Genomic DNA, 72,089 nt, shown 5'->3' with positions numbered 1-72,089 from the left:
CACAACAATTTCTCTTTCTTCTCCCCCATCAATCTCCCTTCCATCCTCACCGAATCCAGACCCACACTCAAAGAGGTCAAAACCTCCACTGGTCCACATGTCTTCTTTAAGGCTGTAGGGGTCCCTATATCTTGCAACAACTTCTGAAATCTGCACAACAATTGTGCACACTCCGTCGACTGTGGTGCCCCCACATGGAAAAAATCATCCAAGTGATATGTCATAGCGTATGAACTTGTAACCACTTGGAACAACTTCTGCATAACTGTACTGAAGGCTTTGAACATACAACAAGAAACGGAACAGCCCATTGACAACGCTTTGTCTACACATATACAACATGCAAACTTGATCCCCATTAAATCAAAATCTTCAGGTTGAACTAGCAGCAACTGGAATGCTGATTTAATATTACGTTTTGACATCAAAGCACCTTTCCCCAGCCTCCTTCTCAATGGGATATATGACGTTACAACGCGGACTTTTACCACGCAGACCATTACCACGCATTTTTTACAACGCAGGACCCTTTACCACGCATACTATTACAACGCTGGTATTTACAACGCAGGTACTATTACAACGCATACCATTACAACGTAAGTATAGGTAAGTAAATAATATGGTAAAATAATTATTAATAATATTTTTTTTAATTAATAAATTATTATTTTAATATTTAATATTTTAATTATTTATATTAATATTTAATTATTACTTTTTAAATATATATGTTAAAAATACCCCTGTACCCCAAAACCCAAACCCAGCCCTAAAACCTAAAAATACCCCTGAACCCCAAAACCCAAACCCAGCCCTGAACCCTAAAAATACCCCTGTACCCCAAAAACTGAAAACTGACCCTGAACCCTAAAAATACCCCTGCACCCCAAAAACTGAAAACTGACCCTGAACCCTAAAAATACCCCTGTACCCCAAAAACTGAAAACTGACCCTGAACCCTAAAAATACCCCTGTACCCCAAAAACTGAAAACTGACCCTGAACCCTAAAAATACCCCTGTACCCCAAAAACTGAAAACTGACCCTGAACCCTAAAAATACCCCTGTACCCCAAAAACTGAAAACTGACCCTGAACCCTAAAAATACCCCTGTACCCAAAAACTGAAAACTGACCCTGAACCCTAAAAATACCCCTGTACCCAAAAACTGAAAACTGACCCTGAACTCTAAAAATACCCCTTTACCCAAAAACTGAAAACTGACCCTGAACCCTAAAAATACCCATTTACCCAAAACCCAAACCTAAAATATTTTAAATAAAATTATATACTTACCAATACTTACGTTGTAATGGTATGCGTTGTAAAAGTACCTGCGTTGTAAATACCAGCGTTGTAATGGTATGCGTGGTAAAGGGTCCTGCGTTGTAAAAGTTGCGTGGTAATGGTAGGTCGTGGTAAAAGTTGCGTGGTAAAGGTTGTATACCTCTCAATGGGATGGCTGAGTTCACTGAAGCAGAATGCACCCTGCTCCTTTCTTCTGGAATAAAATCATTAATCGGTTGTCCTTCCGATCATGAAAGATGCTGAATCATGTGAAATTCCCACAGCTTTTTCTTAGGGACAACTGCAATGGAAGAGATGATCAAATTAGCCAGTGGCCAGTCAAGAAAAGAGCTGCCCATCCACCCTTCTACAACTACCTTAATCAACTTGTGCCAGACCAGTTCTTCCTGTCTTTGGACGGAAAACTAATTCTCAGCCCAGCGACACTCCTGTGGACCTTCATAGGCCAACTTAAAGGCAGTTTTAACACCATTCAACAAAATTCTGTATTGTCTGACATTTCACTCCAAGTCAATCTATCTTAATTGGCGTACAGGCCCTTTCCCATATTGTGCTGATCAGCCCACCCTCTGCCTCTATCGCTGTTGCTCTGCCATTTACCCCCTGCGTGGTCTGCACTGCAAGACTGGATGTTTCCAATCACATTGTGAGCATTCATGCCAAAAACGGCAATACTCTTTATTGCACATGCCTTTGTTGTAGGCCCAAATGAAAGGGGACTGTGGGAAACCACAACCTTAGTGGAGCACAGAGATGGACACAGTGATGTCTCAGTAGATTAGTCAAAATAATCACAATAGAATAAAAAAAGCTCTCAAAGGCATGTCCTTTTATCATACCATTGTATATCATATTTTTTAACATAAATGTGTATCATGCATATACATGCTTCAAACAGAAAAAAGAAAAATGTATGCACTTCATTGCAATGCGTATCTCAATGTACAGAAAACATTCCGAGTATGGTTTTTAAGACTCCAAACGTATAATATAGTCAACAAATTATACAGGAGAAATCCCGACTGGTTTCTGGCTATCAGCCGTCTTCAGCCAGGATAGCTTCTTGCTTTTGTTGAAGGCCCAGCATGCCCCCGCACTGGATGCCTGGCCCTGCAGAACTGACCCCACCCCTCCTTGGGGGGGCAGTCATGAAAGGGCTAGTAGATCACTGGTCACCCACTTGCTGTATATGTCGTCAGTGCTGGACACGCTGGAGTCATTGTTTGTAAAAAAAAATCCATTATCTAACTGTCCCCAGACTCCATCAGCATCGTCCACTACCCGAGCTCTGAATTCCTCTTCATACCTCACCCATGCCCTGCTCCCAAAGGGGATCTGGGCCTTTCTCACTACATCCAGATATTTAAACAATGCCATACATCGTTCTGGCAACTTCTCGCAATATTCGCTAGCTTCGATCAAGAAAGCCGCCATCCAGTTTTCCATGTTAACCAGCCCCGAGGCCACCTGGACAGCTCGTACTTTTCCTCCTATGACCCTTCCTTAGTCCTTACCTGTCTTTGCAAAAGTTTGAACATCTCAATGTACTCCTCTTACCAAATTCATTCCTTAGTGGATGTTGTGAGGTGAACCCCCAGTGGCTTCGTAATCCCCATATAGGGGAGTTATTTATGGTTCATTACTTTAATTTCTATGGCCCCATCATCATCTTTCCCTAAGTAAACCAAGTCATACCCTTTTGCCTTCTCTACATTCTCCCACTTTTTGACACCTGCCTCCTCACCTGTCCCTTGATCCCGCACATACTTACCTATGACCAATCGAACCCCTGTTCTGTCCGCACCTCTCCAATGCCCACCCTAACTGACTGCTAGACTGTCTTAGGACACACCACACCTGCCTTACCTGGCTTCAAGGTCATGGCCTAAGCTGAAGCCTGCTGCCCTGATGCCAATCCGCTATCCGTGTGAACAGATGCCTCCTTCTTCCTCTCAGGTTTCTTTTTTGACTGCAAAACACTAACTGCTACGTCATCAGTAGCCCCCAAACGCCCATGATTCCGTCCACAATGCTACCTCCTTTTCTTGTTCTGAATATCTCAGTTCTGCCTCCTCAGCGTAGTCAACACTTCGTCCATTCCACAGTCACAATCATCACACGCACCCGCACTTGTACCAACTCTCCATCACCCACGCCGCCATCACCATCGCCATGCTGCTTGTAGAGAGTGTCGTATAGATCAGTGCGACCCGGAGAGGCTGCAGAAGGCCTTCCCCCAAAACCATCAATGTGCTCCCCCGACGTCCCAGAACCGGCTGCATAGGCATTAGTCCCGACTTCGGGGAGAGGGTCTTCGCGCCGTACCATGCTCTCTCTGCTGTGATCACTCAATGGCCAGGAAGCTGTCAACTTCTCCTGCCTGTCCCCGTCTGGTCAGGCTCTCTCACAACCCTCGCAGCCCCGCTGATGGCCCCTACCTCCTTGTCTGTCGCTCATTTGCACTTGCCCCTCCGTGACACTTTCCTGCCGGTGATGCCCTCAGTAACAAGGGCCAACGGTGGAAAAGAGCTGCGGCCCTAAACATCTTGTCAGGTGCCCTACTGGCCACTATAAAGATACCCATGCCCTTCACGGCTGCTCTCCACCAATTCACCGGCTACCGCTCCTGCCCTGCCCACATCAGCCCTGGCCCTGCTCTCCGGTATCTCATGTTATCCCCCCATACCAGGAGCCTGATACTAGTGCCAAACCGGCCGTCCCTACCCCTGCCATCAGCTCCCTCACACTTCCATCTACCCCCCCCCCCAAACCCTCCCCCCCCCTCCCCCCCCCCTCCCCCAATTTAGCATTTACAGCCGGCGGGGTTTTGATGGGCCTCTTCTGTCTGCAATTCGACTGACAAAGGCTCATAATTAAAGCAAAAGGGTGGAATGGTGAGTGAGTGAAAAGATGGATCGGTGTGTGAATGAAATGGTGGTTGACAGAAAGGGTGGATGGAGAGATGCATGGATGAATGAGTGAGCGAAAGAATGGATGTAAGGATGCATGAGATGAGAGAAACGGAGGACGGGTGGATGAAGGGATGGATGTGTGAAAGGGTGGATGGATCAATGATGAGTAAAAGGGTAAATGGATGGATAGATGGGTGGATGGATTAAACGGCTGGATGGATGGACCGGTTGAAAGGGTGGATGGATGGAGGCATGATGATTTTAAGAATGGATAAATGAGTGAAATGATGGATGCATGGATGGATGAGTGAAATAATAGATGAATGAGTGAAAGGGAGGCTAGATAGATGGATGTCTGGATGAAAGGGTGAATGGATGGATGAGTGAAAGAATGGATGGATGGATGAATGGATGAGTGAGTGAAATGGTGGATAGATGGCTGAGTTAAAAGGTGGAGATGCATGGATGCATGGAGTGAAAGGATGGATCCGTGAAAGGGAGGAAGGATGGATGGATGAATGAGTCAAAGGGTGGATGGATGGATGATGATAGAAAGGGTGTATGGATGAGTAAGTGAAAGGATGGATCGAAGAGTGAAAGGGTAAATGGATACACCTTTAAGTGGATGATGGACTGAGTGAAACAGTGAATGGATGGATGGATGTGTGAATGGATGGATGGATGAATGGATGAGTGAAAAGATGGATGTAAGGATGGATGAGTGAAAGAATGTATGGCTGAGGGAAAGGAAGAACTAGATGGATGGCTGGGTGAAAGTGTGGATGGATGGATGAGTGGAAGGGTGGATTGATGGACAAATGAGTGAAAGGGTGGATGGATAAGTGAGTGAAAGGATGAATAGATGACTGAAAGGGGGGTGAGAGGAGGGTTGCAATGAAGGGTGGATGGATGATCAAAAAGGCGTATGGCTGAGAGTACCGGTGGATGGATGGATGAGTGAAAAAGAGGATGGATGGATGGATGGAGTGAAAAGATGGACTGATGAGTGAAAGGGTGGATGGATGATCAAACGGATGGATGGATGGATGGGTCGATGGATGGATGGATAACTGAAAGCATAGATGGATGAATTTATGAAAGGGGGCTGGATAATTGAAAGAATGAATGACTAAGTGAAAGGATGGATATATTTGATGAATAGGTTGGAAGATAGATGGATAGGTTTGGATATGGATGGGAGGACGGATGGGTGGAATGGTGACAGACTGAATGTTAGATGAAAGACTGAATGGATGACAGAATGTAAAGGTGAAATGGGGGATATGGTGGATGGAAGGATGAAAGGATAAATGGATAGATGTTTGGATGGAAGAGACAAGCAAGCACTTTTCGGGAGGGTTGTGATGACTTGGTTCGCTTGCTTGGTGCCATAAGAGCATTGATTCAAAGTGGGGGGCATTTTAATTTTGTGGCTACTCCCTTGAAGCAAAGGCACAACGTGTATTAATCAGACAGAAAAGACACAAGGAACTCGGAATCCTCCAAATCAAGACTGCTGATACATATAATAGATTACAATGGAGACGCGTAATGCTCCATCACCCTCACCTCCCTACCTACCACACTCAGAGAAGGGAAGGTTAGAGTATATACGTCCCTCTCTAACAATCAGGGGCTAGAAGCAGAGGAGTGTCTTTAAAAAAGAGATTGAGTAGTCTGTCGTTGCTTTGGATAGTCACCAGCAACAAGGGCACCCCCATCTGTTCTGGCCTCAGTGCCTCTGGTCTTGGACTACTCTGGCTCCATCCTCATTTACATACACACTCCCAAATTGCACCTAACCTCTTGGTAAAAAAGTGTCTAGTTTGGACACTGAGGAGGAGAGAGTGTCATCCAACATGTTTTTGTAAACACAGACATAAATAGTATTTTTTCATGTAAACAGGTTATTTTTAGGTCTTGCCAGAGGCAGCACATGTGCTGGCATTTGTGAGACACTGAGTTAATGTACAGGGGGCCTAGAGCCCTCCCACTGCCTCCCATAGGTTGGCCTCTTTGTTGTCACAAAGTGCCCCCACACAGTGATATGATAAGGGAAGGAGAGGAGGAAGTCGACATTCTACCTGTAACTAGACTGTAAGTGTTGGCTGTTGTTTTTTACCGAAGTCTTAGTACTGCTGAGGCTTACCGGCACCTGTGAGGGCAAGAATTACCTCCGGTTTTTATTTACAAATCGCTAGAATACTGTGATACTTTTAACTTTAATATTGACGCTATTCTGCACATTGTTTTTGGGGTGCACTCACCTGACTTTCCTTGTGGCTTTTTCGCGGGCTGAATTGTTAGCTTGCTCGACCCTGGCGGTACCCGGATGTGAATCGGGACCGCACTGCACCTGGGTTGGCGTGCTAGTTGTTGCTCAGGAAGTATAAAGAACACCATGGGGCGAGCACACAGCGGGCGAGCGCAGTCTGCGCCCGTCCGCGCCGGGGACGTGCCCATGCCCAGGATCCCTGGCTGTCCTCAGGTAATTACATACACCAGACAACAACTAGTAGATCTTGATAACCGTGCGTGCAAGCCTTTTAATATCTGTCCCTTAGAAAACCTGGCTGTACTAGCTGCGCACACATGTTTAAACCGGGGATTGGTGATATAGTTAATGGGCCTGTTCAAACTCATAACCTGGGGAACTTAAGGACGGCATTACCGCTCGATGTTCATATGAGGGAAGATATAGGAGACACATCATGTTACATCCAGACCTCCAAGATACATGGGAAACACAGGTCAACACAAGCTGTAGCTCAGCAAGTGCAGTGCATGTTGATAAACATACGATCATTAGGAAAGCACAAATATGAAATAGAGGACCTGATACAAAATATGTCGCCAGACATTCTTTTCTTGACAGAAACCTGGACGGACCTTGCTTCAGGGCCATATTGGAACATGGCATTACCTCAGGGATATGCGGTGAAGTTTCAGGACAGAGGGGTAAATAAAGGTGGCAGGTTAGCAATTGTTTATGGAGACCTTTTTAAAGTATACATCGAGGCTGTAACTGATTTACCAGCTGAAGCAGTCCGGTTTTCTATAAAGGCGCACAACTTCTGGAAGCTCCAGGGAATTCTTATCTACCGTCCACCAGGACCTAGAGCTGCTTTTTCCCAAGCCATGATGACACATATGAAATCCTGTACAGATTCTGACTCTATGCTAATACTAGGTGATTTTAATTATCCCCTTGAGTTAGATAATAACACCGATACTGGTAGATTATTGGACAACATGGCAGCCTTTGGTTTTGATCAACGGGTTATGGAGTCTACCCACCAGGCGGGCCATACACTGGATGGCATTTTCTATATTAATGGGAACTTGACTGTGACTAAGGTGACTGACGTCCCCTGGACAGATCATAGAGCAGTGCATTTTGAGCTCAAAGCTTGTCTACACGGGCGTAATGTACAGAATGCCGTAGTGAAAGCAAAATTCAGAGGTTGGAATAAGTTCCAACTAAATGATCTAGAATCAGCATTAGGGCAACCTCCGAGTGGGGTGGGTCAGACCAGTGATAGTGCACAGGGTCGGACTGACTACCGGGCGTTTTAGAATTCTGCCGAGCTGGGGGCTGATTTCACTGCATTGGGGGCTGATTTCGTACATGGAGACCTGCGTGTACTATGAAATAATTAAAGTAAAACAAATTTCGTTTAGTACACGCAGGTCCCCATCAACGAAATGAGCCCCCAGCTCAGCAGCATTCCATAACGCCCGGTAGCCAGTCCGGCCCTGATAGTGCAGTAGCAGATTTTAATCAATGGCTGCAGGTAGCTGCAGATACTGTGGCATCCTGAGAAAGTGGTAACAAGTAGGAGACTTAAGCCTTCGGCACCATGGTATAACTCCGAGCTGAAAGTTTTGAAAGCCAGTTGCAGGAGAGCTGAACGATTCTGGAGGCAAAACTATAAAGAGGATAGCAAACGGGTTTACAATCAGGCCCTCAAACAGTATAAAGAGGCCATCGCTAGAGTAAAACAACAGTTCTTTACGCAGAAGATTGAGAGTGCCAGCAACTCGGCTAAAGAGCTGTTTAAGGTGATTACCTCTCTATCGCAACCCCAGCATGAGGAAAAATTTCAGCCAGATCAAGAGATGTGTAATAATCTGGCCTCTCATTTTCAAAGTAAAGTCTACTCTATGTATGATGACCTCCGGAAGTCTTGTACAGGCCTGGATGAGGAAATACATATTGAGATAGAAACAATCCAGTCCAGTCTAATTAATTTCCCGGCTGTCACGAATGAGGAGATTCTGAACACACTGGACTCGATAAAATCAGGTGCACCTAGTGATCCAGTCCCCCCCAGAATTATGCATCTAGGGGCAAATAAAACTGCTAGTCAATTAACTCCTCTTATCTAGGGTGATTGAGTCAGGGAAATATCCTACGCCCTGGAAGAAAGCAACAATCAGGCCCATCTTGAAGAAACCCTCTCTGGATCCGTTGGAATATAAGAATTATCGCACCATAGCAGGCCTCCCAATGGCAGCCAAAGTGCTTGAAAAAATAATGAATAATACTCTTACAAAATACCTAGAAGTTAATGATCTGTTGGACCTGTCCCAACATGGTTTTAGGACATACCACTCTACAGAAACTGCACTCACTGTAGCAGCGGAAGAGATTCGAAAGACTGTCAACAGAGGGGGCAAGGCGATCCTTGTCCTGCTAGATCTGTCGGCAGCTTTCGACACGGTAAATCATTCGGTACTGGTCCAACGGTTACAAAACATTGGCATTGATGGCCTAGCTCTGTCCCTTCTGACATCATTCTTAGAAGACAGAGAACAGACACTGGTTTGGGAGGGAATGCAATCAGATGGTTTCACTCTCCCCTGTGGCGTCCCGCAAGGCTCAGCACTCTCGCCAACACTTTTCAATATATATATCACCACTGGCAAGACTTGTTAGGAATCATGGATTTGCGATGGTATCCTACGTGGATGATTCTCAGTTAATCATCTCGGTGACTAAACAACCCGAGGACACAGCAGCCAGATGTCATGGTTGCCTTTTGGATATCCTGTCCTGGATGAACCAAGCCTATCTAAAGATCAACACCGATAAGACGGAGGTTATGGAATTTGGGCCAGGACAATCTTTGTGGAACCCCACGTGGTGGCCGACTAGTGCAGGAGAATGCCCTAAGCCGGTCTCTAAGGTGAGAAATTTGGGGATAATTTTTGATACTCAGCTCAACTTCTCAGCGCAGGTAAATAGTCTCACATCGTCCTGTTTCTACCTTATAAAGAAATTGAGAAAAATCTTCCCTTTCATTGGCCAAGCTCTGCACAACACGGTGGCAGTGAGCCTTATTTTTTTTTTTTTTTTTTTTTTTTTTTTTTGAAAACCTTTATTCACTTATGAACAATACACAGCGTCTGCCTACAACCACTACGGGCCGGCCGCCATGACATACAGAAACAATATAGGACATCGCAATAGGCGGAAAACTATAAAAATAGTGCTACAGTATGTCAGTACTGAAGCAAAAAGTTTTTCACTCTCTTTCAGTGTGCTTCCTTAACCTGAAACCAGATTCAAGCAAGGGAAATTTACTCTTCAATAGCTTTTTATTTTAAAGTTACTTTTGTGCATTTAGCAAAATCAATACATAGTACAATAACACTCTTTCTTAAATACAAATAAATAATAGAATTACTACACATACATTCAAACGATCATTCAAGAGACCACACATATCACAGACAACCAGTCACGATTCATTCATTTAAACCACAGAAAAAGAAAATTAATAAATAGTAACAAAAGAAAGAAGAAAAGAAAAGCCAAAGCCTACAAAAGATTTCAAACAAGGTGCAAAATCAATAAAAAACTGTACATTCCTATGTGTCAAAGTATTTGCTTTATCACTCATTAACACTTGTATTGTCCGGTAATGTACATGAGACTGGATCCCAGGTTGGATTATTTGAAACACCTGGATATCCACGTAGACTAAGGTGGCTGGGCCTACGCGTTTCGAATCCCTTCTGAAGTCGCAAGAGGGGTTCACACCGTTTATCCTTAAACCATACCGGTGCTTGAGCCAGTGCCTGGACTATCAATACTTTGACACATAGGAATGTACAGTCTTTTATTGATTTTGCACCTTGTTTGAAATCTTTTGTAGGCTTTGGCTTTTCTTTTCTTCTTTCTTTTGTTACTATTTATTAATTTTCTTTTTCTGTGGTTTAAATGAATGAATCGTGACTGGTTGTCTGTGATATGTGTGGTCTCTTGAATGATCGTTTGAATGTATGTGTAGTAATTCTATTATTTATTTGTATTTAAGAAAGAGTGTTATTGTACTATGTATTGATTTTGCTAAATGCACAAAAGTAACTTTAAAATAAAAAGCTATTGAAGAGTAAATTTCCCTTGCTTGAATCTGGTTTCAGGTTAAGGAAGCACACTGAAAGAGAGTGAAAAACTTTTTGCTTCAGTATTGGCATCTCTGTTTTGTTTATTATATTGAAGGCTCAGCCTTACTGAATAGAGCCAACCCCTTGTTGTTTGCTACAGTATGTCAGTAGCAAACGTAAGAAGAATCATGCAGGTTTCATTTTCCACAGTGAAGGAGGATCGTACGTTTGGATCAGAGCCGAGAAGGGCGGGCCCCACGACACAATATCAACCAAAGGGACCGCAACTATTAAGTCATGCATAAAACATTACAAACAGCATATATCACATTCCGCGCCCACTGGGGCCCACCCAATCGACATATCACTTCAGGATAGTGAGTGAAACGAAGCCACAAAAAGTAGAACAGGAAAGGGCACGCTTTAGAGCAGGAAGAAAGGATCCGGCGCCATGCAACAATACGACTGATATGGGGAAGAAGCCATGTAGGAGGAAACCACTCACCACCATTTTGTCAGGACGAGCAGGCAGGAGAAGCATACAGGCAACGGTCACGTACTATCAGCAACGCCAGACACACAAAGTCCCAGAAGCTGTGCGAACCACAGAAGCACAAAACATACCCAAAAGGAACACCACCCGGCCCCGGACCCCATCCAAACACACGAGAAGAAGAAAAATACAAAAAAGGGAAAAACAAAGGAAGAAAAAATGGGACAGCAAAGAGCGAAAGAAAAAAGAGAGGGCCATAGGAACATAAAACAACACATAACAACATCCCCCCACCCTGCACCACTGCGTGTGACTACGGCCCACCCCCCTAGCAGCGTGCCTGTCGCCCATAGGAACCCGAAATATAGAGAACTAAAAGAAGAGAAAAAGAAAGAAGAAATATCACACACACGTAAAACCGGAGGAGGGCCAAATTAACGCAGCTCAAAAGAAACAAACAGGATAGACGCGGCCGCCCAACCCATCAAACCCCAAGGAAAACAGCTCCAGCGTCTAGGTCCCCCATACAATCAGCACAGTCCGAGTAAACAAACAGCAGTAAGCAAAGTGAAAAGGAATGTCAACCTTGTCCCTGACGGTCCAGCGTGGCAGCGAAAGCCGAAAAGAAAACCGCCCACCAGAGTAACTGGAACCGCTGCAAGCGCCATGGCCGAACAGGGCATCGTACACAAAGGTCAATCCAACACAAAGCCATGTGGGCCATCGGCGAACCAAGAAAAGCGGTGCTCAATGACAGTCCTCCATAAGTGAACAGCGGGAACAGAAGCGGCGCATCCGGGACACCAGAGGAAGAAGCAGCAGCAGGTCCAGAATTAGGTGAAATACATGGCGCCAAGTGCTGACCTCCCCTCAGCAGCGCCAGTCCAGGATTCGCACCGTCCTCCACGATAGTTGTAAACAGCGTCGCCGCGGTATTCAATTCTCGCACCTCAAGCGTCTCCAAGCACATCAGGATAGATAGCTCACGGTGCTCGGGCACAGGGTATGGCGAAGCACTCTGCACGCGTCCCCCATCTCGGATGGTTGTGGATAGCATAGACAAGATGGAGTCCAAGCGGCCCCCCAGGTCCCGGGTGTGACCAACACAAGCAGTTCGCAAGGCAGCCAGGGCGCCCAGAATCGAAGCGATCTGGAGGGGAGCCTCAGGAGAGGAAGAGAATGCAGCCCTATGCAGACGAGGGTCGACGACCAGGACCGGTCCCCGAGGCCCCATGTCGGCATCCCCTTCCCACAGTCCGTCATCACACGGGCGCCCCGGTAAGAACAGCGAGGTCACAGGGACATGGGCAGCAAGGTCCATACCAGAGCGGCACACAGGCGTAGTGTGTAAACGGCCGAGGTAAACATCCATAGTAGTCGGTGAAGCCATCCAGTGCAATCGCAGAGCCCTCGGTGCAAAATGGCCCCCCCTCACTGCTCCGCAAGGGGAAGGAACAGGGGGATACAAAAGTAGCACCGGCCGCCGTGAGCCTATTCAGGTGCCGAGGTGAGAATGAAGGAAAAGCGCGTCGCTGCAAGTAATCCAAACGGGCGCCGCGTCCCGCTGATCGACTCCGCACCGCCGTCCGTGGCCGTCTTCGTGGTGGCCGGAGCACGTCGGCACCAAGAACAAAGAGAAGATCGCCGCCATCAACCGCAGAAAGAAAACAGGGACACTCGATCAGTTCTGCCGAATGGAGACCATCGGGAGACACACCGCTGGAATCAGCGCAACTCCCCGAGTCCGATTCCGCTGTCAGGAAGAACGGATGAGCGACAGGATGTACAGCGGTACGGAGGGAAGAAGAGCGAGGTGGCGGAGCTAAGGGTTTAGGCGGCCATCATCGGCAGTGAGCCTTTTGCTGTCTAAATTAGACTATTGCAACGCAATGTTTCCGGGAATTGATAAAGTCCAGAGTAATAAACTTCAGTCTCTGCAGAATGCAGCTGCTAGGCTGCTGCTGAATATTCCCAAAGGCAGCTCCACGTCGAAGGGAATCAGAGCTCTTCATTGGCTCCCTGTACAACAAAGAGCAGAGTTCAAGGCTTTGTGCATTGTGCATAAAGCACTCTACGGTAGAGGAGCTAAGGACATGCAGAGACTTTTTAGGCCTTACACGCCAGTTAGGAGCCTAAGATCTAGTAATGCCTGTTTTTTGCAAGTAAATAAAATCCGGAGAGTAAGATGGGGTGGAAAAGCATTCTCTCACCAGGCAGCTCACTTATGGAATAAGCTGCATCTATTCTCCGATTGCAGTCTAATCCTCAAACTTTCAGGAAGGCCGTAAAAACGCTGCTGTTTTCGCAGCTTTAGTTCGACATTTGGACAGCATCTCCTCACTTACATTAGCGCCAAGACGCTGTTTGCATTCGTGCGCTTTATAAATATGAATCCTATCCTATCCTATCCTACCCCGCTTTTTCTCTCCTTTGGCTTCCTTGCAGCCTAAGATACCTGTTGTGGCAGCTGATCCCGACAAAGACAGTAACAAAGCCGCTCGGACACAGCTGACTTCCCATGTGCCCGGGACTCTGCAGAAAAACGACAGCAACTATGCTGGCCCATTAAAAACCCAGCCGGAAGGGGAAAAGTTGTTCATTCGAACAACGAGCCGGGAGGAAGACACTGACACTGGAGCCAGAAGCGGACCAGGAACCAAGGTGGTGTTCGTGTGCGGGACGTATGATTCCAGAGAGGAGGGTGTCCAGAGATACAAAAAAGAAGAACCGGTACCTGTCACATTCCCTGAAGAGCGTGGCTCTCTCAGGTGCATGGCCGGGTTCGTAGTTGGTTAAAGACTACTCGGGCAACGAATAGATATAGAGTGGGGTTAAGGTGGGAGGAAAAAAGACGGGAGGAAAGGCGGAGACCACAAAGTTAACTCCTGAATTGAAAAGGGAGCAAATACACTGGTGATGGTTGGGTGAAGAAAAGCAATTAACTCCTCACGTCCCCTGTTCCACTAAAAGAAATTGGTGGGTTAAAACAACAGGAAAAGAAAAGATAAGAGACTCACCTGAGTCCTGTTTTCTTTACCGAGGGACGACGGCGGGGAACCGGAACGTTCCAGAGAGGGAGCGAAGACCCTGAGAAAGAAAGGAAGAAAGAAAGAAAGAAGGAAAGAAAGAAAGAAAGAAAGAAAGAAAGAAAGAAAGAAAGACGAAACACATTTGAACTAAGCAGACCAGATAGAACAACCACAATACAATAGACAGAATAAAAGGAAAATAGAGGAAAGATAAAAAAACAAGAAGAGATTGTATTTCTTCTTTTAAGTCCCCAAGTAGTAAACGCTTACTCCAGTACAACAAATGTCATTCTCACCTTGCTTCAGCGTAATCCATCTTCACTTCCTCTCCTTGTGTTTGGCCGGCTCCATGCAGCATGGGCCTGAGGTGGTTCGGGAGGCACTCCCATTGCTTGTCATGAACCACCAAATCCGTTCCACAATTCACCGATACCAGGGAATCGAACCTTCGTCTTCAACACACCTTGTAGTGTGACAGGACTACCAGCTTTTGTATGAAATTGGTTGGGATCACCAACCTCATGTCCCACAAACAAAGGCTCTCCTCTGCCATTTTAAGGCTAAAGTTGAACAAAAGCTTTTGAGCAGTTTTGATTTCAATAGTGTAGTTGCCACACTGAGAATTAAGCTTCTCCCCATAATCCCTTGCACTGTGCCTCGATAGTAAAAATAATGCAGTCCCCCCACCTCCCCCGGCTATACGTAACCTTACGCCAGACAGTGATCACTATGGTAGAACTTGATTCACCAAGTAGGAGACATACAAGCCAGTGTTCATTGTCTCAAGTGCGCATTTAAGGTGCCGCTGTTAGATGAGTTATGAACAGACAATCAACTGTGTAAGCTGAAGCAGTGCAGCAGACCACACCAAAGTCAATATCCTGCAGTTGGAGTAACAATATATCAATTCTAGTTGAGTTGCATGGCCAAGCTTATTAAAGATAAGAATTGGAAGGCCGTAACACACGACAACCATACATGAGTGCCAATAATTGTAGACATTTAAATGGTGACAGCCAAACAGAACCTTGATTGTCCTGCAACTGGCTTCACTTGGTCATCCTTCAGCCTTTGCACCAGCATACCACCTAAACCACACACTTTACAGCTATTAGATGTAAGAAATTAAGAGTTTGCCACCAACCACTATGCTTTGGTTAATGCAAAAAAAATAATCCAGCTAAGTATTGCTGCATAGTTGCTCTTTGGTACTTATCCGTGGTTGGTGCAGTTTCATAGCCACTTTCCAAGTAAAATGTAAGCATCCCAAACCTAAAGCAGGAAAGAGTGCAAAGATCTGAGGTTCCTCTTTAATTGTTGGTTTCATTCTGCGTTGATTTGAACTCTGTAAATACAGATGTAGTTCAACTGATTTTCCATAAATGTAGTGTCTGAGCTTCTTACCCAATTAAGTTAATTGCCGCCTGAAGACCGTGGTTGTAAAATGGTGGCGGAGGAATATAAAATGGTGCCCTTCCTATCGACCGGAGATTAATAAAAATGAAGAGAGTGTCCGCTGAATGTGTGCGGAAAAATGTTTGCAAATGCCGCCAATGCAAACAAACACATCCTAATGTGTTTGTTTGGGCGGAGGCATATTACAGCTGGTCCTCGGCTCCCCGTGTCCCCTTTCCCGACCTTGAGGGTGTTTGTGATGGTTTGGTGCCTGCATGGATACTTTCGACTGGAAGCCGCATCGATTAATCTTTGATCTCATTTATTATCTCAGGAAATGGTCTCAAGGTCACAGGGCTTGGAATTTAATTATGGCGGCAGTATATTAAGCACCACATTTAAAGATGCTGAATTGTAGTAATTAATTTTTGGGATGGTGGTCTCGCAGGGAACGGGGTTTTCTCCACGTTGAATGTTTAGACATTCATCATGACCACTGAGCTTGACAGCTGTCTTTTTGGCTTTAAGCTGCATTGTTATTTTTCTTTTATGACTACCTTTAAAATGGGCAGATGACTATCCCCGTTTTATGGTAATATACGCCGCCTGCCTCTCCTGAACGATTCCATACATTTGCTATGAAGAATTATTTTAGGGACGGCTCTAGCTACTTGGCCTGGCATCTAAATTGAGACAACAATTACCCTTCAGTGACATCCAGTGTCAGGGAATGAGATATGGCTGCCATCCCGAATCCAGTGGCCTGGAAACTCTGCGCGTCCCCGATGATTGAACTTGTCGCGCCCAGGAGTCCGCGGCTCTGTCCATAATTAGCGAGCTCCAGGGATTGACTTGGCATTGGCTGTTCACTTTGAAGCAATGCTAGCTTCCTAAATCCAGGATAAAGCAGGAGAGGGCCACAGCTTTAGCAAACCATATGGTGACCAGGGTAGGAAACGGGGTGAGGTCCCACCAGTGTCAGCGTGGAGCCGCATCCCTCAAGTAGTGGTTACCACAGTCATAGTTAGACCATCTGATGCTATGGAACTGTTTGTGGTTTTACCTACTGCCAATGGCCAGGTAACCAGCCCCTACTGCTGACTTTGAACTCATACTATGGAATTCGACTGTTGCACTACTATTGTTGAACTGAGGTGCTTATTTACAAGCCTCTTTAGCCGCATGTGTGTCACTTTTAATATTTACAAGCCACTTGCGCTGCCCGTGCATCACTTTTAATATTTACAAGCCCTTTGCGCTGCCCGTGTGTCACTTTTAATATTTACAAGCCCCTTGCGCCACCAGTGCGTAATTTTTTATATTTACAAGCCCCTTGCACTACCCGTACGTCACTTTTAATATTTACAAGCCCCTTGCGCCACTGGTGCGTAACTTTTAATATTTACAAGCTTCTTTCGCCACCGGTGCGTCACTATTTTCCCATAATAAAAGTGATGCACCGGTGGCACAAGGGTCTTGTAAATCCGCCCCTGAATTTTTACTGTCAAGCGTGCTGTAACCTTGACTATTGAACAACACCTGCTCTTGAACCCCATACATCAGACCTTCTACCTTTGAACTCTGACTGCTGAACCCCCTACTGTAGCGCCTGCACTTCTGATCTTCTGTCATGCAACTCCTAATCTTGCCCTCCGACAGCTGAACTCCTTGAGTTAAACCTCCACTCTTAAGAGCTTGATTTAGAGTTTGTGGACGCAGAACATCAGCCGGAAAGTGGCAGATGTCCAATCTGGCTTATTTACATTGCCCCGGTATCAAAATATCCTAAATAGGCCAGACGGGAAATCGGACGTTTCTTGACGTGTGTTACACATCCACCAGACCCCAAGGGACATATTATCAAGAATGGTGTTAAAATTATCGCTGGTTTAGCGGCAGAAAACTGCTGCTAAAGCGGCGATAATGGGCTTGAGAATATGCCCTGGAGAATTCCAATAGAAGCCCATGTTCACACCAGAACCTTGACTTCTATTGGAATTCTCAAGGGCATATTATCAAGCCCATTATCACCGTTTTAGCGGCAGTTTTCTGCCTCTAAACCGGCGATAATTTTTAACGCCATTCTTGATAATATGCCCCTAAATGCACTCTTTAGTCTCCTGCTGTTCATCTCCTACTGTTGAACCTGTATTGTTCAATTCATCTGGTGACCTCCAATCCCTCACCCCTTCCTGTGGAATCCATACTATTTCATGCCTACGGTGAGCCCCAGCTGCTGCTGAACCCTACTGTTGAACCCCTAGTATTGAACCTCTACTGTTCAACTCACAAGATTCATGTACTATTGTTTGGGTTATGATGGTTAAATACGTCCTTTTGATAACTACTCCTGTATACACTATTTAAACCTGTACTTCTGAAGGCCTCCTGTTGAAAACAAGCTGTTGAACTTGTACCAATAAGTTCCTGTTGTTGAAGTCCTAATACTGAATTCTTACTTCTAAAATCCTAACTTTACACTTCGAAGGGCTCACTAAGTGGTATTACAGTCCATCCTGGTGGACAGTATTTTTATTCTGTTAGGTAATTATACCAGAACAGAGGGAAATTTCAGAAAGCAATCTGTCTCCTCTCAGGCTGGTGCAAAATCAAAGTAAGTAACCAGTGGTGGCCTGTGAGCTTTGAAATTGGTGGGGTGTTACAAAGTAAGTAACCAGTGGTGGCCTGTGAGCTTTGAAATTGGTGTGGTGTTCAAACCCGCCAGAATTGCACCAGTAAGCAAAGAAAGAAGCCTGATTTCCTCCAATGGGGTAGAAAAACAGTGGCAAATGGTGCATTTCAAATCACAGCTTTCACCATAATTGTCTAACAAGCCATAGATTCTGAAGGGGCGCTAATGGAATATTAAAATACCTTCTTTCAGTGGCAAACAAGCTGAATGCTTTCTTAGAAAACCTTGATAAAATGGTGGTAGGCTGGTTATTTTTCACCTCAATTTCTCTAATATTTGCCTACAAGGCTGTCTGTTTTATGGGCAGTTGAATGATACGTCTATACGATATCATGTCTTCGCATTTTCTGTACTTGTGTATTCCACTACCTTTCATTTTTCCAGCCTGCTCGTTCCACCTGGACTCTCACACCTGCGACTGAGAATCTACTTGGTAGAGGCATGGTGCCACAAATGAGTTACGCAAATGTCATGTTATCTACACTGCGTTGTATGGATCATACACACAAATCGTGCTCATCTATGCTTTCCTGCTGTTTGGTCGCATATTTGGGTATACCTTAATTCAAAATGAGTCCAAATATGAAGACGTTCACAAAAATATATTATCATAGATAGGATCGTATGTTCCTTTGCAAATATAACGTAATAAAAACGTTGGGCCTTATTTATGAGCCTCAGCGTCACTTTTACGCCACCGTTGCATCACTTTTTGTGATGCAGCGGCGGCGTAAACAATACTCCATGTTGCGCCATATTTATGAAGTGGCGCATCTAAGCAGATATGTCACTTCGCAAACCCCTGCGCTACATTATACCTGTATCAGATATAATGTATGCAGGGTGGGCGTTCCCCCGCAAGGAAGGGTCATAAGAGTGGTGCAGTGAAATCTATAAGCCACATCTAGGACGGCGCCACATCTAGGACGTCATTGCGTCAAAACCTTACACCTACCTCAAGGCAGGCATAAGGGTGAAGCAGGCCATTTCACATAGGGCTTGCCCCATGTGAAAGGACATATTGCTGGAGTTGTATCTGTTTACAGACACACCCCAGCAATGCGCCACTTTTGCGCCAACAGATACGTCAGTATTACTGACGTGTCTGTCATTCCTTGCAACATGATGCGTCATACAGTAAATATGACGCATCCATCATGTTGCAAGGAGGGCGTACTGAGAAGTGTGGCATCGCTGCTTTCACGCAGCGATGCGACACTTCTCATAAATGAGGTCCTTTTGAGCTTATTTATGAGCCCCTGCGTCACTTTTGCGCCACCGGTGCATCACTTTTTGTGAAGCAGAAGTGGCGTAAAATATGAGCCATGTTGAACCCTATTTACAAAGTAACACATCTAGGCAGCTGCTTCACTTTGTAATCCCCTGCGCTACACTATACCTGCGTCGGGTATAATGCATGCAGGGTGGGCGTTCCGTCGCAACAAAGTCTCGTAGAAGTGGCGCATTGATTTTGGTGCGCCACTTCTAGGATGCCATTGCGTGAAAACCTTACGCCTGCCTCATGGCAGGCGTAAGACTGATGCAGGCCCTTTCACTATCAGTATTGCGCTGACAGATACGTCAGTTATACTAACGTATCTGTAATTCCTTACGACATGATACGTCATACAGTAAATATGACGCATCAATGGTGTCACAAGGAGGGTGCGCAGCGATGCGACACTTCTCATAAATAAGTCCCTTTGCATCTTAGAAGTGAGTTTCCTGAGGTAAAATTACCCAGCAACAGATGCCATTGCGTAACTTTGCACCTTTTTACTTTTCGCTCACTTATTCCTACTCTCTGTCCTACTCCACATCATTCTCTGTTGCCTCCTTCTGTGGTTATTAGCCGTGTTGCAGGTCCCACACTCACCCTGCAAAGTGATGCGGAGCCTTGCCATTGGCTACAATCAGCATTTGGGCCATTGGAGTAGAGCACTCCACCACTTTGCAGAGGGATGTGATTTATGCCCTAATATCTCTAATGGAGCTCGAGTGTCCCCCAAAAGAGCCAATTGTAAAAGTGTGACAGTCTGGTCAGAGTGAACCCCTAAAACACCAGTACCTGCCAGAGAGATGCAGTGTAGTGCCTCTAGTGGGGAGGCCTTGGGGGTCCACCCTTATAGGTGTTGACCCCACTCCCTATTCTAACATCTGCCATGGAGATCAGCTAGTGACCCCCAACCCCAAGCACACCATTCAAGTAGACCATCTAAATACTTGCCTTCTTTTAAGAGCTGTGTTCTCTTCCGCTGCCTGGCTCAGAATAAAAATAATAATATTTAAAGCTGGTGGTAGAAAATGGAAAGACCGATTTGCAAGGGGCCTTGGAAATTCATACCCATACTACCGCTAAAGCTGAGAAGTGTTGTATACTAAGGGATAAATCTAACTGATGATCGGACTGACCGGTGCTGAGTACTGCGCAATGAGACGTCCTCACACCCAACAGTAGCCACGTTGCTGCCCACTTATCCATTGAGCGGCATTTTGTTGAACTCCTGTGCTAAACCCTTACTCTGAACCCTGCTGTAGAATTCTTCCTGTTGGATCTATGCTGTTGAACTTCTAGCATTGAAGCATTGTGGTTCATTGTCAACTGCTGCCTCTAATGGGAAACCCCAACGCCTGCTATTGAACACTGCCGGCCTCAAGGATTTGGCCTATTATAATTAAACATCTAGGCCTAGATGTAGGTAATAGCAAATTACCGAATGGTAAATACCGAATTTTACCGATTCGGTATTTACTATTCGGTAATTGCTATGTAGGTAAAAAAATCAGTAAAAATACCGAATTGGTAAGATTCGGTAATTACCAATTTGGTAATTACCGATTCAGTATTTGCCATTGATTCCTATGGGCCTTGAAGCCCATAGGATTCAATAGCAAATACAGATTCGGTAATTACCGAATCGGTAAAATTACCGATTTTACAAGGGGGACAGGGTGTCACTTTGACACCCTGCTGCACCCCTGTTACTGGCTTGTGTGCCATGTGGCACACAGACATGCCCTTAGGGCATGTCTGTGTGCCACATGGCACAGGTGTACATGCACAGATGTGCATGTACACTGGAATTCGTTATTTACCATGGAATAGTATTCCATGGTAAATAACGATTCGGTAAGGGCCTGTGGCACTGATTACAGTGCCACCTACGTATTGATGTACAGAATCGGTATATTTACCGATTCTGTATTTTACCGATTCTGTAAATTTACCGAATCGGTAAATATACCGATTCTGTAAATTAAGCCTACCTACATGTCCAATCCCAAATACCGGTCGGTAACGGCCGAAATCGGCCATTACCGACCGGTAATAGCCTACCTACATCTGGCCCATAATGTATGGGAGCCTGAATCCCAGTAGAAAATCTCATCTCGAATTTCCTTATTATAGTCAAGCTGTGACCTCCGCGTTTACAAGAGACACATCCCTTTTAACTTTGATTTACACTTAAGTGACTCTAAAATGTTTTTGCAACAGTTCCTTAAGGGCCTGATTTATAGCACGGCGGTATTTACTCTGTGCGTCAGGGTGGCGGAGGACATTATCAGCCAGATTCATGAAAGGAAATCTGGCTCGCAAAGGGCCAGATTCTGAGAATCTGGCCCTTTGCAAGCGCAATTTGTGCATTTGGGATTCATCATCCCAAATGCAAAAATCGCTAATTGCGAAATCGCGTATTTGCGAGGAATTGCATTTAAGGAATCTCTATTTGAGATTCCTTAAATGCAATTAATTAACCATTTTTTATTTGCGAATTCGCTATTTCTGGCCGCTATTTACCGCGAAGTCTGACTTCGTGGTAAATAGCGAAATCTTAGAAAAATGCACTTTAGTGCATTTTTCTAAGTGGTATGTTACAAAGGACATGTGTGTGCGCAACATCAGGCTACATTTACATTTCAGGGGTGCTACAGGGTGTCCTTTGGACACCCCTGGCACCCTTGAAATCGCATCCTTATTTGCGATTAGCAAATTGCTAATCGCAAATAAGGAATGACTCCCCATTCATTCCTATCTAAGGATGCTGTAGAAATCACAATAAAAATTGCGATTTCTACATGAATCCCGTTTTGCAAGTCCTTAATAGCGATTCCTTAATAATCGCTATTAAGGACAATGATGAATCTAGGGGTAAGTCTGCTACTCTGACGGACAGAGGGCCACCGTAGTTAGAGATCAGAGGCCAAGCAGTGATATCTGTCCCTTCAAGGGAACGGCTGCCAGAGAGGTTCCTCTGAATGTAAATGTAAATGTACAGGAATTTATATAGCGCAAATCACCAAGCGGTTTCTAAGCGCTTGCTTAGGGAACCCACCCTGGTATTCCCCTGTGAGATAACCCCGGCAGGGTATCCGCAAGGTGAAAGCCAGGCATCCCGCCGCGAGGGGCCGTTGTGGAGATTAAGCAAGCTATTGCCCAGAGTCGCAGAGTGTGAACCTGTGAATCGAGTAGGCACCGGAGCGAAAATTGTCCAGTCCTTGGACATTTTAGGACTCAAAACCCCGCCGAGCCGGGAATTGAACCCTGGTCCTGGGCTGACCTCTGCTTCCAGGTCTGCCTCCTCTAACCAGTGAGCCACACTTCTCCACACTGAAGATACCAAAAGTTTGATGGACAGCTGTGGTCGGTTTTGACGGCTCCCTCTCAAATGTTTTGCTTTGTGAAAACAAAGTCCCAAAGTGGGATTTTGAAAAACATTTGACTAATGTGCTCCGCACCCAGGCAGTTTTTTTCATGGGTGTGGGGGACATTGTTTTAATTGTTCAAAAACAAACTCCCACATGGGAGTTTGTTTTTGAAACAGAAATAACGAAGGATCCCTCTATTCAGTGAGTTTCTTTCCCTGGGTTTGGAGGTTATCATTTTATTTTTTCTGTTTGTTAGGCAGGGTGATGCCCCTACTCCAACCGCCATTATTCCGTCAGGCTGCTGGAGTAAGCTTTCAGTTGAGGAGACAATGGGGGCGCCGCCAACAGATAGCTGGCAGTTTGCCTCACTTACAATAGGGCGGGCAGACCCAGAGTTTGGCAGGCAGGGTACTTTGTCACGTTTGTCATGAAGTAAACTGTTTTCCAAACTCTAAATCAGGCCCGGGGTGTTTTAAGTGTGCTTAATTTATCTCTACAGATTCTGCCTTTATTCTTCTAACCATGCTATCTCTTTCATATGAAGGACTAATACCCCAGGATTTAAAAGGTTTTTGCTGAGAGTGAGGGTGTGATCATGCATTATAATAAATAAAATATCCTCTGCTGTACATTAAAAGGATTCTCAAACCCACACTTGAGTTCTATGACTTCATAAAGAAACTAGGCCTTCTCAGTGACTTGCACCAGCCTTACAACCCCTTATTGTAATAAACACCAGAGGATAATCCTTTAATGTAGTGGTACAATCGAATGCAGAGGCCGAGACCAGTTGGTGAAGGCCTCCTACCCGAGTGCGGTTCAGACCTCCAATGAGATAGAAGGCTTTGTATGACTTGTTAGCCCATGGTAGAAGGAGTTTTTTCTGCATTCTATCATTCTGCAGATATAACCTTCTAAATTCAACAGAGAGAAACAGAAAGACAACCATTGGAATATTTCAGATATTATTGTCCCTGATCAACTTTGTTGTCTTCAGTGCCACAACATATGATCCAATGTTCTAATTAAGCATTATTGCCCGCACATAAAAAACAGCTGCTAAATATCCTCACCCTAGCTATGGGCCTAGGCCATAGGCGAGAGCGTTTAACCATGGGGGATAAACAACTGTTATTGCCCTGCAGGTAAGTGCAGTAAGGCCAGTGGGGTAGTCACCCTCATAAAAATGTTGTGAAATGTAAACAAACTTTTATCTACCTTTTTTGGCTATCGGACTTCTCTCTCAGCAAACTCAAGGTGACTAACTCAGACAGCCATGTGTACACAAGCTGATATTGAAGAGGCTGAAGGACTTCTGTGGGAGAATAGAGTCTATTTGGGTCTGGTGATAGTCATATCTTTCGAATGTAGTAAAATGATATGTGTCATATACTTATAAAGGCTTTCACCTAGCTCTTTTTATCCATTGCCCTGCTATGGTGTCATTTATATTTGTATCTTCCCTCTACAGCATACCGCATGGGGCTGTGAGTCAGCTCTCTTCAGCTATTGGTTAACTTCAATCTGAGCAAAGGCAATTTGCCCTTTCACAAGAAGTACATCCATACACAAAGGTGTTTCCTTCAGTGCAAGGGACTACAATGTGTGCTTTTTTGTTATAGAGGTCGTCAAAGAAGCTCAGGGCACAAGTCGCAGGCACACGCGGGTAGACGGTGTCCACCCACTATTTTCACAGGGTGGATGCCGTCCACCTTGCCAAGAAGTTTGGCCCCACTAATATATGCTGAACTCATTGCAGTGTAATTTTCCGCACCCGCACGTTGTCAACTTACATTCCGAGCAGCAAGGTGCAGGCAGCAAGGGGCGCTTTTGAGGTTCTGTGAATTCTGAACCTGTTTTATAAATGGCATGGTTTCGTTACGAATTTGATAATAGCAAACCGTAACTAGTGAGTACGGCAAGTACGAGTGATCTCGTCACGCTAGACTTACAGATTCACTACGTTTGTGGAGATTTCGTTCTGAACCGTGGGTTCCATTTTATGTATGGCAACAATTTTGTGGTTGCCCTCACATAGGCCGATGACTGTGGTTGAACCAGTCTTTTAAGGACATGAACACCTTAGCTCGAGTTCGTGCTGACTCCTGTTTGACCTGAGTGAACTGACCCTGTTGCCTGAAGCTGACCTTGTTAAACCAGTTCCTGCCCTTTAGCTGATCAAGATTAAGGATCATAGCACAGGACATCATAAAGTTTTACTGCACACAAATATGCCTTATCCTACTTCTATCTGTTTCTGTTTCTTCTTTTATGATCTATTTACGATATGGGTTGTGGTTCTTTTTATTATGGGTTTGTCCGGCTTGTCTAAAGAAGAATGTTGGGTTTGTTCAATGATTCATTATGGGCCGGACAACTGTAAAATGGGTTTGTCGTCATGCAATACTTTTGTTGTGGAAACATGTGATTGGTTAAACTGTAAACAAGGAATGTTTGCCTGAAGCATAATGTTTGGCATAAAAAGGGATGACTTGCTTTGTAAAGTTGAGCAGTCTCCTGACAACTCATACCGTGATGATTTCTAGGACTTCTGTTACTGGCTGCAGCCAATAAATTTGATCTTTGACGCCACTCAGAAGTATCCTGTGTCTCTGTATTCTAAGACAGGTGAACCCGAAGACTTTGGGCGTGCCCCTGGCGCCGCTGAGTTCTAAAACCCGGTTCTTCAGTTGGCGCTCAACATGGGGCGACTTCAGCGGTACCGGTCCAAGCCTGAAGATCGTGAGGAGCTTCGTGAGGAAATTCTGGAGGAAGGCCACCACTTCATCGACCCCGGCATGTCGAAAGTGGACTGAAGGCCTTTGCTGCGAGGCTTCCCGCTTTCCTGACGGCTACGAAGGACTGCTGCCCTGACTGTCGCCCTGTCTTGGACCCATTTGTGATGCTTTGTACGGCGAGACGATAGACGGGTCTTCTGGTGGCGTGACTGATACCTCAGTTAAGTATAAGTGGGTCGCTACCAGTCCTTAGTTTTTGGTCCTTTGGTTCTTAGTTTGTTTGGTCCTTAGTTTTGATTTGAAAATTGCAATTTCCAAAGCCGAGGGTCTCGTATATTTACGAGTGTATCGGTAGAGATAATCCCTTGAAGTTTGAAGCTCGATTAGTGAGCGAAGATGCCTAATCGTAGCAAATTTGGTACTTGGTTTGGTTGTGGTTGCAACAGGGATTCCCGATTGGAGGATTCATGTCCGATACCTCCGATTGGAACTCCGACTTATGAGCTCTATTCTAAACACGGCGTGGGCCCCATTACGTGCAATGAAGTATGGGTCCACTACACTAGAAAAGATGGTGTCTTACAATGGCCCCAACATGGTAGCTTTAATACAGAGATTTTAGACAATTTAGAAACTAAATTATTTAGGAAGAAAGCCCAGCCGGCAATGTTTGACTCCTTTCACCTTTGGCGTAAAGAAGCCAGACAACGAGAAATTAAACAAGCTAAAAGAGATAAAAGAAAAAAGGATGTATCAATAATGCAAGCTGCTAGGCAGTTTAAAGAAAACGAAGAAGATAAAGCAATTGAGGTGTCAGATAGGCAATGTTGCATGGCCATAGATAAATGTTATCCGGCCTTGCCGTCTTCTCCTCCGAAAGCGATTGAAGATATTGAAAAAGATTCTTTGATCTCTCATTTACTGAGATTGCCACCTCCTTATGTACAGGGTGCTACTGCGCCTCCATTACCACCGGTTGTTCAACCCTTTGTTGTTCAACCTCCTGCTGTTGTTCAGCCACCCGGTGCTCCAGAGATGGTTTTACCTTCTCCTGTGCAACCCGCTCTAGGGTCGCCATCTTTGCTACCAGCTTTGCCTCAAACTCCTTTGCCTTCTACTTCTGCTTCTTCGACTCTGACTGTTCTTATGCCTACACCTTCTTTGCCTCAGAATACTTATTCTCCTGTTCTTATGTCTGCTTCTTCTCCTTCTGCTCGAAAACGAATGACCGAGACTGTTGTTAGTCTGCTGTCTCCGTTGTTTGGGTCATTGAATATGACCCCTGTTTCGGAACGTAAGCAGAGTCGTAGTCAGCTTCCTAGATCCGAGGAACGGACAGTGTTGGATTTGTTGGCTCGTAGATGGATTTTGAATGCTTCAAGGTATAATTTGCCAGCGGTTATGGATGTTTTCTTTCAGTGGGAACCGCCTAAGCAAAGGTATGTTTTCGATGTGATGTGTACTTTCCTGCGTCAGGAATGGGAAGATAATGAGTTGGGTCCGATTCCGCAGGATGTGCTTGATGTTCAGTCAGATTTTGCTAAAGGGATGATAGTGGACACTGATGTTACAGATGCTGTAGAGACGATATTGGCTTTTAGATCTAGACTGCCGCCTCAAACGTTGTATGAACCTGATCCCTCTGTTAGGAGGAAAGTGAGACAGTATCCAATGAGAGAGGTTCCTCCACTTTGGAAAGAAGGAGACGCAACTGCTAATCCGCCTGTTTTGCCTCATTTTCAGCAAATATGGGTACATGTCCCTTGGAAGAGAGCAGAGGTCTTGGCTCTTAAGCAGACCTTACCTGATCCTCGTAAGAATCCTGCTGGTTACTACAAAGAGTTGTCTCAGACAGTAGATGCGTGTATAATGAATTTAGCCGACGTTGACATGTTGATGGGTAATGTAGTTCCGCAACCTTTGTGGGCGAAGATTCGTCATGAGAACCATGCAGCAGAGTTAGGTGATACTTGGGCGAATATTGTTGCTGCAGATGGTAGACAAGTAGGAGGTGCTAAACCTGAACCCTTAGTTGCAGAATTACCTGGTAGAATTATTACTTTGATGAAGACGATGATACCTGCTTTACGAGTGAATTGGGATAAGTTAGCAGCATGCAGGCAGAAGAAAGATGAGAGTGTGTCTGACTTCTTCACTAGGTTTCAAGAGACGTTTATTGATCACAGTGGTCAGGATATGAGTACGGAAGGTGGTCAAAGGTTGTTCGTGGATACATTTGTCTTTAATTTGCTTCCCGAACTTTCTAATAAGTTGAAGGACTCTGAGAGTTCATGGGCCGTTTCTTCGTCGGCCCAGATATTGGCTACTGCTCAATATTACGAGAATAGGGATAAAGATGAGAAGGATAAAGTAGAGAAGAAAACGAAGGATTTAAAGACGAAAGTTCTTTTGCAGCAGCTTATCCGCCTCGTCAGAATCAGCCTCAGTTTCAGCAGCCTCCACAATTTCAGAGATTGTTACAGAAGCCTGAGCCTTATGTTCAGCGATTCTTTCCTGGCCCGAATCAGTGTGCTTACTGTAGAGAGGAAGGTCATTTCAAGAATAATTGTCCGACTTTGTTACAGCGTGCGAATGGTGCACCTGGTCAGAGAGGTCATGGTGGTTCTCAGCAAGCGCCTAGAGGAAGAGGTCGTGGTGTGATCCCCCAGAATGAGCGTTCCTCTTCGCTACAGAATTCTGCGAATTATTTTGATAGACAGAGTGTTCTGAGTGGTCTGTCTCCTCAGTACTATGTTGAGGATTACTATGTTGAAGGTGAGAGTGTTGGTTATAATGATAACTAGGACAGCCATGGACAAAGTAAGAGAGTAGTGTCAGTTCCAGTAGATCAGAGTGGACCGTATGTTGAAGTGATTACATCAGGTGTAGTAGAACCTTTTCTTTTGGATACTGGTGTGACAAAGAGTTCTATTATGCATTCTAAACTCCCTGGTGCACCTTTGTCTGGCTTGTTTCCGTAGGATTTTCAGGCGCCCCAGTTCGTAATCCGGTTTCTAGTCCTTTGTCCCTTTCTATTGGCCCTTGTGAATTGGAAGCTCCACTTATTCTAACGACTGGTTGTGGTGAGAATTTGTTGGGATTGGACTTGCTGAAAAGATTGTATGCGACATTGCATTGTTCTCCTTCGGGAGTACAACTTACTCTTGGTAAGAAAGTGATTTCTCCAATATATTTGTCTAAAGATTGATTGCCACTGGAATTGTGTTCGCTTCCTGAAACGCTTTGAGCTACAGGTCCAAATGATGTTGGTCTTTTGCAGATTCCACTGTATGTTGTTACGCTAAAGTCGAATGTTAAGTTGCCTCGTATACCACAATACAAGATCTCGAGTGATGGTGAGAGAGCTCTTTTAGCGATTGTCTATGATCTGGTTGAGAAGGGTGTGGTTGAGGAAAAGAGAGGTAACGTGTGCAATAGCCCTGTTTTGCCTGTTCTTAAGCGTACAGATGCTTCTCAACCACCTGTGTACCGGTTTGTGATCGACCTTCGAGAGATCAACAAGATTGTCGTGCCACACCAGCGCCAGGAAACCTCCGGTGTCAGTGCGCTTTATAAATGTAGCCTAACATTAACATTAACATTAACATTAACACAGTTTCCTGTGGTACCTGATATTACTGCATTATTGACTTTGATTCCTGCTTCGGCAGCCTGGTTTTCTGTCATCGACTTGAAGAATGCTTTCTTCAGTACGCCTATTGCTGAGGAGAGTAGGGATATTTTTGGCTTCTCATTAGGAGGACGAAGTTTCCGATTTAAGAGAGCTCCCCAAGGTTATTGTGAAAGTCCCTCAATTTATAGTCAAGCGTTGAAAACTCAGCTTGACGGGTTTGTGTTGCCAGTTGGTTCTACTCTTATTCAGTATGTCGATGATTTGCTGATTTGTTGATTACTGCTGATGACGAAGAGATCTGTAAAGAGGCTACTCTTTCGTTGTTGCGATATTTGTCTGACCTTCATCATGAAGTGTCGCCTTCGAAGTTGCAGTATTGCCGCCAAGAGGTAACCTACTTAGGTCATTTCTTGTCGAAGGAGGGAAGGAAATTGACCCCAGAAAGAATTCAAGCAATTGCGCAAATGAGTGTGCCATTGACACAGAGAGAAGTTTGTGCTTTTTGGGGTATTACGTCATATTGTAGACAATGGATCCCCAATGTTTCCTTGTTGGCGAAACCTCTGTTAGCATTGACTCTGAAAGATACTCTGTATCCTCTTCCTTGGTCTGATGAATGCCAGAAAAGTTTTTTTGAATTACGTAATGCATTGTGTTCGGCTCCTGTGTTGGGTACTCCAGACTATAGCAAGCCTTTTACGTTGTATGTGCACGAGAGAGAAGGATGTGCGTTGTCAGTGTTGACACAATCTTTTGGGGACAAGCAGCGTCCATGTCCGTATTTCTCAGCAACGTTAGACCCAGTTGCTAAAGCATTGCCGAGTTGTTTGAGCGCTACAGCTGCAGCTGCCGTTTCTATTCGACAGTCTGCTGGTTTGGTATTGGATAATACGCTGATTGTGATGGTTCCGCATGCAGTGTATACTTTACTAAATAGGACTAAGACACAGCACATCTTTCCGGTTACGAGTTGACACTGTTGGCTAGCCATGTTCACATTAAAAGATGTAATGTGTTGAATCCAGCTACGTTGTTGCCGATCTCTACAGAGACGGATGCTCAAGAACAGCATGATTGTTTTCTTCATACAGAGGAAGAAACAAAAGCTAGAGTGGATCTTAAGGACACTCCTTTTGAGAATGTTGATGGTACGCTGTGGGTTGATGGTTCGTGTTTTAAGCTTCCGAATGGTGAAACGACTGCAGCATATGCTATCACAACTTTAAATACAGTTGTTGAGACAGCACGCATACCACAGAATTCTGCTCAAGCAGCAGAGTTGATTGCACTGACTAGAGCGTGTGTGTTGTCGGAAGGAAAGCGAGTGAATGTTTATACCGATAGTCAGTATGCATTTGGTGTTGCGCACAGTTTTGGACGTTTGTGGAGAGAGCGTGGGTTCCTTACTTCCCATGGAACTAAAATTCAGCATGGGTAGTTAGTGAATGAACTTTTGGAATCTCTCACTCTCCCAAAGCAGATTGCAATTGTGAAATGTAGTGCGCATAAGAAAGTTGTGGATGATGTTGGTCGAGGGAATGCGTTTGCAGATGAAGTTGCGAAGGAAACAGCGAAGGACATGATGAGCCGTATGTATGTTGCAGGCCCAGCAAGATGGGTTATGGCTGGTGGAATGTGTGAAGACACAATAGAAAGTGTGAAGAATGATTCAGGCTGAAGCTACAGAAAAGGAAATGAATGTTTGGAGAGAGAGTACGGGTATGTTGGATTCTACGGGTCGTTGGATTGAGTTGTCGGAACACCAGCGATGGTTGTTGCCAGACGCGTATGTGCTCCCAGTGGTTACAATGGCTCATGGATTCTTCTCATATAAGTTCGAAAGGAATATGTAAGTTGTTGGCTCCAGTTTGGCAGAATGCTGGAATCCCGAAATGTGCAGAGAACATGGTGAAACATTGTATGATTTGTCTGCAATATAATCCTGGTAAGGGAACTCCAACTCCAGCTGGTCATTTTGCTCCTCCGACCCCTTCTGCTGCTCTCCCCTACCTGTTAGCCTCCCCACCAGCCGCCGGACGACCCAGCCGCCACTGAGCCGCCCTCGGCCCTCCTTCCCGCCACTGACCACCAGCCGACTCCGCCCCCCCCTGCCCACTGGCCGCCCCGCTCCCGCCACCCAGGTGACCCGCCCCCCCCGGCGCACTACTTAAGGGGCCAGAGTGCAGGGGTAGGGAGCGACCGCTGAGCCTATTCCAGGCGAGGTCGCCCCCACCCACCGCTGCTCCTGCCCGCTGATCACCAATGCGCTGCCTGCTGCCGGCTGACTGCGTTGCCTTTCAGTTTCCCCCCCCTCCTGCTGCCTCCGTTTTTCCCCTCTGCCTGTTAGTTTTCTCTAGTTCTCTGCCTCCTGTCTCCTCCTCACCTCGCCTCCTGTCTCCTGTATTCACCTTCCCCTTGCCCCTTGCCTTCTGTACCCCTATTTCCCTAATCCCTATTTCCCCCCCTTCTGCTGCTCTCCCCTACCTGTTAGCCTCCCCCCAGCCGCCGGACGACCCAGCCGGCGCTGAGCCGCCCTCGGCCCTCCTTCCCGCCACTGACCACCAGCCGACTCCACCCCCCTGCCCACTGGCCGCCCCGCTCCCGCCACCCAGGTGACCCGCCCTCCCGGCGCACTACTTATGACGCCCCCTGAGCGACCGCGCAGCGGACGCGCACAGCGGGAGCACCGAACGAGCGCCGAAGGTGCACCAAAGGTAAGCCCATCTGCGCCCGTCCGCGCCTGGACCGCGCCCAGCGCTAGGACCCCTGGCCCTCCCCGCCGATGCAAGATGACCCGATTGACCTACGACGCCGCCACTCTCAACGCACTCAATGCCGGCCGGACCCACGCCTGCTGCCAAGCCACCCCGAGACGCACCCACGGACCCTTCACCTGCCGCACATGCAAGTTCACCTGCCTCCGAACCTGCCCCGCACCCGCCAAGACTAACACCAGCAGCAACCACCTGAAGTGCATCCTGCTCAACACCCGCTCCGTCCACAGGCACGCCGTGGAACTCTGGAACCTCCTCGACGCTACTTCACCGGACGTCGCCTTCCTCACGGAGACCTGGATGAACGCCTCCTCTGCACCCGACATCGCCATCGCCATCCCGGACGGGTACAAGATCATCAGGAAGGACCGCATCAACCAGACCGGAGGAGGCATCGCCATCATCCACCGGAACACCATCCGCATCACGACCGACGCCAACGACTCCTTCGCCGCAGCCGAACTTCTCCACTTCCAGATTCACACCGACCCTAAGACGACCCTCAGAGGCACCCTCATCTACAGACCCCCGGGACCATGCACACAATTCAGCGAAGACATCGCGGACTTCATCATCCCACACGCCCTCCCCTCCGCCGACTACATCCTACTAGGGGACCTCAACTTCCACCTGGAGAACAACAAGGACCGCAACACCACCGCCCTGCTGGAAAACCTCGCCAACCTCGGACTCAAGCAACTGGTCAACACCCCCACCCACTACGCCGGCCACACGCTTGATCCCGTCTTCTCTTCCAGCAAGTACATCACCTTCAGCCACGCCACCGGACTCCACTGGACCGACCACAGCTGCGTCCACTTCAGCTTCAAGAGATCCACGACCCAACACCACCCGCAACAGGTACCTCACAGGAATTGGAGCAAGATCACCGCGGACCAGCTCACCACCTCCCTCAGCCAGAGCCCACCCGCCAACACAATGGACCCCAACGAAGCAGCCCGCACCTTCTCCCAGTGGCTGACCGCCTGCGCCGACGACCTCGCGCCACTAAAGAACCCTCCCAGCAGACCCAGAAGCAAGAAGGCATCCTGGTTCACCGACGAACTCAAGGAATCCAAGAAGACCTGCCGCACCCTCGAGAAAGCCTGGCTCCTCGACCGGACCACCGACAACATGACCGCCCTCAAACACGCTACCCGCAAGCACCACCAGCTCATCCGCACCACCAAGAAGAAATCACTGAAGGAACGACTGGACAACAACGCCCACGACAGCAAAGAGCTCTTCACCATCGTCAAGGAGTTCTCCAACCCGAGCACCGGCACCAACGACATCACTCCATCACAAGACCTCTGCAACTCCCGCGCCTCGTTCTTCCACCGCAAGATCGCCGACATCCACAACAGCTTCAGCGCACCACCCACGCACCCAACCGTCGAACCAATGACCCCCCACCGCCACCCTCCGCACCTGGACCACGGTAACCACCGAAGACACAGCCCGCACGATGAACACCATCCACTCCGGATCACCGACCGACCCATGCCCTCACCGCGTCTTCAACAAGGCCGACTCCACCATCGCACCCCAACTCCAGAACATCATCAACACCTCATTCAACACCGCCACCTTCCCGGAGAGCTAGAAGCACGCCAAGCTCAGCGCCCTCCTGAAGAAACCTACAGCTGACCCCACCGACCTCAAGAACTTCTGCCCCATCTCGCTCCTCCCTTTTCCTGCTAAAGTCATCGAGAAGATCGTCAACAGACAGCTGACCGCCTTCCTCGAGACGAACGGATCCCTCGACCCCTCACAGTCCGGATTCAGAGCCAACCACAGCACCGAGACCGCCCTCAGCGCAGCCACCGACGACATCCGGACCCTGCTCGACAAAGGGGAAACAGTGGTTCTCATCCTCCTGGACCTCTCCGCTGCGTTCGACACTGTCTGCCACCTCACCCTAGTCCAGCGCCTCAGCAGCATCGGTATCCAAGACAAGGCACTGGAGTGGATCATCTCGTTCCTCGCCGGAAGAACACAAAGAATCCGCCTCCCCCCGTTTCGCTCCGAGGCCACCGAAGTCATCTGCGGCGTCCCGCAAGGATCTTCACTCAGCCCCACTCTCTTCAACGTCTACATGAGACCGCTTGCAGCCATCGCACGCCAGCACAACCTCAACATCATCTCTTATGCCGACGACACTCAGCTGATCCTCTCCCTCACCAGAGACCCCGACACCGCCAGAACCTGCCTACACGAAGGGATGAAAGACGTCGCCGAGTGGATGAAGGACAGCCGCCTGAAACTGAACTCAGACAAGACGGAAGTCCTCATCCTGGGATCCTCGCCCTCCGCCTGGGATGACTCCTGGTGGCCCCCAGCCCTGGGCACCGCACCCAAGCCAACCGACCACGCACGCAACCTGGGCTTCATCCTGGACTCCTCCCTCTCGATGACCAGACAAGTCAACGCCGTCTCCTCATCGTGCTTCAACACTCTGCGTATGCTTCGCAAGATGTTCCGCTGGATCCCGACCGAGACCAGGAAGACTGTCACCCAGGCACTCGTCACCAGCCGACTGGACTACGGAAACGCCCTCTACGCCGGAACCACAGCCAAGCTACAGAAAAGACTCCAGCGCATCCAGAACGCCTCCGCCCGACTCATCCTGGATGTCCCCCGACGCAGCCACATCTCCAGCCACCTGAGGAACCTGCACTGGCTCCCCGTCGACAAGAGGATCACGTTCCGGCTCCTCACCCACGCACACAAGTCTCTCCACGACCTGGGCCCCAAGTACCTCAACGACCGCCTGACCTTCTACACGCCCACCCGCCAGCTACGGTCCACCAGCCTCGCCCTCGCAGCCATACCACGCATCCGAAGAGCAACCGCCGGAGGAAGATCCTTCTCTTACCTGGCTGCCAAGACGTGGAACTCCCTCCCCATCCACCTTCGGCTGACCCAGGACCATCTCGCCTTCAGGAAACAACTCAAGACCTGGCTGTTCGAGCAGTAGCATTCCCCCTCCCCCAAGCGCCTTGAGACCCTCCCGGGTGAGTCGTGCGCTATACAAATGGTATGATTGATTGATTGATTGATTGATTGAGGTGATACAGTTAGACTATATTCACATGGAGAGATGCAACAATCTAAAATATGTTCTTGTGGTTGTTTGCGCCTTTTCTAGATGGATAGAGGCTTACCCCCTAAAAGATAATACTGCCTTGTCTACAGCCAAGGTATTGTTGAGAGAGTATTTCCCTAGGTATGGATTGCCGAGAATTGTATGGTCAGACAATGGGGGTGAATTTGTGGGTCAAATCATGAAGAAAGTATGCTCTGGATTGGGAATCAGTCAGAAGTTCCACGCAGTGAATCACCTCCAGTCTGCTGGACTTGCTGAATGTTACAATGGTACGCTTACGCTGAAATTAGCTAAGGTACAAGCGAGCACTGGTCTTACATGGCCAGATGCCTTGCCGTTGGCTCTTTTGTCAACAAGGACGACTGTGCATTCTCGAGTGGGACTTAGTCCGTATTAGATTGTGTTTGGTCGTCCAGCGAATGTTTGGGGAGTGCCTCGTCCGAAAGAATACAGCAGTATTGAATACCCTATGTTGGTGGATTACTTACATGACTTGACTGCTAAATTACGTGTTCTCCACCAACAGGTCTATGACAGTTTGCCGACAGCTACTACAGATCCAGGCCACGTACTTGAACCTGGACAGTACGTTTTTGTGAAGAATTTTCAGCGTACCAAGAACTTGCAACCTAGATGGACCGGCCCCTATTTGATTTTTTTTGGTTACTAGAACCGCTGTTAGAGTAGCAGGCAAAAAGATGGGTGCATGCCACCCACTGTAAAAAAGTTCCTTTGCCTTTACCATATGATCAATGGGTAAGGGATGGTATCCCCGATTCTGATTGTGAGAAGGTCCCTAGATTCGTTCCATTTAGTGATGCTCATTTGACATGGACACGGTCTGAATGTGAGGATGATGATGTTCTACAAGCTGCTGTGCCTCCTCATCTGAAGATTGACACCACCAATCCGGATCTTCTATTCAAAGATCAGACTGTGCCTGACAAAGAACGCTACGATTTGAGACCAAGAAAGATTGTACATATGGACAAATAAAAATTTTCTTTTTTTATGTAGTGAATTTACACTTTGGCAGATCAAGAAACTTTTTTTGTCTTTTTCTTTTTCGAACCACCATCCGGGTTCAGCTGTTGGGTCGCGGTATAAAGACTTGGGATTGCAAGCCGTGTAGACACAAGGTCGACGGTTCTGGTTGGTCCAAGGGCGTTCCCTGGACTGACAGGCGCATTCCTTAGCGGAAGAGAGCCAACTGCCGCGAACAGCACGGTTAGAGGATGGAGTTTTTTGATGCTGCCCAGAATGTTAGGAAAATGGACTCTAAAAGTCCGAATATGTATATTGGTTCATAGCAAGTGTTTTTTAATGATGTGTTCTTTAATGCTTTTGAATATTGCATTAGCATGTGTGGGTTTGGTTTTCTATGCCACACAACAGCCGTTTGCACCTACTTCCCAACCTATGTCTTTTCCTACTACTGTTTCTTTACATTCTTTTCACCCTTTACCTGAACATGAATTGATTAGAAGGTCAGAGTTCATTAATAACTCCTTTGTGCAACTTCTCCATCAACACCAGTTAATAGTGAACACCACTAAGTGTTGGGTGTGTGGTCTTATGCCACATACTATGGATAGAGGTATTCCTTATCTGGTTCTGCATTTCAGTTACAATGGGTACGTATGGGCATATCAGACGATGTTTATTTATGCCATCGTAGTCTATCCCCTGCGTTCCATGAGAGATAACTCAAGTAATAAAGCCTTGGTGAAGGGAATAACAGATATGAGTAGAGATATCGAAACGTATAACACTATTCCCAAGGATGAGTTACTAGCATATATTGGTTGGAATGCAACCGGATATAGTATTAGTCTGGGTGAGAAGCAGAGAGGAAAAAGGTCACCTCCAATTTTGATTGTACCCCATCGTGGTCATTTTTGTCTGCAAGGGAAAGGCAAGAATCCGAGAGCTCAGTTAGGGAAGAGTGTTTGTACTCAGACGTATGTCTTTGCGTCCCAAACTTCCCCACCGTTTTTAGCAGCTAAGGGCACGTATTTTGTCTGCTATGATAGAGCATATACATGGTTGCCCCCTGATTTTTTGGGAACATGTTATGTTGCATATTTGTTGCCTCCTACGTATACTGCTGCTGTAGATTACCACAGAACGAGAGTTGTTAGGGGTGTCTTCAGTAAGAAAGATGCTACGGGACAAGAAATGGGAGACTTTTTCAAGGGTTTCCTACCGTTTTGGGGACCTATGGCAAACAGTAGAAACTTACGGCAGTTGACGAGAGTGGTTGAATGCACCATAAATGAAACTGCCGGTGCCCTTAGTAATCTGACCGCTGAGCTTCAAGCGGATCGCCTTATGACATTACAGAATCGAATGGTTTTGGACGTCATACTTGCGGACCGAGGTGGGGTATGTAAAGTGATCCAATCGAGTTGCTGCGTTTTCATACCAGACAATGCTCCTACAGTATACCAGGCCATTTTTAAGTTACATAGGATCTCTGAGTCTATAAATGTGGATAAAGGAGATTGGTCGTTGATTGGATGGTTTTGGGAACTGTTATCGATCCTGGGATGGAAGATTCTGATGATCATTGGGATGGTTTTAGAGATTCTCTTCTCATGTTGTGTCTGTGTACAGTGTGGCTGTGCCATATGTGGCCTTTGTACTAGTACGTGTGTGAGAAGACCTGTCTCGAGAGAAGTCCTGAGTAATAGGATGATGCTCCAGCAGCATCTTGATGATCTGATGAATATTGACATCGACTCAGACGCAGACTGAGTGATTGCCTATGTAAGGGCAAAAGGAGGGTCTGAGGTTCTGTGAATTCTGAATCCGTTTTATAAATGGCATGGTTTTGTTACGAATTTGATAATAGCAAACCGTAACCGTAACTAGTGAGTTCGGCAAGTACGAGTGATCTCGTCACGCTAGACTTACAGATTCACTACGTTTGTGGAGATTTCGTTCTGAACCGTGGGTTCCATTTTATGTATGGCAGCCATTTTGTGGTTGCCCTCACATAGGCCGATGACTGTGGTTGAACCAGTCTTTTAAGGACATGAACACCTTAGCTCGAGTTCGTGCTGACTCCTCTTTGACCTGAGTGAACTGACCCTGTTGCCTGAAGCCGACCTTGTTAAACCAGTTCCTGCCCTTTAGCTGATCAAGATTAAGGATCAGAGCACAGGACATCATAAAGTTTTACTGCACACAAATATGCCTTATCCTACTTCTATCTGTTTCTGTTTCTTCTTTTATGATCTATTTACGATATGGGTTGTGGTCTTTTTTATTATGGGTTTGTCCGGCTTGTCTAAAGAAGAATGTTGGGTTTGTTCAATGATTGATTATGGGCCGGACAACTGTAAAATGGGTTTGTCGTCATGCAATTCTTTTGTTGTGGAAACATGTGATTGGTTAAACTGTAAACAAGGAATGTTTGCCTGAAGCATAATGTTTGGCATAAAAAGGGATGACTTGCTTTGTAAAGTTGAGCAGTCTCCTGAGAACTCATACCGTGATGATTTCTAGGACTTCTGTTACTGGCTGCAGCCAATAAATTTGATCTTTGACAGGTGAACCCGAAGACTGTAGGCATGCCCCTGGCGCCGCTGGGTTCTAAAACCCGGTTCTTCACTTTGTTATTTTAAATTCAAGCTGGGCACACATCATAGGCCGAAGTTAAAGGGCCATTAGGCCTCCTTTTGTTCGAGTATCCTGGCTGGGAGCTATCTGCAGCCTCACACCTAGAAGCTAATGCGATCGAGCGAAAAAATAGCACACAGCTTATCACTTTATAAGTACTTAGAAGAGGCATGTTTTTTTAGTCATTTAGTCCCTGCAGATAAATGATATGAATGCACTGTAGGAACGCAGATGTGTTAATCTGCTCCAGTATTCACATAACAATTTAAATACCACTATTTTGTTTTGTTTCTTTTAATGCACTACTCATCCCAATGCAGGGTGTCAGAGTGCTTTACAGCACACATACACATTATAAATTGACAATAAATCATACAAGTGTGTAAATCAATGTACAGGATGTGTTACATAAGACGGTGAAGATAACAAGGTGTAGGAGTCACATGCCCATCATCGCTCACAGACCTTTATTAGAGGGATTGCAATGAATCACTTCCAGTCCTTGGTTACACATTTGCAACAAGCTGAGGCTCAGCCTCCTCCAAAGGCAAATACAGACAGCAGGCCCTTCCAATTATGCTTCTTTTCAAGTTCAGTGGTGTTGCAGTTTCCAGGTGATAGTAGCCCCAAAATGAAGTGTAACTGTGGCAGTGGTGGGTGGAGCCTCCCCAGCAGTTCTCCACCTTTGAATGGTGCCAGGATTTCAGCAACTTTCCTGTCTTAAGTTCAAAACAATGCCAAAAGCCTCTATTCCAATGGCTTTCTAAGACAGCAGCAATCTCCTTTTACTAACAGAGCAATCTCATTCATGGCCACAGATGGGCCTATTAAATGAGATGCATTCCCCTGCATACCAGTGTGAAGCATATCTAAACTTGTTTGTGTTTCTCTGAACTCCCTAACTGACAGATGCCTGTCCAGGCAGAGCCAGGCCCCTATCTGAATAAGGCCGTACTATAACTTACTTTTAGCATAAACATGGAGCCTTTAAGGTTTCTTGTCTGTACCTGATGTGGGCCGCTAATGTCCATGATTGCCCTCTTCCTCTCGCAATCCTCAGGTAAGTGCAAAGATCGTTCCAGTCACCTCTTTTTGTAATCCTGTGAGAGCGCCTCCCTCAAGATAGGTTCTGTGATGTTTGAAAGAGCCCCAAAAGGCTCCATTTATCTTTTAATCCCAGCACGGCACTTGACAGTGGAAACCTATCACAACCCCTGGAGGAGGGGTGGAGGACCAGCCAGGCTTCATTCCTAGAACTCTCTTTCCACTTTCAGAAATATACCATGTTGGTAAAATCCTGCTTGTTAATTTAACACTACATCGTGGACTCCAAAGCACTGTTACTGGTTGCGTAGCTAATGGCTTCTCAGCTCATCCTTTCTCTCTATCAGAAGATATCTCCACCACCCAAGCCAACTTCGACTGATGTATGTCCTCAGTAGCAGACTGGATGAAAAGCAACTGACTCAAGCTCAACAGCGACAAAATAGAGGTGACCCTCTTCTGCAAAGATACCTCTTTCTGGTTCCTGGGTTGGTGGCCCACCAAGCTAGGCCTGACTCCTCACCCATACAGCACAGCCAGGAACCTGGGTAGAGTGACCAACAGCAGTTATCTCCGTGGCAAATCAAGTCAACATGGTAGCTTCGACATATTCAAACTACTCAGAAAAATATTCAAATGGCTCTTAATGGACACCTGCAGAACCATCATTCAGGGCCTCATCACCAGCAGGCTCTACTATAGAAATGCCCACTATGTTGGCATCACTTTCCAAGTTGCCAAAAGGTTCAAAGTTTTACAGAATGCAGTCACAAGACTTACACACTACACGCACATATCCAAATACCTCAAACTCATTCACCGGAAACCAATCCACAGATGTGTCCTTTTTAAACTCCTCACACACACTTACAAAGCACTACACAAGCAATGCCCAGCAAATCTCAACAATCACATCTTCTTCCACACCACAGCAAAAGACCTCTATTTAGTCAGCTGCGCCTCACCCACGTCTCTACCATGGGCCAGAGCCAGAGGCCAGGCAATCTCCTACCTCACCCCCAAGGCCTGCAGCTAAATACTCATCACATCAGAGCTGGCAGCTCTGTCCTTGGATTCTGGAAGAAACAAAAAAAAAATGGCTCTTCTGTGAGGAATCGGCGGCTCCTCCGCTAACGTGAAGGAGCGTCACCCCTCTGCTTTTTAGCAGGGGAGAGGAATTGGTCTAACTGCTAGGGTGGCCAACATCCAATCTGGGGAACCGGGTTCGAGTCTCGGCAATGACGCTGAACATCCTGTGATTCCGGGCAAATCACTTAATCTCCCCGTCCCTAACAAAAATGAATGTGTCCTCATGTAATGCAACTGGTTCTCTGTAAAGCGCTCTGATACCCGATTCGGGTCAAGTTTGAGCAATGTAAAATTAAAAAATTAAGGAAAAGCAAAAGGATAATAACTCAAAGTTACTATAATTTTATTTTTTCCTGTTTACGGCAGCTTTGCGGGGTGGGGCTGCTCTGTTGACAGAGCAGGGGAGGAGGGGATTTCAATCCCCAAGTGCGCATGAATGTTTGACCAGCCGTCTCGGGTCAGCCAAACTTTCATGCGCACTCACAGCCTAGGTGAGGGGAAATGGCCAGGTCCCAGTCCCTCTCAGACTAATAACAATCCTGTATTGCAGTGTCATGATTGGCTATGGGGGGCCTAGGTGCTTCCTGGGTGCTTCCTGTTCCAGCCGGAGGGACAAGGAGGAGAGATGCGATGGGAAAGACATGGCAAGGAGAACGCGGCGAGGAGGTAAGTGAAATGTAAATCTTTTTTTACCCCATCCTCCCTGCCCCGCCACCCCCGATCCATGCCAGCCGCCACTGTTGTTAGGCCTCCAGATAGTCCAGTGCACCTTCTTCTATGACGCCTGAATACCCAAACTGGTGATATGCGAGCCCTACAAATAGAAATAACCGAACATATAATAACATAATGTTGTAAGCAGGATTTTCAGCATGTCAAAGACAGTTTTCTTTGAAATGTGCTAGTTGCAGCTTTTGTCCACAGCATTACAGAGTTGCAATACCAGCTGTGTAGTCATGTTTTTAGAGTCACTCATGTTGTTAATGTAAATCCACTGAAGCCCAGAAGTGGCATACTTTCATGCCAGTGGTGCATTTTCATATGACATGTTACTGGGGTCTCATGGAGAAGAGTCATTCATGGTACCCTTGCGCTTATGTGAGAGGATCATACAATTCTCCACCTCACGTTCTGGGGCCATTATACCCTTAGAACTCTCCTGTTACTGGGCCCAGAGACAGCCGCGGCCCGTGGAGGGTGTTTTGATGGGGCAGAGAGGCGGGGCGGGGAGAGGCAGGGTGGGGGGTGCTAAAAACCAGAGTATGGATAATTGAAGGTAAGTAAACAATTTAATTAATAAAAACGAATTTCGTAGCGCGCCCTGCATCGCAAAATGTGAAGTAGGGCGCGCTACGAAATTCGTTTTATTTATTAAACTGTTTACTTACCTTCAATTATTCATACTCCGTTTTTTAGCACCCCCGAACATGACCCTCCCCCACCCCGCCTCTCCGCCCCACCAAAACTCCCTCCACGGGCCGTGGCTGCCCAGAGATGCCCACGCCTCTGGTCAGATTTGGACACTGTAGCTGTAGCGGCAGGAGAACTGCAAGTTCCTGTCAGTGTGCTTCTATGTGTTTGAATCCCTGAGGCTTTGTCAGGTTCCATCGTAGTGGATGTACCCGTTCAATGTCCCTGTCATTCGGGAATCTCTATCTGAATGTATCAGTGTAACAGTGTGCCCTGTAGGAACCAAAGGAAATCAGAGAACAATTTAAGAGAGAAACATGGGAAGGGAATCTTCCTCTGATGAATCTGTCTCATCCATAGGTAAGAAATTGAACTTCAGGGACCAAGGATTCTACCCAAGCCCAGGTAGGAAATGGATTTCAAGGACTACAGGACCTGCTATAAGAAGTAATGACACTTAGAATGAGTATCATGTACCCACCGGGGAACATCCTTTACAACGCAACTTTTACCACGCAGTGCCTTTACGACGCAACTTTTACAACGCAAACCATTACAACGCATTGCACTGGGGGGCGCTCTAGGATAGCGAATAGGTTTAATGTACTATCCAACACCTTCCCTACTATCCACGGAGACTGGAGTTGGAATAGTAAATTAAACTAGTCACTATCCAGCGCCCAAAAGCACTATGCGTTGTAAAGGTATTCGTTGTAAATACCGCGTTGTAAAGGCATGCGATGTAAAAGTATGCATTGTAACGTCATACATCCGTACCCACCACAGTGAGAACAATAGCATGAGGGGACAAATAGGCTTACAATCCATCAGCAGCCATGCCTCCTCCACTATGGCGGAGGAGCGTCGCCCCCCTTGCCAGCTGACTCAAAACAGTAGGAAAAGAAAATTAAAATGATAATAAACATGTTTTATAATCCTTTTTTTCCTATCCTGCTGAGTCTTTGGGAGCAGGCCATGGGGGATGACAGGCGCAGGAGGAGTGGTAGTGCTCTGTGATCAGTGAGCATGATGGTTTGGCCGGCCGGCCCAGGCCGGCCAAATCGTAATGCGCATTGAAGCTGTTTCCAACCAAGCTACGTTTGCTGGGTTGGAGACAGTAAAAGAACAAATGCCGCTGACCGCGTGACCCACAGGGGAGCATGGGCGGGGCAGCGCTTTAGTCCCACCCGGCAAGCTCCAGCCGACACCGATGGGGCGCCCCTCCCCGCGTCCACCATTCACCGGCCAGGGGAGGGCCTACCTGTGGGAGGGGCGAACCCGCTATATAGTTACCGCGGTGGCCAAGGCTCTGCCTCTTTCCACCTCAGTCCTCCCCCGGCTGGTTTTCCATTAGCATCAGATACAATGATGCAAATAGTCACTTGCCGATCCCCCGTATACTATTTCCGGTTGAAAACAGCTAACGCATTGCACATTAAGCAAAAACTAAGAAAGGTGAACAAATATGATACTTTGAAATAACCTCCTTATGGTCACAGAGTGAGGAAAAGTTAAGTATTTAGACCTCAGGCAAACAAGGAAACAACTTCTGGAAAAGAGCCAGAAAGCGATTTTCTGGGTGTTAAATTTCAAACCGGGGAACCAGAAATACTTACACCCCCTGGAGTTAACGGTACCCCAATTTTTTGGGGGTAGGCGACGGGAATGACGGGTTAAATCTACTCAAACACGCAAAGGTGTTAGGAGGAATGCCACTTTAGGTGTCTGGGAAATAACCCCGGCTTACAGGCTTAAGCTATTGCTTAATAGTTTAGACAAGATGTCTTGAAAGAAGAAAAAATTAGAGACATATAGTAGGGAATCATTTCAATTTAGGGGAAGATTCCCGAAAGATAAGACACGTGCGTGGGAATTATCACGTTCACAATTTTCCTCCCTTCATGCAATTTGATCCTGTTTAGACTGAGAGCAAAATGTAAGATACTGATTACCTGGTGGTGAGCTCACAGTTAAAACCCCAACAAAAAGGACATCATTTATTTCCTATGCACGGCGCCGAGCTCGCCTTTCGGTAAGCTTAATGAATGTTGATGGTGACCAGTCCGGCGAGAATTGAGACCTGCCCTTGTAGCATAATCAGGCATGTAGTTGTCAGAAGGGGTCATTACCATGCGGTAATCCCTGTATCCATTATGTAATAAACCAAGTTGAGGCTCAAGCTAGACCAACACCCTGCTTACGGGGGGCCACCACCCAATATCCTCATCTTTCATCCGGGAACAGGTGGGGAACAGGCGAGCTCCTGTGGTCTGAGGTTGTCCCTCGCAGGGCTAGATCACCGGTAACGGTAGAACATTCCCGCAAGGGGGTCAACAGATCCATGCAGAAGTTCATGGGAAGAGAGGCCCGGGTTTCATTAGGCAAGTACCAATACAAGAGAAAACGGAAGGGTACCATGATAAAGACAGGGTGCACTGTCTAGATTGGGAGTGGACATATTCCTCCTGGACGTACAAGAGGCACTAAACAGTGACGGGAAGTAGCTAAGTGGGTGGGGGGCTCTGTCATCGACGGGGGCCTCCTCCAGAGCTGTGGCGGAGTACAGGGCGATCTGGAAGCAGACGGGTACAGTAAGGGTACCTCTGCGGCAGAAGGGTCAGTAAGGGTACCTCTGCCTGGCACAGTAAGGGTGCCTGAGCCAAGGACCAGGAGCTGAAGGAGGTTCCGGGAAACCGCGACGGCGCCCCGTTAGTCCTTCGGGCGGTCGGGGGGCCTGAACCGACCGGGGGTGTGCCACACCGCTCCGCCCTGACAGGGGGGGCGGGAGTATAACGAAGTTGGTAATGTGCTGCACCGTCAGAGCATCGACTCGCCGTGCAAGATGACTCCGTAGGCATGCGGGACAGCGAGGGGCTGCCTGCTTTGGATCGCCCGTAAGATGACCCACCTTAAAACGTCATACGTGTATTGTATGAAATAAACCTGCAGCAGTTCTTTCCCATAAATATGTCTCCAGAGTTTCATTGGGTAGGAATTGTGTATAGGTACAAGCGGGCGGGAGTGAATGGTGGTGTGGGCACTATGCCGCGACCGCGTGACCCGCAGGGGAGCATGGGCGGGGCAGCGCTTTAGTCCCACCCGGCAAGCTTCAGCCGACACCGATGGGGCGCCCCTCCCCGCGTCCACCATTCACCGGCCAGGGGAGGGCCTACCTGTGGGAGGGGCGAACCCGCTATATAGTTACCGCGGTGGCCAAGGCTCGGCCTCTTTCCACCTCAGTCCTCCCGCGGCTCAAGCGCTGTTCCCGCCCTGAACCCTGACCCAGCAGCTTGAGCGGCGGCGCGAAGTAATAGAATGTTGTAATGTTCTTCTTTGTGTTGCAGGCGGAGTTACAGGGCGATCTGGAAGCAGACGGGTACAGTAAGGGTACCTCTGCGGCAGAAGGGTACAGTAAGGGTACCTCTGCCTGGCACAGTAAGGGTGCCTGAGCCAAGGACCAGGAGCCGAAGGAGCGTCCGGGAAACCGCGACGGCGCCCCGTTAGTCCTTCGGGCGGTCGGGGGGCCTGAACCGACCGGGGGTGTGCCACACCGCTCCGCCCTGACAGGAGGGGCCGGAGTATAACGAAGTTGGTAATGTGCTGCACCATCAGAGCATCGACTCGCCATGCAAGATGGCTCCGTAGGCATGCGGGACAGCGAGGGCCTGCCTGCTTTGGATCGCCCGTAAGATGACCCACCTTAAAACGTCATACGTGTGTTGTATGAAATAAACCTGCAGCAGTTCTTTCCCATAAATATGTCTCCAGAGTTTCATTGGGTAGGAATTGTGTATAGGTACAAGCGGGCGGGAGTGAATGGCGGTGTGGGCACTATGCCGCTGACCGCGTGACCCGCAGGGGAGCATGGGCGGGGCAGCGCTTTAGTCCCACCCGGCAAGCTCCAGCCGACACCGATGGGGCGCCCCTCCCCGCGTCCACCATTCACCGGCCAGGGGTGGGCCTACCTGTGGGAGGGGCGAACCCGCTATATAGTTACCGCGGTGGCCAAGGCTCGGCCTCTTTCCACCTCAGTCCTCCCGCGGCTCAAGCACTGTTCCCGCCCTGAACCCTGATCCAGCAGCTTGAGCGGCGGCGTGAAGTAATAGAATGTTGTAATGTTCTTCTTTGTGTTGCAGGCGGAGTTACAGGGCGATCTGGAAGCAGACGGGTACAGTAAGGGTACCTCTGCGGCAGAAGGGTACAGTAAGGGTACCTCTGCCTGGCACAGTAAGGGTGCCTGAGCCAAGGACCAGGAGCCGAAGGAGGTTCCGGGAAACCGCGACGGCGCCCCGTTAGTCCTTCGGGCGGTCGGGGGCCTGAACCGACCGGGGGTGGGCCACACCGCTCTGCCCTGACAGGGTGGGGGGAGTATAACGAAGTTGGTAATGTGCTGCACCGTCAGAGCATTGACTCGCCGTGCAAGGTGGCTCCGTAGGCATGCGGGACAGCGAGGGGCAGCCTGCTTTGGATCGCCCATAAGATGACCCACCTTAAAACGTCATACGTGTGTTGTATGAAATAAACCTGCAGCAGTTCTTTCCCATAAATATGTCTCCAGAGTTTCATTGGGTAGGAATTGTGTATAGGTACAAGCGGGCGGGAGTGAATGGCGGTGTGGGCACTATGAGACAACAGGCACAGGCACAGGCTCCCAGTCTCCCTGGGAGAGCAAATCCTCGGCGCTCAGGCCAATCCTTTCGCCGCTCTCATTTCATAAGAGCAGCGACAGGATTGGCCACAGTAAAGACTGGGAGCCTGAGAGAAGAGGAGCAGAAGAGCGCGACTCGGCCTGCTGAAGGTATGTTTTTTAAATTCATTTTTTTATTTTGTCCCCCGACCCCTTACCACCCCACCCCATCCCACCACTCTTCTATACCACCAGCCACTGCTGCTTATCAATGGAACTTACTGTCATCAGCATCTGACATAACAGGATAGCAATCTGACAAAACTGGATAGCAGCTGGAGGCCTCAGGATGCCAAGAAGAGTAGCTGGACCTGAGCTAAGAAAGAAAAAGGCCAAAAAATACCTGAAGGCACTTAGCTAAAACAAGAATAGAAAGGGAGAGGGAACTATGGGAAAGCCCTGCCCGTGAGGGAAATGAAAGGGGCAAAAACTTTAAAACTGGGAAAACTCAATGGTGAGATGTGCACTGAACGAAGTGGAATGCTATGTCAAATAAACATCAGTTCTATAACAAAATACTGACTACAAAAATATCACAATAAACAAATACTGAGTTGACATAGTTGTAATGTTATGTATGAACAGTGGTCCCTTACAATAGGAGTTAGAGGAGAGAATAACTATAGAAATACAATGAGATCTCTATTAAGTTGTCCATCCGGATAAAAGTACTTTAATATTTTAGATATTTTCAAAAAACAATAAGTGAAAACACAAACACTGTGATAATTACAAAGAAGAGGCTCGGGCAATTCTAAGTGCTTGAGAAAGAGTTGATAAATTGTCACGCAAATATGAAAACAAACACCATAGCACAATTAATTAAGTAATTCACATGCAAGTGTCAAGGTGTCAAAAAGTCGCAGATGTTTCGATCCTTTACAAACGAAGTCCTGGGATCAACATCGGGATATATGCATGTATGCCTTAGACTGATGCCTGTTGATCTATGGGAAGAAGGGGGAAAGGGAAATATTAGGAAATGGGGAGTTTAAAATCCAGATAATTAAAATCCAGTGATATAGATGGGAGATCATACAGAAACTGCGAGACCTGAGGAGGTAACTGATAACTGCTTATATGCATGCAATGGGCAATGGTTAAGTCCTGTAGCAAGGAATGAACTGGTCATGCTTATTCTGATTTAAAGGCAAGTGAAATGATGTCCAGGTAAGCTGGCGTGATGATCTAGCCTTAACAAGGACAGGTAGGTGTAGTTTTGCGCTTGGAGGAATGTCCTGAGTAGACTAGATTAGCATGCCCCTAGAGTGGATAATGGGGACAAAAGACTGTTTGGTATGTGAATATTGTGATGGAAATTTCAAATGAGAGCTTACCGCAAACATGTGCCAATTATAGAACCTAAAAATAAAACAAAGCAAGTTAAGATAGTAACAGTGTTGAAAAGGTCGCTGCAAGGGGTGCTCGCTTTGTTTTATTTTTAGGTTCTATAATTGGCACATGTTTGCCTCCTTAGTTTTTTCAAGTCCCATATGACTGATTCTGATGCGGTTAGGAAAGCATTCCCACCTAGGACCTGATTCTGATGCAGTTAGGAAGGCCTCCTAATGGCATTTGCTCCTTACAAATCGGATCGGGAACGTGTCTTCCCGACCCAGGGCCCAACTATGATGCGGTTAGGAACATATGCTCCCGCTGAAGTCAATGGGAGTCCAACCAAATCATATCTGGAAGCATCCGGAGATATCGTACTCCGTCGGTCGGACTGTCCCGATCCGATTGGGTGGGAAACTATTTCCAAACTGACTCAGTCGGGAAGCTTTGCAACCCGCATCAGAATCAGGCCCTTACTGTTTTTAAATGGTAAGCTCTCTACTGGAGGTTACCAGTAGGGGGGGGCGATTCCGATCTCGGTCGGAAGGGCACCGAATCGGGTTCGGCATTAGCGGATCTGATTCGGAGGCTGGATTTCCGTCCGAGTTGTACACAGATCCGGACGTCGAAGTATGATGCGAACAAGCGCAAAATCTCCGTCTGCATCATTTCCGGGTCCGAACCGCTCCATACGACTCGGTCACAAGCAAACCGTGGCGCGCAATGGAGATGTTTCACGACCGAGCTAGTACGATGCTCGATTCGGACAGCCGGATCGAGTCGGAGCGTCCGGCTCGCAATAACTCCCGGAGTCGGGCTTTGGGGATCCGCGTCGGGCCCCCTGTTACCCGCAGCCTTACAACTTGGACATAGGGGGAGAGGTCTCCCCAACACAGGCAAGTACGATGCGGATGGCACCAACGCGTACCCACTGTAGGGGGCGCACTTGTCCGTGACGGACCCATTCAGTCAATGGGAGCCCATGTATGCGTCGTACGACCGGCTCCCATTGACTTCTATGGGAGTCCGACCGAACCGAGTCCGACGGCATACGGTCGCATTGTACTCACTCGGTCGGACTGCAGGAGTCCGGATCGGTTGAAAAACACCCCAGACCTGGCTCGGTCGGAGTGCTTTCCGACCCAGATCGGAATCTGCCCCTAGGTAGTTGTAGTTAGGTTTGCTCTTTCATAGACGTAGCACTTTTTGGTTTGCAAATAACTTTGACTCCGTTTGACCAATTTTCACCCAAAAGAAGGTTCATCCACTTCAGTTCCTTCCTGGATCGTTTCACGGTGATCGGTCAAGCAGGGGTCAAGAAAAAAGGGGGCTCCCAAAACATAAAATCCCCATGCATTTTCCATAGACTTCTTTAGGCAGGTCTACAGCAAAAACTGCTGGACAGAATTCGTCAGTAAGGTAGATCTTGGTCCACAGATTGTGCTTCTTTTGATTTGGCGTAAATCCATTCAGTAGTTTTTGAGAAATTAAGGGTGAAATGTAATTGTATATTTTGCCATTTGGGCTCAAGAGAGTCGTGCGAGGCTCACAAAAATAAAAAAGGAGCGCTGTGATTGGTCGAGAGGCCTGTATTTCCTGTGAGCTTTCACCCTCTCGAGGGAGCGGGAGGCTCCCGCGAGTCCCACGAGCACTCTGATTGGCTGGCTGTTGGAATGTTAGAAATGAATTGGCTGCAATTACCGTTTACTGTGAAAAATTGGAGGTGTTGTGGAAATTAAGTAAAGACGCTATATAAAGGAGCAGCAGAAAGGCAGACTGTTCCCCTTGATTTAGAGAGGAGGTGTCTAAGGGATAATTACTGTGAAGAAAATATATGTAAATTGTTTTTAACAAATTTTTACGATCTCGCAGCATTCTTGCGGGATCATGAATAGTAAAAAGGAGTAGATGAATTCTCAATAAACTCTATTAGTAGGAATGCATAGTGTGGTCCTTGTTTTTGAGAGAAAGTGTGAAACAGGTAAGTAATATGATAAGTAAATGTTACGATGAGCATTAGCTCATCCACACACCCCACTGCTCACATCCGTCATCTGAGAGAGAGGTCCTGAAAGGAGAGCCCAGGTCCTCCCCCAATCCTACCATGCACACCCGTAAATACACAAAGAGATCTCAGCAGAGAGGTCAGTCCCTCCACACAAACTACTATGCACATCCATCATCTGAGAGAGAAGTCTGAAAGGAGAGGTCAGTTCCTTCCTACTCCCTACTAGGCATACTCGTAATCTGAGAGAAAAGGGCAAGCCCTCTCCATTCACTACTACACACATCCATCATCTCAGAGAGAAGGCTGAGAGGAAAAAGCAGTTCCTATCCACTCACTACTACACACACCAGTCATTTGAGATAGAGGTCTAAAAGGAGAGGTTGGTCCCTCCTCACTAACTACTATGCACACCTGATCTCTGAGAGAGAGGTCTGACAGGAGAGGCCAGTTCCACAAAACACCCTACTATGCATACCTGTTATGCAAGAGATGGATTTCAATGGAGAGGCCAGTCCTGCACACGCCTTACTATGCATAGTTGTTATTTGAGAGAGGGAGGTTTAAAAGAAGATGGGTAGTGGCTCTTCATTCTCCAGTATGCACATTGATTATCCAACAGAGGATTTTTAGTGGAGAGGCTTGCGCTTCCCATGTACTACTATTTCCCTACAATTATGTTGAAATCCCACCAGAGTCTCATGAGAGTAGAGTGCAAGCTTCAGGGAGAGAGGCTTGCCACCCGAGGCTCATGCGATCCCACAAGTCTCTTGCAAGACACACATGGAAAATTACTGGGCCTACCACAAGGTGTTTTACGATCCCACAAGAGTCTTGTGAGATCGTATGAGGAGAAGTAGAAAAAAGTGTCAAGTTTCAAATAATAATTAACATTCTTATTACATGGTTGAAGAAATGCTGTAATGTGGCTGGGTGCAGAATTAGAGATAGCTCAGATTACCTTTGGTGCTTTGGAGAAGGAAGTCTCTTTGAGTTGTGCGCAGCAGATGTGACTTAATTTGGAACTGAAAGAGACTGGTGTCTTCAGCTGAATTTAAGAAAAATCTCCAAGTCCAGGTTAATAATAATATACTTTATGAACTTTGTTGAGGAGTGTAAGTGCCCTACTGTTGACAGACATATTCTACTCCATGTGTACTGTAGTGTAGCTCCTATTTTCCCAATAGGCTTTGCGCATTGGAATAGTACCTACAGCAGTAAAGGCCTAGGCCAGACGTTAACTAGGTCTACTACTGTCGATACTAGACTTAATTTTTGGGTTTGCCAGCTAAGCTCAGAGTTCGCTAGAAACTTTTTCGAATGTTCAAGGAAGGATTAACTCCCCTGATTAGACAAGAAGGGATTTAGTTTCTGACAACCATAGAACATGACAACTTTGCTCTCCCCTAATCAAGAGTCAATCTCAAGAGTCGTGTGAGCACAAGGCAATTATTTTACTCAGTCAGTACGTGCATTCTTAGTCTCATCAGAATGTAGAGAAAAGGAAGAGACGGGCGTGTTCAATAAAAAGGTGTTATTTATTGATCAGTCTCTTTTCTCATACATGAGAAATGGATCGATATTATTGCAATACTTATAGTTAAGTAAAGTGCATACATTAAAAGCAATAGTATAAAATAATACTATAAAAACATTGATATGGTTTCTGAGCCATATGATGTTTTAAAATGATTAAAATATATTTACATACACATATACATTTGACTAAACGTACTCAACTGGTGTTTCTAAATACGCCTACCCCGTGTACCTGACCTAAGTCTAATGCGTGGGCGGGAATAGAAAGTTACAGTTTAAGTTAAGTTTGTTTTTGCCAAGTGAATAACTAAAGAATTTCTCTGTGAGGGGTTATTCAGTTCTGTACCTGGAAGTTAGGATGAATGAGGAATGGTATCTCTTTCTCTGCTCTCGATATTCCAGGCTGCCTGCGAGGGCTGCCCAGAAGCGCCGGTGCTGGGTCTCTCGGTTTGAGATAGCAGCGCGTCTCTCAGCGCGTCAGGAAGGCGGGGCTGCTGCCAGCGGGGTCTGCTTCTGCTCTCGGCTTCGGCAAGTATGGCTGCTCCGTCTTGTCACCACGCGTGTGTTTGCATAGGGCAAGGTCGGCAATATTTATACCTTAAAGGTGCCGGGATTGACGTAAGGATGGACATAGGTACGTCAATAAAGATGTCATACGACTTGCTCGTTAGCACATTCTTTACTAAAGTTCTCTGTGAAATCAAAACAATGGCCGCACGGATTATCCAGGTTGTCATAGGTTTGATTTGTTATGAGAACGTCGTATGCCTTATCAGGGGCTGGAGGAATGTCGCTTGTCTAATTAGATCTCAAGCGTTATGACCTAATCAGATAACACGTTCCTGTGCCGTAGTGTGACTGCGTCAGATAACGGTATCTGCATCATGGGGGATTTCTTGCCTCATGGGCTGACTGTTAGTAAACTAGCTAGTAAGTTTAACCAGAATAGGGTCAGGAATAGGGGGATCGATTCAGAACCTATAGAAATACACAACAGTACTGAGTAGAAAGCTGTTTATGGAGGTGTAGATGTGTTAATATAGCATTTGAATGGTACACATTATAACATAGAGAGATGTAAGCAAGGTTTACAGATTGTGTTGAAAAATGAAGTGTTCCAATTGTATGTAATTGTAAGTAAAGGAGGAAGTTTTTCTCAAATTATAAAACAAAGAATGTAAAACGTGTTCATACAAGCCCTAGTATTTTTTTGAACCTCACTGTACATATACTTTAGCCCTATGAGATGTTTGACGGAGATATTGCTATTTCTATACTGAAACACTGTGCTCGGTGTTAACAAATGTGTCTCAAGATGACTATGTTATATTGGTGAAAGAAAATGCACTGTGTGAGGGTGTGGATTTTTTCTTGTGAAAAGAATGAAAAGTTAGTGGTACACTAGATATAAACATGTGATTGAGGTTGAAAGATATAAAAAACGGTGCAGAGACAAAATATCGAGTTAAAAATATCGAATTGCAGAAATATCGCGTCAAACATATCGTGGGTCAAGAATATCAACAGACAAGTTATCTTGGTCAAGAACATCGATTTTAGGTAAGTAATATCGATTTCAAAATTATCAAATTGTTTAATATCGTTTGCAAAGATATAGATACAAAAAATATCTATTTTTTTATTAATGTTATGTATTTTAGTATATATTTTATTTGTGTGTGATGTATGTATTTTTTATATAAGAATTGCTCATATTTTTAATATATGTGTTACAATTTTATTAGTTATAAAGAAAGAATCTTTGAATTTTGCCTTTTTAGTTCCGTAGCAGGTTGTGGGTTTATAGGGGAATACGGTGGGAGGTAATTTAATAATATCAAATGCATTGATTATTTGTATTTATTCAAATTCATTGAATTGAGATGTTATAGTGTTAAATGTGTACATTAATGTATTATTAATTATTTAATAATTAGTTATTAATTAATTTTAATTATTAATTAGCAATTAATTATGTTAATTGTGTAATTAATTTTAGGTGTGTGTTGTGGTGTTTATAGGAGTAAATGGTGGGAAGGGTGGGAAGTCATTTATTTTTAACTGATGAATTAATAATTAGTTGTTAAATGATTTTAATTAATTAATTAGTAATTAAGGATGGTAATGGTGTAATCAATTTTAGGTGTGTGTTGTGGTGTTTATAGGAGTAAATGGTGAGAAGGGTGGGAAGTCATTTATTTTTAATTGATGAATTAATAATTAGTTGTTGATTCATTTAATTCATAAGTTAGTAATTAATGATGGTAATTGTGTAATTCATTTTAGGTGTGTGTTGTGCATATTATAGTGTTAAAGGATGCGTATTCAATAAATATGTAATATTTATTTTTATTCATAATATTTATTACTTTTATTATTAATTATGTTAATTATGAAAATACGTTTAAATTAAAATATTGACTTTTTTTATTGGTATGGTGTTATAGGGTAGGAAATAAAATAAATACATTTATGTTTTAAATATTTGTTTTTTGTTAATATTTGCCTATTTTAAATAAATATTGTTTATAAACGTATTTATTCATTTATTTTAGATAATATTTGTATATTTTTGTTATATGTAATTATTACAATTATTACATTTAATTGTAATATTTAATATGTTTATTGGGATATTTTTTAAATAGTGTTTATTTATTTTTAAGAGTATTTAAATTTTTTCAATTGCTAAAATGTTATCAGTAATTTTTGTTTCTCTGCTATCCAACACTTTCCCTACTGTTGCACTCACTGAAGTGGGAATAGTAATTTTTACCCCTCCGCTATCCAACACTTTCCCTATTGTTGCACTCACTGGAGTGGGAATATTAATTTTTACCCCTCTGCTATCCAATACCTTCCCTATTGTTGCACTCACTGAAGTGGGAATAGTAATTTTTACCCCTCTGCTATCCAAAACTTTCCCTACTGTTGCACTCACTGGAGTGGGAATAGTAATTTTTACCCCTCCCCTATCCAGCACTTTCCCTACTGTTGCACTCACTGGAGTGGGAATAGTAATTTTTAGCCCTCCGCTGTCCAGCACTTTCCGTACTGTTGCACTCACTGAAGTGGGAATAGTAATTTTTATCCCTCCCCTACCTAGCATGTTCCCTACTGTTGCACTCACTGGAGTGGGAATAGTAATTTTTACCCCTCCGCCTTCCAAACCTTTCCCTACTGTTGCACTCACTGCAGTGGGAATAGCAATTTTTACTCCTCCGCTATCCAACCTTTTGCATACTGTAACACTCACTGGAGTGGTAATAGTAATTTTTACCCCCCCGCTATCCAGCACTTTCTCAACTCTTCCACTCACTAGAGTGGGAATAGTACTTTTTACCCCTCCGCTATCCAACACTATCCCTACTGTTGCACTCACTGGAGTGGTAATATTAATTTTTACCCCTCTGCTATCCAATACCTTCCCTATTGTTGCACTCACTGAAGTGGAAATAGTAATTTTTACCCCTCTGCTATCCAAAACGTTCCCTACTGTTGCACTCACTGGAGTGGGAATAGTAATTTTTACCCCTCCCCTATCCAGCACTTTCCCTACTGTTGCACTCGCTCGAGTGGGAATAGTAATTTTAGCCCTCCGCTGTCCAGCACTTTCCGTACTGTTGCACTCACTGAAGTGGGAATAGTAATTTTTACCCCTCCCCTACCTAGCATTTTGAATACTGTTGCACTCACTGGAGTGGGAATAGTAATTTTTACCCCTCCCCTATCCAGCACTTTCCCTACTGTTGCACTCACTGGAGTGGGAATAGTAATTGTTACCCCTCCGCTTTCCAAACCTTTCCCTACTGTTGCACTCACTGAAGTGGGAATAGCAATTTTTCCTCCTCCGCTATCCAGCATTTTGAATACTGTTGCACTCACTGGAGTGGTAATAGTAATTTTTACCCCTCCGCTATCCAGCACTTTCTCAACTCTTGCACTCCCTGGAGTGGGAATAGTACTCTTTACCCCTCCGCTATCCAACACTATCCCTACTGTTGCACTTACTGGAGTGGAAATAGTAATTGTTACCCCTCCACTATCCAAAATGTTCCCTACTGTTGCACTCTTTGGAGTGGGAATAATAAATGTAATTATTCCATAATCCAACCTTTTACCTATGTTGTATTTATTGTATTGCGAAATGTAGGTTATACTTTTTTTTAATAGTTATATGTTTTAATTAATTAAAGAATGGTTATTTTGTATTCTAAATTATTGATACATGTATATATTTTATTGTTATATAACTTAAAAGTTTAAAAAATAAAGATAATAGTTAATAAGTTATTTAAAAGTAAATATATGTATACATTATTAAGTTTGTGTGTCTATATTTCTTAAATTAATTTTATTTGTTATATTTAGTTAAAATATATATTATATTTAATCCATTTTGTTAAAGATTATATTAATATTTTATATATTTAACATATAAAATTTAATTGATATATATTATTGTAATTGATTTTTTTACATCTACATTTTTAACTTCGCTATTTTTGATTCTATATTTTTGTACTTACCTGTAAAGGTATTGGAGTCAATATTTTTGTAGTCAATATAATTTTTTCGATATTCAGATTATCGATGTTTTTAGCATCAATGTTCTGTCAGTGAACCATAGAAAACTTTACAGAATATATCATGACTTTTATGATTTATTGGCTAGTATGTCATTTTTAAACGTTTTGGTTATTTTCTCTATTTGTAGGAGGAAAATGGAAAACAGAACTCGTGAACAAGAAAACCACCATGTGAGAAAATATTTAGAGGAGAAAAACAAGTCTTGTTCACTTTCGAAAAACAGGAAATAATTACTTTGTGGAAAGTGAGGAGAAAACTATTAATTGGAGAATGATAATGTTTACATTGCATAGGGGGCATTTGTGATCATGCACAAGCTTGTGATGTGTAGGTCTACAAAGCAATAACAATGAGCTTTGTTAAGACAAGCACGATTATTGTCTTGTTCAGCAGTGAGTACCTGAGCAGGCACAGTGTATCTAGGTTGAAAAGATGTGAAAGGACACGAGCTAGCCTTTGTGAACTCTTTTAAAAAAAACTGTACACATGAGAAACTTTGCTTAGAATTTTTTGCTAGCTGGCGTCAAACCAAAAAACTGCCATGCTGAGGTGGTGTAGCTACAGCGGGCTGCTCATGTTAATGTGATGAAGACATTATAAATTAGTAAAGCTGGTTGTTTTGTTTGTTTTAATTTGTTGATATAGGTTGATATTATAGTTCGTGTTGTACTTTTGTAATGTCGACAAATAAATGTTTTGTAAAGAAAATAGTTTAAAGTTACTACTGATATTTTTGTTTTATTAGTTGTTATAGATTTGAGTAATATTACAGTATTGTAATGTTGACTAAAACTGGCACCTCCTTTTTCAGGGAGTGCAGAAGTGCTGCTGCATGTATATATTTGGTTGTATGATAGAAAAACGCATGCCTCAGCAACGCGTACCTACACCACGCTGTCTCAACCACCAGCACGTCTTTATGTCGTATGCTTTTCCCTGTTACCTCCTCTCATTAATTTAGGTATCGCATCTATCACAAAATAGTTTAGGTCATTTAGATTCTTCTGATGTACCGATTTAAAATGACGTCCACTGGATAACTGGAATTCGAATTAACTATAGCATGTAGATGCTGGAGAATGCGGGTAAAGACTTGTAACTTAGTGCTGCCTACATATATCATCAGACAGGAGCACTCAAGTACATAGACCACATAGTGAGTTCTGCAAGTGAACAATCCTCTGATCTTGGTGGTAATAGATTCAAAGGCATTAAAATATTCGGACGTGTTAGAACCGAACTTACATGCTCTACAAGAGCTGCATTTGAAAAAAACAGCTCTTTTGGAAATCCAGGTGCCAGTGGTGTCAATCTCCGGACTAGTTCTAACTAGGGCATCCCTCATTGAGGGAACCCGTCTGAAGGTTATCGAGGGGAGATCTGGCAACAGTTGTGACATAGGGGCCTATTACGATGGAGGATTTTCTGCATCCTCCGGGCCGGCGGAAGCCACTGCCGGCCCGGAGGATGCGGAATATCCTCTGCGGACCCACCAAAGACCCACCGCCACATTAGGATGGCTGGTGGGTCCTGGTTTCCGTCCGGCGCTTTTCCGCCGCGGTTGGCTTACAACAGCGGCGGAAAAGCTCTAATACGGTGACGGTATCTCTCAGACACCGTCAGCCATATTAGGATGGGCTGTGAAAAATGCTTTTCCGCGGCGGGTTTTCCGCCGTGGAAAAGCATGTGTAACTTCACTGCGGGGGCCCGTTGCGGGCCCCCTGGGTGAAGAGGGTTTGGGGGGTGCACATGGGGGGTACCTATGGTACCCCCCTGCATTTGTATGCACCGCACGGTGCCTGCCGCTTTCTGCATAGAAATGCAATGTATGCATTTTTACCATTGCGGCGGGTGCAGCTTGAAGCCGCACCCGCCGCAGTGGTAAAAATAGAGGATGAGACCGCCAGGATGGCGGTCACATCCTTATTGCACAGGAGGGAACTCCGCAGGCCATGCAGAGGTTCCCTCCTACTCTATGGTGGCGGACAGACTCAGGTCCGTCCGCCGTCATAATCGGCCCCATAGTTAGGTCAGTTTTAACTATGGGCCAATTCTTATATAGAATTTTTCTTATCTGTTTTTCCTGGCTACTGAATGTAATTATTAGTCTTACAGATTCAGTGTTGTAGGAGAGGCCATCGGGATTTAAGTTTGTCTTACAAATGGTTGTATTGGAGACACTTCTCAAATAATCATCTCTGGACATAGAATTAACTTTAGACAAAGCTGCCTTTAGACCTTCGGTTTTGTACCCACGAGCTTTAAATCTATCAAATGACTCAGTTTGACACTGGATAAGATCTTTATCTGAACTGCAAATCCTTCTAGATCTTAAAAATTCCACGTATGGGATACTTTTTATAAGGTATTTGGGATGGGAACTACCAGCATGTAATACGGAATTCCCAGCTGTACTTTTTCTATACAGTTTAGTTTGCATGGTTTTGTTGTCAATATATACTTCAACATCTAAAAACTGAACAGCTTGGTTACTGATGTGGGCAGTACATTCTAGATTTAAGGCATTGTTATTAACAATCTTCACAAAATTGTCAGCAGAATCACTTGAACCTTTCCAAATTATGGAAACATCGTCTATGAAATGCCACCAATGTACTATGTTTTACAAACAACAGTGGTCCCCAAGAGTATGTGAATTCAGAATAACAGATAAAACATAGTCCACAATGGGAGCTATATTGGCCACTGTCCAGCCGGACAGGGTATTTTTTATTTTTTACAATGAAATATATAATGGAATAAGGAAAGGGCACAGTCCTGTACCGTTTTGTGAACAAACAGAAAGGGTTTCAGGCAAGAAAGAGCATAGTTGGCCACTTGTAATTCAGTAGGGTTTGTAAGTAGTGCCAAGCGAGTGTTAGACACAGCATAAGTCAAACATAATGAATGGGCTGTGAAAACACTTCAAACAAGTCGACGTTTCGATCCCTTATGCTCAATAATGCGGGATCATCATCAGGACTAACAATACATACATTTGCTTGCCTGGTATATACATTTTAACACACAACCGCCTGTAGGGAGAAAATTGGGAAAACAGAAAAAAGGGGAAATTACCCACTGTATTAGACTCTGAATAAAATGCCACTGCACTGTATTCGGAACCGACTTATTGTGCTTGCTAATTTCGTGCAAGTGGTGTCTGTAGCCTTGACTCACGCTGACAGTGAGGTACGTGACATGTGCATTGAAAAATACCCCTCTGCTTTCTTTGCTAGAAGAAATGCGACTTCGCAAAATTAAATAATTATTACCATGTTGATACTTAGTGGGCTTTTGGTTTATCTAGCCGTTTACATGCATAGTACGTATGTATTCATCAATCACGGGCATTCGCATCTGCTTTTGTACCATGCACGTTCGTGCTCATTCACTCAGTGCCTTTCCCGGTGGGCGCAAACCCATGTGGGTCGGAGGGGTTCAGGGAAAAGGTTATTGGGGTGGACACTGGTTAAGGGTGTATCCTAAAAAGGAAGAAAGACCAATAAATAAAGGTTTGTTTATACTAATTACAAGGAGTTCGGGATTTGGGCTATTACCTGTTTGATACAGGTTATCACATTTTGTCCGCCTCGTTTTCAAATGGGTGAGATTTTTCTGCGGGATAGAAAGCTGATTTCAATAGCGAGTACATCACAAACTTTAGCTATATAAGTACCACATGCTCTAGGCATTGGCTAGTACTTGGGATAGATATAGCGATAGAAACCCTAAAATCACTGGATATAGAAATTAAGGATATAGAGAAACAACTAGGGGAATCTGACCTCACAAGCGAATGCAAGAAATTATTGGAACAACTTGAAAAAAGTTTAGCTGACTTCCACAGAATTGAGGAAAATAAAAAAGCAAACAAAGTAAAGAAGGACATCAAACAATATAGTGTAGAAAACACTTATCCATATCTCCAAAAAGATTTCTATTCTAACAGAGCTTACTCACATCCCCAATCTAACAGACCCTGGGGCCGATTCAATCGCCGCCAAAACCTTGTTGGTTTTTCAGATACTTCGGCTGATTCATCAGAAAGTTCTGACCCAGGAGAAGGACCTAGTATCCCTAACAAACGAGGTGGGGGCCAGACTAATTTGGCAAAGTAAAGCGCACGCAAAGATGGCAAAACCCGCCAGGCGAGAGGAGGACGAGGAACAACTATTACCAATGGTAATAAATACCATCACAGAGGCGATTCCAATCTTTAATCTCTCCAAACATACACTAATGGATGCAGAGATTGAACTACTTAAGAAAGGCTTATCCTTTGTGCCCACTACTGTTCCAAACTTTATGGAATTGCATACTGAGTTACTCAGATTTTTTAGAACAATTCGGCTCAAAGCTTTTTTCCAACTGCACCCTAGTAATGCTCCCATTGTCAACACCCCATTTCGCCCTCCTTCTACATTCTCCCCATCAGCAGGAATGATCCCCCCTGAGGTTACCACCTTTGAGAAACTAGTACTTGCAGACCTCGATATTCTTGAGAAAACAACGGTTTTCATTCCCTACAATATATCCAAAGATGAGAAGAAGGCCATTCTTACACTGAAAACCAATAAAAATCTTGTAATAAAGAGCGCAGACAAGGGCGGTGGGATCGTCCTCCAGGAGATTGACAATTATAAACTAGAAATTTTGCGTCAACTCAATAATACTGACCATTATCAGAAACTCCCTGGTAACCCCACCAAACAAATACAAGATATGATCAGTAAAGTCACATCAAAAGCATTACTGGATGGTTTCCTCAATAAGAAAGAATTCCATTTCCTTAATACCAAGTCACCACGTATTCCGGTAATATACACCTTACCGAAGATACACAAGAATTCACAAAATCCCCCAGGTCGACCCATTGTTTCGGCTTGTGGCTCGGTCTTAGAGCCCTTAGGAGCATACGTGGACTTTTTCATTAAAGAATTTGTGCAATCTACTAGATGCTATGTGAGAGACAGTATGCAAATGATTAATCTAGTAGAACATCTTGATTTTGATCCCCATCTTGAGACCTTATGTACACTGGATGTGGAATCGCTGTATACTAATATTCCACAAGTCGCAGCATTACTTACCATCCAGAAGATTCTTGACACACGACCACGTCCCCACAGAGTCCCCACCCTGTTTATTTTACAGTTGTTGGAACTCTGCCTCACTAGGAATTTTTTCCTCTTTGACGATACTTATTATCAGCAAATCAAGGGGACCAGCATGGGGGCTATTTTTGCTCCGAATCTAGCTATATTGTTTATGGATCAACTCGAGACTGGATCCATCCTGTCAGATTCTAACCCCTTCCACTCTGGGATCAGGGTGTGGAGGCGTTATATAGACGACATTTTTCTAATTTGGAACCTTCCAGTTGAAATACTCACTCAGTTCCTCCACTGGCTCAATAATAATTGCTGTGGTCTAACGTTCACACTAGTGTGGAATAAGGAATCTATACCCTTCCTAGACCTCACCATATACCACTCAGAAGGCAAGCTCCTCACAAGACTGTTCAGAAAACCCACCGAAAGAAACACCCTCTTAAGTTATAAAAGTAACCACCCCAGGGCCCTGAGGGACGCGTTACCTTACTCGCAATTTCTGAGGATCAGGAGAAACTGCTCCTGCAGAGAAGACTACTTTAGGGAATCCTCAACCCTTTCAAACAAATTGAAAGACAGGGGCTACCCAAAAAGGATCATAAAACAATCCTTGAAACGTGCATGGTACTGCCCGAGGGAAGTCTTACTATCACCGAAGGACAAAACCCAAAAAGAGATAATTGCATGTGTAACAACTTTCTCAACAATCTCCAACAAAGTCAGGAAGTCAGTCCTAAAACATTGGTCAACGCTAAATGTAGGTATCCTGAATATAGAAAAGCCTCTATTCGCTTTCAAAAAGAGTAAAAATTTAAGAGATCACCTTGTCCGAGCAGCATTGCCACCCCCTGCTCAGAATCCAACCATTGAATCACTGTGGGGTTTGCCCCCAATCACAGGGCATGCCAAGTGTGGCTGTTGTAACGTCTGCGACTTCACGGTGGAGGGCAAAGATTTCACACACAATAGTATCACGTATGTGAGACGTTCATTTTCAAATTGTAATACGCATAATGTGATTTACGCTATTGAATGCCCGTGCCCAAAGCTGTATATAGGGCAGACCACGCAGAAAGCAAAGACTCGCATCTGCCAACATCGAAGCAGAATCAGGTGCCGGACAATCAATGCCCCATTGGTGGACCACTACAATGAAGCAGGGCACAATGAAAATGACGTTAAATGGACAATTTTGAAAGTCGTCAAGCCGCCACCAAGAGGTGGAAACCTCGGGCAGATGCTCAACAGAGAAGAGCTGAAAATCATGATCCAATTCAACACTATCCGTGATGGCCTAAATCGAGCTGAGGATTGGACCACATTATTATAAAAAGGATCAATTTGAAATGACTTGAACATTCTAAAATGGAACTAGAAACTGTGCAAATAACTTTGAGAGACTGGACCTGTCCCACTTCTTCCTTGTACATGAATATGGAAATTAATAGTTTGTATATAACTGAAAATGTTCTGCTTATGCTTTTTATAGTCACAGTCACACTGGCACTGCGCCGCTACATCATTGCACATTTTCACTGCGCCGCCACACTCTATCACTGGACATCATCACTGCGCCGCGATACTCCAAATACCCGCTATTTTATTCTGGAAGATTTCCTTGGTAACGACTAATACCAATACCCCACTCCAAGATGGCGCCCATGCGCGCCTAAGTCCTACCTCCCTTTCCCATGCTGCACGCTTATCTGGCGTTCCCTCCAATGCGCTGCAGTGACTGCGACTCGGCAGAGCACCCAGGGTTAACGGACACCGCGGAGGACTCACCCTCCCAAGGTAAGCTAAACAAGCCCACAGAACCATGTCAGTCCCCTCGCCTTTATACAAACGTATACTAAAACGGAGTATCTGTTACAGACTCGTTTTGAGCCATCATCGGACAACGCGGGCTAATCTCCCCTCAAGGTAAGCCCGACCACCGTCAGCCACTATTTTAGAGCCACTTCATCAAACTCGCTATTGAAATCAGCTTTCTATCCCGCAGAAAAATCGCACCCATTTGAAAACGAGGCGGACCAAATGTGATAACCTGTATCAAACAGGTAATAGCCCAAATCCCGAACTCCTTGTAATTAGTATAAACGAACCTTTATTTATTGGTCTTTCTTCCTTTTTAGGATACACCCTTAACCAGTGTCCACCCCAATAACCTTTTCCCTGAACCCCTCCGACCCACATGGGTAAGCGCCCACCGGGAAAGGCACTGAGTGAATGAGCACGAACGTGCATGGTACAAAAGCAGATGCGAATGCCCGTGATTGATGAATACATACGTACTATGCATGTAAACGGCTAGATAAACCAAAAGCCCACTAAGTATCAACATGGTAATAATTATTTAAGTTCTGACCCAGGAGAAGGACCTAGTATCCCTAACAAACGAGGTGGGGGCCAGACTAATTTTTTAGGCAGAGGCCAGCCCAATACTCCTCAACGTGGCAAAGTAAAGCGCTCGCAAAGATGGCAAAACCCGCCAGGCGAGAGGAGGACGAGGAACAACTATTACCAATGGTAATAAATACCATCACAGAGGCGATTCCAATCTTTAATCTCTCCAAACATACACTAATGGATGCAGAGATTGAACTGCTTAAGAAAGGCTTATCCTTTGTGCCCACTACTGTTCCAAACTTTATGGAATTGCATACTGAGTTACTCAGATTTTTTAGAACAATTCGGCTCAAAGCTTTTTTCCAACTGCACCCTAGTAATGCTCCCATTGTCAACACCCCATTTCGCCCTCCTTCTACATTCTCCCCATCAGCAGGAATGATCCCCCCTGAGGTTACCACCTTTGAGAAACTAGTACTTGCAGACCTCGATATTCTTGAGAAAACAAAGGTTTTCATTCCCTACAATATATCCAAAGATGAGAAGAAGGCCATTCTTACACTGAAAACCAATAAAAATCTTGTAATAAAGAGCGCAGACAAGGGCGGTGGGATCGTCCTCCAGGAGATTGACAATTATAAACTAGAAATTTTGCGTCAACTCAATAATACTGACCATTATCAGAAACTCCCTGGTAACCCCACCAAACAAATACAAGATATGATCAGTAAAGTCACATCAAAAGCATTACTGGATGGTTTCCTCAATAAGAAAGAATTCCATTTCCTTAATACCAAGTCACCACGTATTCCGGTAATATACACCTTACCGAAGATACACAAGAATTCACAAAATCCCCCAGGTCGACCCATTGTTTCGGCTTGTGGCTCGGTCTTAGAGCCCTTAGGAGCATACGTGGACTTTTTCATTAAAGAATTTGTGCAATCTACTAGATGCTATGTGAGAGACAGTATGCAAATGATTAATCTAGTAGAACATCTTGATTTTGATCCCCATCTTGAGACCTTATGTACACTGGATGTGGAATCGCTGTATACTAATATTCCACAAGTCGCAGCATTACTTACCATCCAGAAGATTCTTGACACACGACCACGTCCCCACAGAGTCCCCACCCTGTTTATTTTACAGTTGTTGGAACTCTGCCTCACTAGGAATTTTTTCCTCTTTGACGATACTTATTATCAGCAAATCAAGGGGACCAGCATGGGGGCTATTTTTGCTCCGAATCTAGCTATATTGTTTATGGATCAACTCGAGACTGGATCCATCCTGTCAGATTCTAACCCCTTCCACTCTGGGATCAGAGTGTGGAGGCGTTATATAGACGACATTTTTCTAATTTGGAACCTTCCAGTTGAAATACTCACTCAGTTCCTCCACTGGCTCAATAATAATTGCTGTGGTCTAACGTTCACACTAGTGTGGAATAAGGAATCTATACCCTTCCTAGACCTCACCATATACCACTCAGAAGGCAAGCTCCTCACAAGACTGTTCAGAAAACCCACCGAAAGAAACACCCTCTTAAGTTATAAAAGTAACCACCCCAGGGCCCTGAGGGACGCGTTACCTTACTCGCAATTTCTGAGGATCAGGAGAAACTGCTCCTGCAGAGAAGACTACTTTAGGGAATCCTCAACCCTTTCAAACAAATTGAAAGACAGGGGCTACCCAAAAAGGATCATAAAACAATCCTTGAAACGTGCATGGTACTGCCCGAGGGAAGTCTTACTATCACCGAAGGACAAAACCCAAAAAGAGATAATTGCATGTGTAACAACTTTCTCAACAATCTCCAACAAAGTCAGGAAGTCAGTCCTAAAACATTGGTCAACGCTAAATGTAGGTATCCTGAATATAGAAAAGCCTCTATTCGCTTTCAAAAAGAGTAAAAGTTTAAGAGATCACCTTGTCCGAGCAGCATTGCCACCCCCTGCTCAGAATCCAACCATTGAATCACTGTGGGGTTTGCCCCCAATCACAGGGCATGCCAAGTGTGGCTGTTGTAACGTCTGCGACTTCACGGTGGAGGGCATAGATTTCACACACAATAGTATCACGTATGTGAGACGTTCATTTTCAAATTGTAATACGCATAATGTGATTTACGCTATTGAATGCCCGTGCCCAAAGCTGTATATAGGGCAGACCACGCAGAAAGCAAAGACTCGCATCTGCCAACATCGAAGCAGAATCAGGTGCCGGACAATCAATGCCCCATTGGTGGACCACTACAATGAAGCAGGGCACAATGAAAATGACGTTAAATGGACAATTTTGAAAGTCGTCAAGCCGCCACCAAGAGGTGGAAACCTCGGGCAGATGCTCAACAGAGAAGAGCTGAAAATCATGATCCAATTCAACACTATCCGTGATGGCCTAAATCGAGCTGAGGATTGGACCACATTATTATAAAAAGGATCAATTTGAAATGACTTGAACATTCTAAAATGGAACTAGAAACTGTGCAAATAACTTTGAGAGACTGGACCTGTCCCACTTCTTCCTTGTACATGAATATGGAAATTAATAGTTTGTATATAACTGAAAATGTTCTGCTTATGCTTTTTATAGTCACAGTCACACTGGCACTGCGCCGCTACATCATTGCACATTTTCACTGCGCCGCCACACTCTATCACTGGACATCATCACTGCGCCGCGATACTCCAAATACCCGCTATTTTATTCTGGAAGATTTCCTTGGTAACGACTAATACCAATACCCCACTCCAAGATGGCGCCCATGCGCGCCTAAGTCCTACCTCCCTTTCCCATGCTGCACGCTTATCTGGCGTTCCCTCCAATGCGCTGCAGTGACTGCGACTCGGCAGAGCACCCAGGGTTAACGGACACCGCGGAGGACTCACCCTCCCAAGGTAAGCTAAACAAGCCCACAGAACCATGTCAGTCCCCTCGCCTTTATACAAACGTATACTAAAACGGAGTATCTGTTACAGACTCGTTTTGAGCCATCATCGGACAACGCGGGCTAATCTCCCCTCAAGGTAAGCCCGACCACCGTCAGCCACTATTTTAGAGCCACTTCATCAAACTCGCTATTGAAATCAGCTTTCTATCCCGCAGAAAAATCTCACCCATTTGAAAACGAGGCGGACCAAATGTGATAACCTGTATCAAACAGGTAATAGCCCAAATCCCGAACTCCTTGTAATTAGTATAAACAAACCTTTATTTATTGGTCTTTCTTCCTTTTTAGGATACACCCTTAACCAGTGTCCACCCCAATAACCTTTTCCCTGAACCCCTCCGACCCACATGGGTAAGCGCCCACCGGGAAACGCACTGAGTGAATGAGCACGAACGTGCATGGTACAAAAGCAGATGCGAATGCCCGTGATTGATGAATACATACGTACTATGCATGTAAACGGCTAGATAAACCAAAAGCCCACTAAGTATCAACATGGTAATAATTATTTAATTTTGCGAAGTCGCATTTCTTCTAGCAAAGAAAGCAGAGGGGTATTTTTCAATGCACATGTCACGTACCTCACTGTCAGCGTGAGTCAAGGCTACAGACACCACTTGCACGAAATTAGCAAGCACAATAAGTCGGTTCCGAATACAGTGCAGTGGCATTTTATTCAGAGTCTAATACAGTGGGTAATTTCCCCTTTTTTCTGTTTTCCCAATTTTCTCCCTACAGGCGGTTGTGTGTTAAAATGTATATACCAGGCAAGCAAATGTATGTATTGTTAGTCCTGATGATGATCCCGCATTATTGAGCATAAGGGATCAAAACGTCGACTTGTTTGAAGTGTTTTCACAGCCCATTCATTATGTTTGACTTATGCTGTGTCTAACACTCGCTTGGCACTACTTACAAACCCTACTGAATTACAAGTGGCCAACTATGCTCTTTCTTGCCTGAAACCCTTTCTGTTTGTTCACAAAACGGTACAGGACTGTGCCCTTTCCTTATTCCATTATATATTTCATTGTAAAAAATAAAAAATACCCTGTCCGGCTGGACAGTGGCCAATATAGCTCCCATTGTGGACTATGTTTTATCTGTTATTCTGAATTCACACACTCTTGGGGACCACTGTTGTTTGTAAAGTATAGCTACCCACGGTCCCTGGATAACCGAATGGGTTCCCTTGTTGTTTAAAACAGACCAATGTACTATGTGGGCTTCACAGAGGTCCTTGGGGGTGTGCCTGAGGACATGCTCCTCCCACCAGCCAACGTGAAGACACGCATAGCTAGGAGAGAAACATGCCCCCATAGCCACACCACGCAATTGCTGGTAAATCTCTCTATTAAACATGAAACAGTAGTTACTCAAACATAGTTCAATCATACGCATCAGCATAACATTGTGGTGACGAAAATGGACGCTCCTCTTATCTAAAAAATATTTCACTGCATTTAACCCATCCAAGTGGTGAAGACTGGTTTTCAGTGAACATATATCCATGACAATAAATCGGCAATCGTCATCCCAGTTAACTGATTGTAACTTAGATACAAAATGACCAGTATCCTTGATAAAGGACGGGAATTCTTCAACAAACGCATGCAAAAAATAGTCCACATATTTAGATACTGCTTCAAGCAGACTCATTTGCGCAGAGATTATAGGGCGCCCTGGTGTAGGTGTTTGTTTCTTATGGACCTTCGGAATAAAGAAGAGAACTGGGCTAATTGGATGATCTGTTTTCAAAAAGTTATATTAATTTTTGTTTATCAACCCTTCTCGTTTGTCCCAATTCCTTGTGCACCATCTCCGTTACCTGCCTAAGGTTATTAATTGTGGCTTTTCTGTAACAGGTGATATCAGTGAGATGCTGTTGCACTTCATCCATAAACTGGGATTTAGGCCAAAGCACCAGGTTTCCCCCATTATCGGCTTTATTTATGATTACATTGACATTTGCTCTAAGTTTGCGCATTAATGCAGAATACTATGGGGCAGATTTATGATGACTGGCGCATCCCCAGGGATGCGCCAGTCATCCTGCGCCGCTGCTCCGCCACCCATGGTGCGCCGCATTTACAATGCGGCGCACCATAGGGCAAAAACGGCACAGATGCGTGACGCATCTGTGCCATAAAGGTGGCGCATTGCTGGAGCTGCGTCGCAAGCGCGACGCAGCTCCAGCAAGGCTCGGGGGTGCCCCATCTCCACAATGCTGCGTCAAGACCTACGCCTGCTTCAAGCAGGCGCAGGGTTTTGACGCAGCATTGTCCTGAAAGTGACTGAGTGAAATCTCATGCGCAGTGCGCAGGAACGCCTCCTTATGGCGCAGGGCTTTACAACGTGACGCATCTCCTAGATGCGTCACGTTGTAAATAGGGCGCATTGTTTGCACCGCCGTTGTGTCAAATAAAGTGACGCACCGGCGGCGCAAGGCCTTCATAAATCTGCCCCTGAATCTCTGTGAATTTTCAATGTTTATGTTCTTGCAACACTTTGTAATTCAGTTTTATCAATGGCATCCTTTGGCATAAGGGGGATAAATGTGGACCTGGGACGGAAGGGACTGTTGGATGCACGGTTATCATTAACACCCATTCCTTGTAGTTGGTCTTGTGTGGAGATATCGATTTCCTCTGTATCATCCGCCAGTGCATACACCGTTTTTGGTGTACTAATATCCGATACTTGTAGTTTGGTACTTGGTTTGTCAATGGTTTTAGAACTGGCTGCCACTTCAATTGATTTGTTAAGTTTGAAATGCTTCACCAGTTTTAATTTACGAATGATTTAAAAATATCAATTCGAGATTGTACATATTTAAACTGATTGGGGGGACAAAAGGAGAGTCATAGAGCCAGTAGTTGTAGTTCGGCAATCGTAAGGTCAATGTCAGACAAATTAATGACGGTGTTGTCAGCCTTCTCTGGCTTGTCTGACTTAGTTGTTGTTACTGCCACTTCTTTGCCTTGCCCCTCCTGCCTCTGTTTTTGCCACCTGCGTTTGCGTTTACATTTTCTCCTTTGTTTCCTACATTTATTCCTCCATTTCCGCCTCTCTTCACCTGTGTGCGTGGCCGCAGGTTTTGGTTGCAGTCTTGTATTTAAAAACCTAGCTCTTCCGTCGGAGTAAAATTTGCAGGAATCAGGGTTTGCAGGTTGCTCGGACAACTGTCATCAGAGTTAGTGCTGCTGGCTAATGAGCTGAGATCAGTGGTAGATGCCTGTCCAGTAAGCTAGGCATTGACATTGTAGGGACTCTGGATGTTGATGTTTGCCTTTTTACTGTATCGAATTTGCGAGCATACGTAAAATCTCTACCTGTCTCACAGTCCCTCTTGTCCTGGGCAAATGTGAACATTTTTCAGGCTTTAATTGTCTCCTCGTGTTTCTTAAGGCATGTATCAATTTCACCTCTGCATTTCTTAATAGTATCCTGTTGTTCATGCCCCTCCAATTGTTGATTCAGTGTATCAATCTGTTTAAGAATTTCATTTCTATCTATCTATGCATATTTGATCAAGATCGAAACCATATGCATGGATGCTTCCAGATTATTAGTAGCCCATTCTTTTAACGTGAGAGGGTTGGGGTTCTCAAATGATGGGGCAATGAGAACCCTCAACCCTCGTGGTACTCTGCCCACCTCCTTGTACTTCTCCAGTGATTTTTTCTCCCACCACTTTGAGCCTTTGTGCTTATCTCATGTCCAGTGGGCACATCATCGATTTCCGGTAGGTTGAGGCATAATGCTTCAGCCACAGCCTCCCGGTCACACAGCGCGTCCGCGGTAGATGTCATGGCAATAGCTAAAATGAACTTTGATGCCAGCTGTTGCTTGAAATAGCCGGCTCCCAATGTTAAACAGCCTTATCCCTGTCACCTGCTAATTTCACAAAGTAATGCGCTGAACTGGGCTTACCACACAGGAGCACTGTGTGATCCATTGGCATCCTCCAACTCCTCTAGACCACCCACACTCCTCGGGATACACCCCCGTTCTCATCGCTTTCCAATCCTTGACTGCGGGGGCTGGCATGTAATCAACTCCTTCCGAGTTAAGCTCAGTATTGCGTCCGCGATGTCGGCTGCAAACCGGCCAGCCTCGAAACACAGGGAGGGTCCGTAATGGCGAATGGCGAATCTATATATGTCCTCCAACTTTGCCCCACATTGAGGACGCCCTCAACAGACAGATGACTCACTGATTCCTTTATTTTCTGAAAACCAGCATTAACACTCCAAATGTATTCTTGGCCTGATGCTTTTCGGAGCAGCCTGCTCCTTACTCATAGGCTGCATTGAAATATCCTTGACATTTGGCAGTATTAACACAACACACGGAGCCGACATCAATTGCAGTATTTTCTAAATCTTCTTTATTTTACGTTAGCCATATATATGTATACCGTAAGAAAGTGGATTATTAGTTGCGAGGGATGGGAGTCCTTCTCAAGTAATGGATCCACAACTTTCTTTTACTGGGAACCAAGTACCCCCTTATGGCACTTGACTCACAGACCGACAAGACCTGCAGAATCCCATTAAGTTCTGTGGCTTAATCTAAATAATGTACTCACCTACATGGAACTTGTATGTCTGCACAATTAGTACAAATTTCTTTGTACTGGATACGTCCCATCAGAAAATGGTGGCCGCACTATACAAGTGTTTGATTAAAGCAAGCTTACTTTCTGTCAACCCGCCTTCATCAAATACAATTTTAGAAATTGAATTTAATTTTCTGACTACCATCTATTGGCAAACTTGCCTTATTATACTAACCAATTTTTTCAGGAAAAACTTATTGCTTCTAACCACTCCCAACTGAATGGTAACCTGCTTCAAAATCGCATAATAACTCTCTCTGCTTTTTTAGTTTCATTTTTTGGTATACTTGGTAGTTGCAATGGCAAATCATTTACTCACATGTTCTTCTTGAGACTGAAACATAAGCAGATCAACAATGGCAATACAACTTGCAATTGTGTATGTGGTCTAAACATGGCACATAAAACCAATTTGACCAGCTAAGAGCAATTGATTAACTTATGATACACTATGATAGGATATGACTTGCCCTGATTGACTCGGGTAAGTTGTTTGCATGATAACTAATTAACCATATACTAGGCAGGCTGGTCAGTGATCATTAGACATAAATACTCTTGATTCCAAGTCATATCAACCTAGCACACATTTGGGGTATT

The sequence above is a fragment of the Lissotriton helveticus genome, chromosome 3_1, assembly GCF_964261635.1.
Source record: "Lissotriton helveticus chromosome 3_1, aLisHel1.1, whole genome shotgun sequence".
Classification (NCBI taxonomy): Eukaryota; Metazoa; Chordata; class Amphibia; order Caudata; family Salamandridae; genus Lissotriton; species Lissotriton helveticus.
Note: the sequence above shows the minus strand (reverse complement) of the source record.